Consider the following 62,672-nt stretch of genomic DNA (forward strand, 5'->3'; position numbering starts at 1 on the left):
TGTGCATTGTCAATGTTTGCATGTCTCCCATTAGACAGAGTTTCTTCTACAGGGTAAATCTGTTCATCATCTTATGCTCAGCATCCAGCTCAGGGCCCAGCAGGACCGTTAGATGCCTGTTAAATGATTAGGAATGAAAAGGGTGCTGGTGGGGGTCAGAAGCATGGAGGAAGTGGCTGCTGCTGGGCTAGATGCTATGGAAGGACACTTGATTGTGTGACCTTGGCCCAGTTATGTCTTATTTGTGTCTGTCTCATCACCTGAAAAAAAGGGTTAATGATACTGTCATACATATTTCAGTTGGGTTTTGTTAAGTATTAATATGAGGAAATATGTGGGAAAGCACATTTTGAAAAGTGTGAAGCAGTCCACCAACCTAAGACATTATCATTACATTTATTTTGCAGGTATAAAGGCCTCTCTCATCTAGAAGGCTAGCAAAGGTTCTGCCTTTATGAGTGATGTCTAGAAAACAAGGGAACAGAAAAATCTTTTGTTCCCCTAATTTCCTGGAGCCATTACAGTACTCAGGAGGTTACCACAATGAAAATCACTGACGTGAACCCTTTAACATTAATATAGATAGCTGGGGTTGTCTACTTCAGGGTTCTTGGGTAAAAAAAAGTCATTTCTAGTCTTGGCTAAAGAGCAAGGGGGACTCCTTGGGGGAAATATATGTCAGGGCAGCTTGGAGGACAGCGTATATTTAAAAACAGCATTAACTATAGTAATCAAAATCATTAATTCAGCTCAAGATGCAGGAGCCTTTTCCTGAATGCCTCAGGTCTCAGAGTTTTCCTAGTGGCTTATAAGAGCCTGAGCTCTGGAGTTATTCTTGAGCTTGAGTCTCTTGTAGCAACTTATTTGGGTAAGTTACTTCCCTAAGGCTGTTCTTCGTCTATGAGCATGACAATCACCAGTCAGGGTTCATACTTTGTATAAACAATGATTCAAAAATAGGGTGTGAGGAGTCTTCAATGAACTAACGCCATGTTAGCACATGGGGAGTCCTAAAAAGATGGAAGCTATCTATCATGACTACACTGCTGTAGCTCCTTATAGTCTGGATCACTGGTTTTGGCTTTTCATTATGTTTGTGTGACTGTTCCCAGGGTGCATCTGTCTAACAATCCACTTCTGCAGGGGTTGGCAGAGGACAAGGGAGTGTAATTAGCCAGAAAGGGGCTCAGAGATTGAGCGAGGGGACATCTGGTGGGTGGGGGTGGGGGTGGTGCCAATTGGCCAGGACCTAGACTGAGGGGTATGTTCCTAGACAACAGAAGTTCCATCGTTTCCTTATTTCATTTGAAGTGGAACACCCACATCTATAAACAGTATCCTGGGGACTGGGTGAAAAAAAAAATTCAGAGAAATGTCACTTGAGAGGCAATCATTTCCAGTCTTTTAATCCAATTTTCCCAGCACTAATGCTTCTTCCAAAGATGCTTAAATGCTATCAGAGCAATTAGTTTGCTCAATAACTTTCCATTCTTCTTAGAGAACTTTCTAGAGTAGGCTTCAGTGATGGTTCCCTCTTCTCTGGACATGTATTTAGTAGAAAGAGAGACAGACATGTTTTGTTGAGTTATGTGTAGCCCAAATTTGTTCTCCAAACTGTTTAAGCATTATAACAGAAGCCTTAAATTAGATGTGGTAAGAGAAGTGATAGAATTAAATTTTGCCTAAAAGGGCTCAGGTTCAGTTTTTATTGTTCAGATAGAGGGTCTTATTTGGTGTCGGTTCCCCGTGATAACAGTATAGTTAATGAAGCTGTCAGTTAACTCACTAACATTCCCTGTTTTTTTCAATAATGTGCGATATAAATTGTACATACACTCTCTTGGGTGATACACTGAGGGCTGAAGTTAAACAGTACACAGTACTCGGCCGTGGCATTGACAATTCTGTTAAACACTTACTCCAGTGAAATCCATAGTGGGCTTTTATACTATTTATTAAAATAACCAAAGCCTCAAACAATGCTATGAAAACAAAAGGAAACACATCACTGCCACTTACTTGTCTTAATTTTAACCCGTAGGGGAGCAATGCTGAAGGCAAAGAGGCACAAATGAGTCCCTGGCTCCAGTGGGGAACAGCAGAGATCCACCATGTTCCTAGTTTGGCTTGCTGCTATAAATTGATGTATCAGATTATTACCAGAGAAAGCCCCAGTTGGATTGGAAAGTAAAGATCCAAAGTCTATTTCTTTCCAGTTTATAAGCTTTGATATAAAGCAATGGCATCTTAATTTAACTTCAGCAGAAGAGCTTTCTTTCTCAAATGAATGAGGATTTTTTCATTTATATTCAGAAATAAGTTTAAAACAATATTTAAGAAGGTGGGGGAAAAGGGGAGCAACTATTGATACATTCAACACCTTGGATACATCTCAAGGACATTATGCTGAGTAAAAACCAATTTCAAAAAGTTACATACTATGATTCCATTTATATTAACATTCTCAAAATGACAAAATTCCAGTGATGGAGAACAGACCACTGGTTGTTTAGGGTTAGGGTCGGAAGGAGGGCAGAACTAGAATTTCCGTGAGGTGATAGAATAGTTAGTTCTTTCTGTATGCTGACTGTGGTGATGATTATGCAAACCTATGATTGTGATATAATTTCATGGCGCTATATACATACCAAAGGGTAAATCAATGAGTGCGTGTAGAAACCTGTGAAAACTGAAAGGTCTGTAGTTTAGTTATTAATATTGTAGCCAATGTCAATTTCTTAATTTTGAAAATTTCTCATGGCTATATAAGATATTATCATCGAGGGTCACTGGGTGAAGGGTACCCCTGAACTGTGTACTATTTTGGTAACTTTCTGGTGTCTAAAAATGTTTTTTTTAAAATGGAGAAGGATACACTATCGCAGAGGACAAAGGAAAAACAGTCAATCAAGACATTTATTTAAATTTAATAGGTATTTTAGTTCTATTAAAAAAAATAAAACATTTGAAAAACTCACAAAGTTTATAAAACACACTATACCCAATGATTTTCTTATTCTGTGATGGTTAGTGCTCGGTGTTGAATGTGTTGCATTACCTCAACCCACTATATTGCAAAAGTTTTACTGCCACAGAATTTAACAAATATGCATCTGAATTCAAGAAGACATATACACTCCTTGTATGAAAAGATCTTAAATTGTTTTTTAAAAACAAAACTTTCCTCTTAAATCCAGTAAGGGTTGATTTAGCTAATTTAGTCAGGGTCATGATAACTTTATGTTCTTTCAGGTGATGCTGGGTAGATGCAGAGATGCAACACGCTAGAAAAACAGAATTACTTTTCAAAATGTACAGTATAAAAGAACAGTTAAGATTCAGAATTGGATAGTGTCTGTTTACTGAAATCTGTTGAAATAAATGATCTCAGGGTTTATTTATTTAAAAAAGGTCTCAGAGACACTGCAAAGCTCTCTAACAAAGAGAACCAAGCCCTCCTACTAGCCAGCCATCTTACAGACAATCAGGACACTTGTTCAGTCCTTTGCAATCAGCTGTTACCAAAAAACAGGGTGACCCTAGAATAACTAGGAATCCCCAAACTACCAAAAGGCTCTGCCTTCTCTAAGTATCTTCAGAGGACGACCTGTCCTCATATCAGGAGGAAAGGGAGTTAAAGGTTTAAAATAATTTTGGCAACTGTCTGAGACGCTTTACATCTAAGAAGGTGCCTACGGAATTCATACTATTCATTTGCTTTAAAGTTTCAGAAGGTTTCAAACTTTCAGGAAAAACTGGAGTGTCCATTTCATTTTCTTTTTCAGGATGTTGGGTAAACTCTGCCTTTCCAGTTCGGAGGTTGACTGCAGGACTTGAGTTAAGGTTCTTTAATAAGAAAGCTGGGTTTTCATTCAACCGCTGTGCTGCTTTTGGCGGAACAACTTCATTTGTAATATTTCTCAGTACTGGCATATCTGGGTGGGTGCCCAAGAGTTCACAGTTATTACAATTAATTCCTTCGCAGGCATTCCTAGAGGGCTCCTTCTGACAATCGAGTTGTTCAGGTATGGATGTGAGGTTTTGATTCAATAAATGTTCACTCTTGCTTTCTACGTTCTTCGGAGGCTCCTCTTCATCTTCACTATTGTCACTGCTTTGTATGAGTCCATATCTCTTCATATATTTTTCGGTTGCAAGCGACATGTTGTTTGGTGAAATTAAACTAAGTCCCACTGTGCTTCTGTCTGTATTAATATGCAGAAGGCTAAAAGATGAGTCACAGTTGTTTTGGTTTGATCGAGTGAGAGACAGCTGTGACAGCTGATTCTCATTTAAATATTTCAGAGCTATAGCATTTGCCTCCATGCTCAGATCCACACAGTTAGGGCTTAGACCACTCATGCCAACACTAGCAAGTGACATGTAGTTTAATCCAGAGATCACTGCTTCAGGGCTGATGCACGCCAACACACTAAAAGACACAACAGAGTAGGCTATCATGTATCTTATTTTGAGTACCAAATAGTGTTATTCTAAGTGTGTTCCAGTCTATGAAGGTAACAAAAGGTCTTCAGCTTTAAGCCTCATGGTACTTTTTATCTGAGTGCTCAGACATCTAAATCTTGATGATCCAGCTACATTCAAGGCATAAATATGATAACCTAGAAGGTAATCTATGATTCACAGACTGAGAGCGAAACAGAAATTAATTTTCCTAAATTTAAACATCAGTCATGGTTTTAAGACAAATACAGGCCCCCAAATGTAAAAGTCATTGGTAAGGTAAATATTGGTAAAGTAAAACAAAAATAAAATACAATAGAAAACACATTTGATAACATAACATTACAAGCTCTGGTGAGCAGCTCAGAATATTACATTGTTCACAGTTGAAGAGAGTCTATTTGTAATGAATAAAAAACATCAACTAGTCTCTGGACATGGACCATTTTGTGTGTGTGTATACACTGACTTTATTTTATTAGATATAGCCTTCAACCCACTTAGGTTGGTGTTATCTCATTAATATTAACTGACTTGCCTTTCCCTTTATATCATATATGCAATAATAGCTGCTACTTTTTATGGATGTGATATTATATGCCAGGCACTCTTCTAAACATTCATTATCTTATTTAATCCTTACAGAAACCTTTCTCAGAGAGGTCATCCATATCAAATATCTCAACTTTATTGTCTACTCCAATACCTCACATTTCCCTTCCCCTACTTTTCTGTTTTCTCCTTGGCACTTATGGCTAGCTATATATGCTTAACTTACATTTCTTATTTATTGTCTAGCTCCCTCATGAAAGCCCATGAATTGTTATCTGTTTCTGGCCCCCATTGTAGTATCCTTGGTGCCTGGTAGCAGGCACTCACTTAATATTTACCAAATGAATAAAAGAAGTAGGTACTACTATTGTCTTTATTTACAGTTGAGAGAACTGAGGGATAGAGAATTTTAACTAAGTTCCTTAGGTTGAACAGCTAGCAATTAGCAAACTGAGGTCAGGTCTGCCTTACTCTCTGGGACTCTGTAAAAGTTTTCATTATACTGTGTTCAGCAACTTGTATTTTGCTATCAGTTTTTCTGTTCCCTAACAATTAGTCATTTGTGTACTATTTGTTGTGGTAAACAGTATATTCTAGTCAGAGGATAAGCTATGACTTTGCATATCATTCAATGGAGAACTGCAGCTGTTTTCTATGTGCCAACCACTGTGTGCATCCTTCCCCCTACAAAGCCCAAATAACTATCAGTTACTTTCATTCTCATCATTAATATTCCCCCAAACCAGTGATGTTATCACCAAGCAATGGGAGAGCATGCTCAGTAAGGCTGGTCTTTACAAGGAATTCTTCCCTAACCTTCTTGGTACTTAATGCTTTGGAGACTGTCGGAGTAAGATGAAAGAGATATTATCAATTTATCTAAATAGTATTCTTTTATGATATATTATAGTGAGATTATATTCTGAATATAGTCCTTTTCTGCTTTACTTCCTAAAATCATAAGCAGTTTGCATATTAAATCAAAATATGTGCATACTAAAAATATATCTATAGATAATATTAATGTAAATAGTTTGAAAAAGCAAATAAAAACTTCAATAAGTTCATTATATACTAAAATATGTTAATTTCAATGTTTCACACTAGAGACATTAAAATAGGGTGGCCACTGTGAAGAAATATATTACTCCTCGAAGGCAGCCATCCCAAAATGTAAGGGTCCCACATAGATAGCAGGGTGATCTGCACATTCCAACAAATGTTGTATAGCCTCTACCTCACAAATGCTAACTAGCTTCGCTCTCCTGCACTGTTGGGAGGAATATAAAGTGGTACAACTATTTGGTGGGTCACGGCAACACCTGCCAAAATCTTAACTTACACATATCCTTTGAGCCTGCCTACCTGAAGGAATTAATCCTGCAAAGATACTTGTACAAGTACCTGTAGAATGATGTTTGCTTAGCACTGTTTGAGATAAGAAATAAAGAGATTCAGACTAAAAGGCCATTAATAGAGGACTAAGGTTCACTACATTATAGTACATGGGTCCCACAGAATATTATGCAGCTGTTTAAATGCATGAGAAAGAACTGCATATGCCCATAAAGTAAGCTATAAATGTAAAAACAAAACAAAACAAAACAACCAAATCGCAACACCCATCACACACGTATATACTTGAACATTTCTAGAAGAATATAAAACAAGAGAAGTAACCTTGGAGAAGTCAGACTGAAAAGTTTGGGAAGTGGAAACTTTTGTATTTTATCTGATATTTGTGTATTATTTGATATATATTTTTAAATCATGAGACTATTACTTTGTAACTAGAATACAGCAACAAAAATTATTAACAGAAAACATGCTAACTATCACAACTTAATTTCCGGATTTTATCCTCTTCAAAAACAAATATATACTAAGGTCATCTTAGATGGAGAGGAATCCAAACAGAACATGGCCAGTCGGAACTGGGGAGCAATAAGTAGGGTTCACGTAACTATGCCCTCGCCTTTTAGATGGCACAACTTCATAATACCCAGAAGCTGGCACAGACACTATCACCTCCAGGAAGACTTTCCAGACACCAGAAATGAATAAAAGCTCATTTCTCCTTCCCCAAGACTCCCAGAGGATTTCATTGGCATCTTTACCCAGGAGACATCCCACACGATCTCTGTAATTACTTATATAACCCTCTCTCCTACTAAAATGGAGAATCTAAAGGGTAGAGATGATTTCTTATTCATCACACATACAGTAAGTAGGCTCTGAATAAATGATACATCAATTGAACTGAGCAAGCTTACACCTGGTCTCATGAGACTGCTGCATACATCTAAAATTCATTAATCCTTTAAATAAATTTTAAAATTACCTGGCGTGGTCCACTTTATGTGCATTTTTCTTCACTTTAGTGGGAGAATCAATTTTCACTCCAAGGCTTCTTAGTTGCTTAAGGGTTGCATTAAGAACACAATCTTTGTCCACCAGTCCTGAATCATGTTTTTTTTTCTTTGCATGGTAAACATTTTGGGTTCTGGTGCATTCATGGCTGACGATTACTGCATTGGTAGATGGTTGCTCAGTCTCCTTGGAGGAGTTATTTAATAGGTGGTTCACCTGACCCTGATAAAAAGAAAAAGGACATATTTGAAAAAGTCACTATTAATAATCTTAGGAAACAAAAACGTAAATAACAGCATAAGTAAGGCCAGGGAAAAACAAATCAGTGTCTTCCCAAATTCTACAAAGTATCAAGTACACTTGCAAGTACAGTCATACCTCGGTACTCATGGGCTTCAAAACATGTCAAACCCTGTACTAGATGCACCTGGACAAGAAAACAGTTTCAGCACTCGGTGCTTGCTTGGGAGGCATCGCACTTGCTAGAACTCGTATGATCATGCCTCCACGCAAGAGAGAATGTTTCATCACTTGTCACTTGGAAAATTTGCTAGGTCTTGTCAGTTTCGACACTCGTCACAAGTTCCAGAATGAATTAACAACGAGTACTGAGGTACCACTGTATTATGGGTTTTTTATAAAAGCAGCCCATCCTGATAAATGCTTCCATCAGATCCTAGAGGAAACTTAGAATATCTGTTCATGGGTGGTGGGCACACAATGCAAATATACAGGTCATGTATCATAGAAATGTACACTTGAAACCTATAGACTCTTATTAACCAATGTCACCCCAATAAATTTAATTAAAACATAAAAATGATTCAAAGGGAAGGAAATAATAATAAACTTCCATTTTGCCTTTCACCAGCATATACGTCAAAACTAAATTCTCAAGACTGTGAATAAGGTTTCCATCCTGATTTTTTTTTAAATGTATGGCTGTTCAGAATTTGTTTATTTTAAAACCAACAGATTTAAAATTGTTTGAGTAGTATGTCAAGGGTTTTCAGGATTTATTGAAAATTCTTCAAAACAAGTTTTAAACCATGCTTTCATCTGAGAAATCGTAATGTTTCAGTTATACATGTCATAGATCTTTGTTACTTTCAGAATTTGACTCCTTTCTATCCTCATTTCGAGTGAGAATGTATACTATCTCTATCCTCCTGGCATTAAAACACATTTCATTCCCTGAGCACATAGCTGCCTGCACCAGTCTGGGACCTAGCAGGCACATAATAAATGTGTGTTCATTGAGGAATACTAAGGGCCCATGAAGTAAACTTAATTAGCCCTCAATTTTAAATGAAGAAATCAAATGATCCTAGGTCTACCATCCAGATGGAAGTGACAGTCAGAGTTGTATGATCTTCATGTTCCAGTTTACATTCTAACTCTTCCAAAACAACTATTTCCTCCAACCAGAATTTTCTCTTTTTAGTCTGTGCTGCCTTTGCTTCTAGCACTTCTCCACCTGCCCTAATTGTTCGTTACTGGTATCCATGTGCTATTTCCCCTAGGTTCTCAGGAGCAGAGACTGTAATAGTCACATTTTACATTATCTACTTTACTTAGTTCACTTCTCAGACTAGGCTAAGTATGCAATAAAAATGCTGCTTACCTAAACTGAAATCAGTAAATATTATCATAAATATTCTACTTCTTTCCAATGTTCAAACTTCCTGCAAACTCCTGCTTGTTTTTTTATGGTACTAAGTTCAGTTTGAATCTGGTCTAATATCAACATTTATAGTTTTAAAATAAGGCTCACCCCTGCCCTGGCTAAGTACCTGATAACTGGCACAGCAAATTACTGAATTTAGGTTACCACAACTTATGAAAAGCTAAACGAAATAAATGATACATCACTAATTTTCAGAAAATCTTTTTATATCAAGATCCCAATCAATTTAAAGATAAGAAAAGCTTGACTAGTATACCCTAAGCTAAATAAACATCTCACAGAAGATGAAATACTTTACATTTTCTTACCAATAAATCCTGGTATATTTTCTGGTTATCTGATGTTTGATGAGGCAAAGGTTGCATTACTTGCTCACTTTTCGCTTCCCCAGAAGTCAAAGAGTTGTTACTAGCACCCTCTGTTGGGCTGCTCTGTAAGCACATGTTTACGCTCTCTGCCAGCAGGGAATTCGGAAAAAATACAGGCACAGCAGGTTCTTTTCTCAAAACTGGAGAAGAGCTGCGTGAAAGGATAAATATAATGTAAGTGTTAGTTATGAAGGTATGCTTAACATATGTTTGAAGTGCAGTAACCCTGGAAGAAAAAGGTAAGACTCAAGCAGCATTCTGGTTGTATTTTTAGCTCTTAGTGATGAGCATCTCATCTTGATAGGCTGCATATAAGCTGGATCATGATACCTTTTTGAGTTGTTATTTATAATAATTTAGACAACTTTCTTGCAAAGCTGGTAAACAACTTGTTGATTTATCCTGAACTTGATGCAATAAAATTTTTTAGAGTTTAAAGATAGGAAAGACTTAACTAGTACTTTTTAGATACCCTAAATTTTTAAAATATATTATTTGTTCACTTCAAGTTTTAAAACATAGTTAAGATCCTTGTCAAATGAGAGTTTTAAGTTGTCATTTGTAATCACATTATATACTTGGTGGTATTTTTCTTCTTTATGTTTTTATGCATTTTTCAAATTTTATACAATGAGCATTCATTATTTCCAAAATCAGGATATAAATACATATTTTAAAAGTAACATTGGAAAGCAATATTTAAAAACATTTCTTGTAAGAACAGTAATCTGTGGCTATGGAGGAAAAGAGAGAAAAACAATAATAAATATTAGCTGGCAGAAAGGGCCAAGCACTGCTTCAAGTACATTACCTTATATAATCCTTCCCCAAAGACCTATGAGATAAATAGTATATTTTATCTCTATTTGACAGATGAGGAAACTGAGGCATAGGGGTTAGGTAAATGCTCAAAGTTACAGTAAGTATAAAGAAAATAAAAGTCACAGGTAATTTAATACCTAGAGATCACGGGTTAACATTTCAGAGTATTTCCATCTATGCCTTTTTTCGATTGATACTTATTTTCTCTGAAAAACTGTACCATATTATAGTTTTAGAAGCTGCTTTTAAAACCTATATCATATCATGAGTATCTTCCCATTTTGTTAAATATTCATAAAAAACAAGTTTTAATCTTTACATAATATTTCATTTTATTGACATGGTGTGATTTCTAACCATATCTCTTCAAAACTCAGCTTATTTTCAATTCTTTCCATATTGTTTAATTTTAACTTGATATGAAGTGCCAAGCACTCATTTGGTACATGAAAAATCTCAATAAATATGAGCTAAAATGAATCTTTGTAAAATACCAGTCAGGATATAATTTTAAGGGAAAAAAAATCAATAAATTTGACTACTAAAGTAAAAAATCATTACATGGCAAAAAGCATCAAACAATGTCAAAAGACAACTGACAAACTGAAAGAAAATATTCACAGCATATACCACAATCAGTGAACATCTCTGATACGTAATGAACACTTAAAACTTGAGGGGCAGAGGACATAAAACTCTAAAAGAAAAATGGTATAAGAAAGACAAGCACATAAATCACAAACAGATTAAATGATCCAATTCATTTATAAGTTTAAAAATGAAAATTAAAACAATACCAAGATATCAGTTATCACTTATGAGACTGGTCAGCATTATTATTATTTTTTTTTTTTTGGCATGGCTGTGGGGAAACAGATAATGACATATACTGATGGTGGGACTGTAAACTGGTACAACTCTTTTGCAGGGAAATTTGGCAATATTCAACAAATATGCAATTAACTTTAGATGCAAGAATTCCACTTCTAAAATAATTCAAAACTACACATGAACAAAGTAATTCACTGTAGTTGTTTGTAGTTGAGAAACATTGGCAACAGTCTAAATGCTCAAAAATAGCAGTGTTTTACTAAACTATGGCACATCCACACAATGGAATATTATACTATTTAAAATGAAGGAGATCTCTAGGAACAAATTTGGAGTGATTTCCAGTACACACTGCCAAGTGAAAAGAAAAATGTTTAGGAGAGCACTTATGGCATGCTATTTTTCTACACCTTGTGTAAGAAAGAAATAACAAAATACAGATATATCTACTCATTTGTACAAAAGAAATACAGGAAGGATAATCCAGTAACTAAAGAGATTGGACAGAAAAAGAGGTGGAAAAAGGAGAATTTGAGAAAAAGGTAGCAGGGATGAGAGGAAAGTAATTCTTTGAGTGTATATCTTTTCGTATAGTTTGGTCTGTTAGAACCATAGTGATGTTTCACATACCAAAAAAACAAAACTGACCAGAATATATGGGACCCCAAAAGGAATACAAATGGTAACACCTAATGGTATTGCAAACAAATAGCATACCATATAAGGGAATGGCAAAGAAAATACTAACCTAAATAACAATGAAAATAGGTATTTTCATTGTATATTTTAAGGCTAAAGATAAAAATTACAAATATACCCTAGTAAATTTGTTTCAGAATTCTTAGCCATTCTGAAACTACTTCATCTGTACACTAAAGTAGGACTGAACAACTAAGTTAGTATAGTGTACATACAAGGGCCAGGTTTCTCAGCTGGGGCAAAGCTTTAAATAAAAAACGGGTGTACGATTAGAATCAGAAAATTAGTATGAAGTCAATGATTTTCAAATACAGATAAGATACATACAGAAATAAATATAGATGTAGATGTATTCGTGGGTTAGCATGCACACATGAGTCAGATCACCAAAAGAATCTTAGAATTTAAAAAGAGAAAAAGAAATAGGATGAATATTGATCAAGGAGACCTTACTTGGATACAGAAAGTTGCTGATTAAATTCTTCTTCCACAGCAATGTTGCTCTCTTCAAAACTGGGAATATCAACCGCTTTTAATGAAGATGCACTGCCTGGAGGGCTTGTGACTTCATTATTAATATCAAGAGAAAAATTCATATCCTCACTGGAAATCTTGGTATCATCTTGCTTCAGCTGAGAACCAGGCCCTTGATGATCACCTGCTGCATTCCAAAACAAGCTAGCACCTGGAGATTCAATGTTTTAACAGACACTGAAACAATATTCCAGTATTAAAATAATTCCCTGACAAACCTTTGTTAGTAAGACTAGCTACCTTAACACAATCACCTAGAACCCTTTTCAGATTGTATTTCCTCAGAAATGTCATGAGGAATTAAGTGGCAGGTGAAAAGATAGAAAACTGGAGTCCAGTAGTCCCTCCCTATATCGCAGTTCACTTATCGCAGCCTCACTATATCGTGGGGTTTTTTAGAATATTATATTTAATTATTTATCGCAGGTTTTCGCTATATCGCGGATTTAGCTGTACTGTATACGTATGTTTGGCCCTGGCTGGTTTAGCTCAGTGGATTGAGCGTCGGCCTGCGAGCTAAGTGTCGCTGGTTTGATCTTCCAGTCAGGGCACATCAGAGAAGGAAAACTCTGACTCCAAAAAACCTCCGCTGCCTTGCGGCATACCTCTTCAGGGGAAAGGCTAAGGGAGTAAACCCTGACAGAAAATCCGGAGCTGGAGTCCCTAAGGCGGTTTGACGTTGTAGTCAACAGCGGCAACTCCTGCGGCGCACCTGAAGCCAAGCTGTATTGACTCCGTCTTTCCCTTGGACCCTTCAGCTGCGAAGAGAGGGGGGGTCTGCTGCATGGGCAACAGCAGACCCTCCATATCACCCTGCCCAGGCTCTGTAGCTTCAGCGTCATCGCAAGATGTCGATTCAACACGGGAGGAGACAGATACGATGTCACTCCCGAGTCGGACTGCACAGCCATTCTCGGCGGTGCAGATAGACTCTTAAGAAGCTACACCATCGTCTCTCAAGACGGACGGCTGCCGACGACGATACGTATGTTGATAAAGTTACGTAGGTTTAAGAGTGTAGAATAGGTTTAAGAACATAAGTAGTGTTTATAAAAGTGTGGAAAAGATTAATAAGGGACTGGGAATGGTTTATAAGTGTGTGGGAAAGGTTTATAAAGCCTTAAAATATATATAAATACTAAAATAAATGTAAGGTTCCTACTTCGCAGATTTTCACCTATCGCGGGGGGGTCTAGAATGTAATACCTGCGATAAGTGAGGGAATACTGTACACTCATTACTTTGGTTTTGGTTCCATTTGTACCATGCACCGATTTCAATGTAAAAATATTTTAAAGTAGACGTGAAATGCATTTTTTTAAAATCCCTTACACATTAAAAAAAAAAAAATGAAATTACCTGTGCTCACAGCAATGCTTACACTTTTTCTCATATGTAAACCAGGGGATGACTGTGTTTCCATGGAAACCAGCTCCATTTGTCTTGCAGCCTGCCCCGTGTCTTCAGCAGTGGTTGTCTTAGGAGAACAGGGCTGAAGAGACTGTGCTTCCAATAAACGCTGAATCTACATCAATTGAAAACATACTTTAAACTGACAGTAAAGTAATCACAAAAATAGCAGCTGAGTTTAAATATGAGTTATAGTCCCTCCATTTATAAATAACTGAACTTTAACTATATTTTCTCACATTTCAACTAGATAATATCATAAAACTCATTCAATGTAGAAAATCATTATCATTTATTATTAAGACACAGGGCTATGTGTAAATTTAAAAGTGAAACATACAAGTGTTTAGATTAGCATTCATAAATTGACAATCATGTAGAAAAGCCTGAATGTTAATAATTCAATCCTACATTTTATTTCTATTTCACTTAAAAAATCAAAAGTGTGGTAGGAGGTATATCCTGACTCCATGTACCAAATATTAGATATTTTTACTCAAGATTCATCTTATAAAGGTTAATCAGAATTGCCCATGTTTGACCATGCTGAAACTGGAAATATTAATAACAACTGCTAACACTTACTGCTTCCCGTTTACATGACACTATACTAAGAGCTTTTATGTATAGTTTTACAACCCGTAAAGAACATACATATATATTAGATACATTTTCCAAGTATGAAAACTTCAGGCATTAAAAATTAAGTTACATTGAAAAATTAATCCCTGCCTTTTGTCATCTAGTAGTTATAGATTGAATGATGTCTTTTAACCCTTTTTGCCAAATCTGTTGCCCCCAAAACACAACAAGGATGCCAGCCTGTTAAACCAAGCACGCTGTTGTCCGGGGACAGCCAACTGACCTGGAGTCTGCACGATCCTTCCCCATGTGGGAAGGCCACCCTCCCCTCTGCACCCCCACTCTTATTAGGGATTTCTGGACCCAAGGGTAGGTAGGACGACGACCATGTCCAGCTTGAAACAGCTAGAGGAGTTTGAGACCTTTGCCCATTGTCCTTTACAAGATTACAAAGGGTCTTAATATCTGAGAGGGAGGGATAGTTATTTTTTATTGTTAAAATAATTAATTAATCACATATTTACTAAAAAAAAAAAGGAGAGAGAGAAGAAGAAGAAGAATATATGAAAGGGTGAAGTGGGAAAGCTTGCATGTATGAACCATGGGTATGGACTTGGGGAGGATTGCTGGGGGAGGGAGATGCTGGGTGGAGGGGAGTAAAGGGGAGAAAGTTGGAACTATTATAACAATATAATCAATAAAATACATTAAAAAAAATTAAGTTACTTGCCCAGGTCATATAACTTAATAAGTAGCAAAGCTGAAGCTTCAAACACCAAAAATTCCCCCTCCTCCTTTTTAAATTGAGATATAATTCACATACCATAAAATTCATCCTTTTATACCATATACTTCTGTGGTTTTTAGTAATTTCACAAAGTTTGCATTCCTCAATCCCCCAAAATCTCTGTACCTAGCAGCAGTTACTCTCCATTGCCCCTCTTCCTGGGCCCTGGGGAACCACTAATCTACTTTCTGTCTCTACAGATTTGCCTATTCTAGATATTTTATATAAACAGAACCATACAATATGTGAACTTATATGTTGCTTTTTTCACTTACCGTAATGTTTTCAAAGTTCACCCATGCTGCAGTATCTATCAATACTTGATTCCTTTTGAGAACTGAATAATATCCCATTGTATGTATATATCACATTGTGTTTATCCACTCTTCAGTTGATGGACATTTGAAGTGTTTTTACTTTGGAATATTATAAATAATGTTGCTATGAACATTTGTATACAAATATTTTTGTGAACATTTATCTTGGATACATACTTAAGAGTGGAAAAGCTTCCATTTTTAAATAATGTGATTTTCTATTTCCCTATAAATTATACTGTTTTGTTCATCTCCTCTCATTAATTTTAGATTAACTTTATTAATATAGAAAAGTAAGTATTATTAATAAATTGTTAAAATCAGGAGAAATTTAACCCATATTAATAATACAAAATAGCATATGTACTTAGTGGTTTGGAGCATGGGATTTGCTGTCATAAGGACGTAAGTTTAAATCCTTCTCTGTTACCTTTTGGAAAAGCGATTTAACCACTCTGAACTTCAACATCACATAAAACTAAAGTAGTTGTAAGGATTAGGAGATAAATAAGATAGCTGTACTTTGCTGAGTACTTACTATAGACACGTCCTACACTTAGTACTTATATATGTATAGTACACATGTCTACATATATATACCAATATATATGCACAAAAATATCTAATTAAGGCCTGAATGATGAGGAGCTAGCCATTAGCAATACAACAATGTGCCCTGGTTGATGTGGCTCAGTGAACTAATTGCTGGCCGGTGAACTGAAAGGTCATAGGTTCAATTCCCTGTCAGGGCACATGCCTGGGTTTTGGGCCAGGTCCCCAGGTGTGGACATGGGAGAGGCAACCAACTGATGTTTCTCTCTCTCTCTCTCTGAAAATAAATAAATTAAAAAAAAAAAAAAGAAATAGAACAAAGTTTCAGGCTAAGAGAAGCAAGCTTAAGAACTAAAGTGGAAACACATTCATGTTTTTGAAAGACAAAAAGCACACCACTTCAGCTGAAGTGTAGTGAACATAAAAAAAGTGGCAGAGAGAAGCTGGGAGAGGGGAGACAGGTGCCAAATCTAAAGGGCTTTGAGGGCCAAGGTAAGGAATTTGGATTCTATTTTAATTGTAATTGTATACTCGTGAGTTTTAAGGAGGAACCCTATGATCTGACTTGAGCCTTAAAAAGATGGCTGTGGTGTTCCCAATGCAGGAAACACGAGGGGACAGCACTGGAAACAGCATGTGGGGATGAGGGAAGACAATTTGAATTAGGGTGGTAGCATGAAAGATGGTAAACAGAAGTTAAGTTCAGAGAATATCTAGAAAGTAAAGCCTGCGTTCTTGACATCTGGGATTTTGGCCTGCATGACAGGATGAGAAGTAATGTCATTAACTGAGATAATGATAATGAAAATGATAGTAATAGTTAATATGTACTCAACACAACTACATGCCAGACACTATTCTAAGCCCTTAACCTAGTAACTAATTCAATCCTTAACAATCCATACACAAATGTATATCCTCATTTTGTAGGTGAGAAAACTGAAGTCGGAGATAAATTAACTTGCCCAAGATCACATAATTTATGTTACCCAGAAACTGGATGAGAACCCAAGAAGTCTGGTGCCAGAGACCAGCCCTTTAACCATTCACCAAAATAAGACTTGGAATATTAGGAGAGGAGCAAGTTTGGGTATCTTTGAGCATTTAAAATGTGTGTTCTCTTTCATTTCAGTTTTACTTTTAGGATATATGCTACAGAGATAGAAGTACATATGCAGGAAGATTCAAGTATAAGGATGTTCACTGCTGCATTGTTTGCAACAGCAGAAGCTTCAAACTGCTGAGATAGTGGGAGACCAATTAGAAAATTTGTTTTGATTCATTACAACAGACTTCTATGCAGAATACGATAGTTCTACATATACTATATAGAAAATGTGTTATGATACTTTAAAAAAATTTAAATTAGATGTTACTAAAAAGATGTTTTAAAAAATTTACATGAGCAATATACTACATGTATTTATCATAGAAGCATTTTCTATATATTTTATACTCTTCAAATATATTTATTCAGATAATGTAGATTAGAGCCAGTAGTTTATAATTTACCTTTTAAGTATATAAATCCCAAATTACTGAGATTTTTATCCTGCATAAGTCTTAAAAAAAAAAAAAAAGAAAAAACTTGATTTCAATGTGAAATATTTAAGTTTTGCCAAATGTTTATAATAATTTGTTAAAATCCAATTTACACTTGACAATTTAAAAGAATTTGCCTAGTTCTAAAAAGAGAGCATAGCTAGAATTTTCTCAGATGTCATATCTAAAGCATTTTAAGCAGAATTTTAAAAATGTCATTATCTTTTCTTTGTCTGTTTTTCAAAATGCAAAGACTGTGATTCCAATTTAATAAAAGATTTTTAAAAAATCACATGTATACATGTCCGTAATACATATATTTGCACAGTTAGTCATGGAAAAAAATATGAAGAAGTATATTTTGGGTTGTTTCCATTTGTATTAAAAAGCAAAGAAAGGTGGGGAGGACTTGGGGTAGGTGTGTGGAAGAAAGGTATCAGTAAGGAAAGAAAAATATAATACTTAAAGACTCAACAGTGCAAGAGTATTATTAAGAAACTAAGAACTTTGCCATAAAGGCCAGAGGAAGAAAACCTTTCAGAATAAAATGAGTGGAACAAGTCTAGTATAGAAATACCGAAGAGGTGTTAAAACTCTTCTCTAAGGGTTAGTATACATACCATAAGGTTCACAGACTAAAGCTGAGTCAGAATCCATTGCGCAGCCCTTATAAAGGGTGGGGCAAAAGTAGGTCTACAATTCTGAGTACACAAAACAGTTTATTTTTGTATTATTATTTATTACTTATTGTTTTATTTTCCATATGAAAAACTGTAAACCTACTTTTGCCATACCATGTATTTAGTTGTCTATAATGGTTTGGTAACTTATAAATAGTTATGTTGTAGGTTAGGAATGCACAAAACAGAGAACAGAAGGCTTGTTTCCTAGTCCTGTTTCTACTTCCAATTAGCAATGTGTCATTAGGTTAGTTATTTTCTCTCTAATCCTCATTTTATTTATCTGTAAAATAAGGACCAGAATTCAGTTTCCAAGGATCCTTCTACTTCTGACATTTTACAATTCTACTTCATAAAATATAATTACTGAAGAGTTGCCAGTTCTTTTTAAGAAACCATTTTAATACCAGGAATTTAGCAGAACTGAAAAAGCTCCCAGCAAACCTGTGCTTGAAGTAATCTCAGCTGCCTGTCCTGTTCTGTGAGGAACCTATATGCGTCCGGTGATAGTCCCATCATCCCGTTATCCGACCCAGTGTTGGGTGTGTGCATGCACACTGCACAAGGCCGCGGGTTCCATGAGTCCACATGTGAAGGTAGTCTTGCCACAGGAGACGGTTCTCCACCGCTGTGGGGAGCACAACTGCCCATGCCTCCCTGAGGTCTCAAAGCTATAGGACTACTAGAAGAATAGAATGCATTATGATACAGAGCTGGACATCCACTTGAGTGAAATAATGAATGTTTCTGAAGGGCTTCAGACTGGAGGTCTTGAAGGGATCCTACTGTATTCATTCCTTGCCAAGAATTGATTGGACTACACTGAACATGGCCATGATGCTGACAGCAACTGCACACATTTGCAGAATAGCAAGATGGTGGTGCAGGAGTAGGTAGCTGAAATTCCATTGGTTTTCCTGAATTATGAGGCGAAAAAATAAAATTGTGTGGGTGGCACTGTGGAGCAAGAGAAGACTGCCTGGAATTAAATGTGGAAGGTCTTACAGGATACTCTTCTCTGTGTACATTTCCAGAAGAAACTGTTTGAAGCTTTTCAGATGCATCAAGAGGTGGCCCATTAAGAGAAGATGGCTTAACACTGTTCTTCACATGGGGGTTCTCATTCTTACTGGTAGGTGGCTGTCTTACTTTGCAGTGTCTCAAAGGAGCAGGGCCCTGGTTTAATTGATTTGGTAGCCCTTTTGAGGAAGGCTCTCCAGCTTCAGACTCTGGGCTGTGTTTCTCCTCATAAAGCTGGGGTTGCAGTGGTTCCGAACGTTCAGAATGGTTATTCAATAAAGGAGGATTTTCATTATTCACCATTTCCAAAGGATTAGGCAGAGGGGCTGATTCTATGCAACTGCTATCCAGCACAAGTGAAAGTTCTGGAACTGATGGTTGGATCTTAGAAACCTATAAATGGAAAGAAATGAAAGAGGGAGAAGTATTTTTTAGGCGAAAGATATATACTTCACTTTTCTTAGACGAGTATTTCCTAAATTATAACCAGTTACTTATTTAAAAAGGTTTATTCCTTATCTAGACAGCTGATGAATATTTTCTGGGCATCTTCTATGTGCTAGGCACTAGGAATACAATTGTGAGCAAAATAAATAAGGTACTCACCCTCAAGAAATGAAACTAGGCATCACACAAACTTATATAATGCTGGAACTCCTTTTATTAGAACACTGATTAACATTGCTTAGATCGAGCATACAATATGATAAACTGTTTTACAATAGATGTTTTTTACCCTCTGCAAAAATTATCATAGGCAAAATGCTTCAATAGATTTAGTAGCAAATAATGTTTCTGAATCTTAAATAACAAAGAATCTTCCAATAAATACTTCAAAATACTTTACCACTAAGTGAATTATTTAGTTATTCTTTGTACTGATACTAACTAAGAGTTGGAAGACAGAAGGAAAAGCAAAATACTTGCTGTGGTGAATTTGGTTATAATTTGATATTAATTTTTAAAAAATCTTTCTTATTGTAGCCCTGGCCAGGTAGCTCAGTTGGTTGGAGCGTCGTCCCGTACACCAAAAGGTTGCGGGTTCGATTCTTGATCAGGGCATATACCTAGGTTTCAGGTTTGATCCCTGGTCAGGGCATGTGCAGGAGGCAACCAATCCATGTTTCTCCCTTACATGATTTTTTTCTCTCCCTCTAAAAAAAGATAAATAAAAAAAAGTCAATAAACATATCCTCAGGTAAAGAGTAAAAAAAAAATCTTTCCTATTCCTTTTTCTTCTAATAAGCGATTGATCCAATTAAGGCACAACAATTCTACAACAACCCACTGGCTGGCTGCAATCAAAAAATTATGACAGGGGTTATTAGCAATTAATCTCTAAAAGCAAGTAGGAGGTTTTCTCAGAATAAGACATAATGTTAAGGTTTGATGATGTAGTATAGAATGCTGAGTCTATATGGGTTAAAAGCACCAGATTCTGAAACCAAACTTCCACAATCAAAATGCCAGCTTTAATACTTACTAGCTGTAAAATCCTTGGCAAGTAACTTAACCAATCTGTGCCTCAATTTTCTCTGGGAGTAATTATTATATACTTACAACACGTGTATATATGTATATCTATTACTACATAAAATAATTATACACACCTGTGAGTTATATATGCAAATATAGCCATATACATAGCGATAGCCACATATGTCTTAGAATAAAACTTAAGTAAATTTTAGGTTACGTTATTGGGTACTTTAACATGAAGAGACTTAGGTTTCTAGTCATCAAGGTGAGTACTTTATAAGATCAGTGAGTGATACCTTCTGACTCACTGGATGAGGACTAGGAATTGGTCTTGGAGAAAAATCTTCATCTTCAACACCAGAGTCGTGATCATTTATTGGCATTTTCCCCGGAGTTAACTTTTGGGAAGACCTAAAGAGTAGGGGGGAGACAGAAAAAAAGTCTTCAGCAGGCTAGTGTTCGTTCTTTCTTTTGGAAGTTGAAGGAAGTCCTTTAGTAAGCTACAGTAGTATTTGGATCATTTAACTTAGTATCTGACAATCATAAATTATTTTATTTTTCAGGCCAATGTTAGTTGCCCAGGACAGCCGACCCAACAGAACTCATAATTAATAAAATACCCCTTTGCCTGATCATGGCATGTTTAACCTAGTTATTCTTACCGTCACAATAAATCAAAAGCTACTGAGCATCTTTTGCTTAGCCACTTTGAGAAATGTAGAAATAAATAAGACATAGTACCTACCATCAAAAACTTATAATCTGGTGACAAAGATATATTTTCACTGATACTCACTGTGCTAAAAAGGAAAATCAAGTAAGAAATTATTTTTCCTATGTACTTATCTGTGCTAAGAAAATATTTTGAGACATTAATTGAGGTACCTCCTCCCAGTTAGTCCATTACAGTCACTGTATCACAGGTGGCATACCCCAGCAGAGAACACAGAGCTGGTACTCAATTTCAAAGGCTAAAATCAGAGTTTAAGACTAAAATTTGGAAGGCGATATTTATCAGGTTCTTTGCCTCCTAAACTAGATAAAGTTTCAATAGGATGGTTTAGGAAAGAGGAAAGAAAAGCCAGAAGGACACTAAGAGCTTAGACATTAACGAATACTGTTAAGAAAGGGTCCTGCATCTTCTCTCCCTAGCAGGAAGAACACAAGAAACCCACAGGGAGATCTGGAAGATCTCATAGGAGGAGAGACCTTAGCCCCAAGCTCTGGTAGCCTAGAAAAACAAACATAAATTCTTTCTGTGCCATGGTGCCAAAATGAAACAATGTCTGCATGGTGCATTTAAACAGAAGGGTCTATACCAGAGCCACAAAGCTCTCCCCACCACCCCAAGAATGACATGCAGAATAGATATCCCATGCACCTCAGCGCAGCATGGACATGACACAGAGAGCCAGTGACCTGAATGTGGTAAAGAGATCGCAGCAGGAACCTGCAAAACCTACTGCCAAAGACCAGATGCAAATGAAAGTGCCTCAGCATATGGCAGCACATATGGATAATCATGTCACACGTCACCAGTACAGGCACAACATCAGTCCCCTCTAAATCACATATAACCCCAGAGGAAAGAGCATAAACAGACCTTGAATTGACTGTAATTTGATTTCTATAGCCTAGCATAATTAATAGGGCTCAAAATTAAATTCAATTACCTTTAAAAATAAAAGTCACATTTTTTGTACACCTGAGTTTGCAGCAAGACGTTAAAACCTGCTACATTCTTATGATAAACACACACACAAAATTTCTGACATTGCGCAATAAAATCTATTTCCGAGCTTTTTTAAGCATCCAAGGCAAAAAGAAAAAACTTTAGATTGTATAGTTATAACATCAACTCCTTAGGCAAGACAAACATTTTATGAAAACTTAAAAATGACTGATCTGTATTAAAGCTTTGGTCAAAAAAACAAAACAAAACAAAAAAACGCTTTGGTCAAAGTTGAACATAGACAAGGTTTTTCAACAACAATTTTAAAGAAACGCAGTGTCTCCTTAATTTGTCTTTTTCTTCGTAAGATTGAATAAAATCTTGAAGAAAGCCTTAAAAGATACTAAAGGTATTCTTGCAAAGCTGTAAAAATATAATTTTCAGGTCAAGATGGTGGCATAGGCAGACATTACTCACCTCTTCACACAACTACATCAAAATTACAACTAAAATATAGAACAACCATCACTCAGAACAACCAGAAATTGAGTTGAACGGAAGTCTGACAACTATGGAATTAAAGAAACTACATCCATCCAGACGGGTAGGAGGGGTGCAGACACGGAATGGGCTGGTCCCACACCCACGTGCGGTGGATAAAAATTCAGGAGGAATATCTCATGAGCAAGGAGTCTGAGCGCCACACCAGTCCCCCAGCCCAGGGTTTCAGGGCCAGGAAGGTAAGTCCCCACAACTTCTGGCTGCAAAAACCAGCAGGGATTAAGCTGAGGAAGAAACTTCTGGAGCCCTAAGCAATTCCTCTTAGAGAGCCCACACACTGACTCAGTGACTCAGACTCCCTCCCTCTTAGCTCCAGTGCCAGGGTAGCACCTTAGAAGGCCCAGTGGTCTACTGGGAGAGACCGAAGTGTCAGCATCAAGGGAAGCAGAGGCCATTGTCCCTTTTCTAAACCTTTGCCACCAGGCTGATGTCATATCTGAGATTTCATCAACCTGGCTAACACTGTTTGACCCACCTTGGAGATCCCTAGAGACTCCACCCCACCGAACTTACAGGCTCACTCAAGCTGCTTTTCCATATGAATGGCTGGTCTTGGTTCATGCTGTACAACTTCTTAAGTCCTCTCAAACAAGCAACAGGCAGCCTCTATTCACAGCTTGGCCTCACCAGGGAATCTCAAAGCTCAAATCAAGTAGCAGCCATCTCAGACACTTTATAACTCAGGCAGGGTGCCCCAGGCAAAACACAGGTGGGGGCTGACCTTGGCATGTACCACAGAGAAAATCCCAAGGCCAGTACAATCAGTGGACAGCCAGAGATAAATACCAAAACCCTGCCCCCACACAGCTGTGTCTCCATGGAAGGCAGGGGGTGGGGTCAGTGGTCACAGCCAGTCCTTGCAGCTGACTGGCCTAGTTAAATCCCTCCCATTGATCTGCCAACAGCAACCAAGGCTCAACTACAAGAGGAGAGTGTACACAGCCTATGCGAAGGGTGCACCTCGAGTACCCCCAGCTTGGATGATAGGGGAGGCTGTGCCACTGAAGCCCACAGGGCACCAACTACATATGAGGCCATGCTACCAGGACAGGGGGTCATAGCAGCTCTACCTGATACAAACAAACACAGGGAGGCTGCCAAAATGAGGAGACAAAGAAACATGCTCCAAAGGAAAAAACATATTAAGACTCCAGAAAAAGAGCTAAATGAAATGGAGATAAGCAATCTGTCAGATGCAGAGTTCAAAATACTGATTATAAGGATGCTCAAGAAAATTAGTGAGGACCTCAGCAGCATAAAAAAAAATCCAGTCAGAAATGAAGGAAATAACGAACAATTTACAGGGAAACAACAGTAGAATGGATGAAGCCAAGAATCAAATCCATGATTTGGAACATAAGGAAGCAAAAAACAGCCAATCAGAACAAGAAGAAAAAAGAATCCAGAAAAAATGAGGATCACATAAGCAGCCTCTGGGACAACTTCAAGAGATCCAACATTTGCATCACAGTGGTGCCAGAAGGAGAGGAGAAAAAGCAAGAAATTGTAAATATATTTGAAAAAATAATGGAAGAAAACTGCCCTAATTTGGTGAAGGAAATAGACATGAAAGTCCAGGAAGCACAGAGTTCCAAACAAGATGGATGCAAAGAGGACCACACCAAGACACATCATAATTAAAATGCCAAAGATTAAAGAGAAAGAGAAAATCTTAAAAGCAGCAAGAGAGAAGTTAGTTACCTACAGGGGAGTTCCGTTAAGGCTGCCAGCTGACTTCTCAAAAGAAACTTTGAAGAGTAGAAGGGATTCGGAAGAAATGTTCAAAGTCATGAAAAGCAGGGATCTACAGCCAAGATTGCCCTACCCAGCAAAGCTATCATTTAGAATGGAATGGCAGATAAAGAGCTTCCCAAACAAGAAAAAACTAAAGGAGTTCATCACCACCAAATCACTATTATATAAAATGTTAAAGGGACTTACTTAAGGAAACGAAGATCAAAACTATGAACAACAAAATGGCAAAAATACACATATCTATCAACAATTTAACTAAAAGCAAACTAAGTAAACAAGAACAGAGACAGAATCATGGATACAGAGAACATTTTGATGGTTGCCAAATGGAAGGGCAGTGTGGTGGAATGTGTGAAGAGGTGAGGGGATTAGGAAGTACAAATTGGTAGTTACAGAATAGCCATGAGGATGTAAAGTACAGCACAGGAAATGGAGTAGCCAAAGAACTTATATGCATGACCCACGGACATGAACAATGGTAGGGGAATTGCCTGAGGGAGTGGGGTGTGCTGGTTGGAGGGGGGCAAAGGGGGAAATATCAGGACAACTGTAATAGCATAGTCAATGAAATATAATTTAAAATAAAAAATAAAAAAAGAATATAGTTTTCTGGTGATCTAACCTGTCTCAAGAATAACTTAAAATGCCCAAAGATGGAAAGATTATACCTCAGACATTTTTCAAATCTTCAGAACCTGTAACTATGTTATAGTATATGGTAACAGGAAGCTTGGAGATGTGATTAAGTTAAGAATCTTCAGATGTGATTATCCTGCAATATTCAGGCAGCTCAATGTAATTATAAGGGTCCTAGTAAGATGGAAGCAAGAGGGTCAGAGTCAGAGAAGAAAATGTGAGGATAGAAGCAGATGTTAGAGAGAGAGAAAGAGAGAGACAGAGTGAGAGAGAGAAAAAGAGAGAAAGAGAGAGAGAGAGAGAGAAAGAGAGAGAGAGAGAGAGAGAGAGAGAGACTTGAAGGTACCATGCTGCTAGCTTTGAATACAGAATATGGGGTCACAAATCCAGAAATGCAGGTGGCTTCTAGAAGCTGGAAAAGGGAATAAAATGGATTCTCCACTAAAGCTTCCAGAAGGAACAGAACCTGCCATCTTTTTTTTTTGGCCATCACTTTTGATTTTCGCCCAAAAGAACCATTTCAGACTTCTGACCTCCAGAACGCTAAGTTAATAAATTGTTTTAAGTCACCAATTTTGTGGTAATCTGTTATAGCAGCAACAGGAAACTAACAGAGATACAATCACAATTCCCATTTTATAGAAGTAATACTGATGTTTAGAACCAGGATTCGACCACAGATATGTCTGATACCATAACTGGAGCTCACAACTTTCGTTATGTTGCCTCTATAAATAGTTGGCATAGGTACATCTACTTTAAACTTGTATCGTAGTTAATTTCCACCTATAGAATCAAGTGCTAACAACAGGTGAATGAATGCTATAAAAAAAGGTCAAGCCATTATCTCAATAATTGCAATAATCTATAATGAAACATATACCTGCTTGTTTCTCATGGAAAGTTCTAAACAGATAATACTTAAAGGGCCCAAAGACAGGTTAAGGTTAGAGTTAAAAAATTGAGAAGAGAAAAAATCAACTGGTAGACCAACAGAGTTAAAGAATAAATCAGCATTCCAAGGCAACTTTTAAACGAGGTTATTAAATATTTGGCAATTATTAAATTAATGGCCCTCTTAAATAATATGGAGAACATTTAATACTCGCACATCACTGGACTATAAATTCCATGAGGGAAGGGACCATGCCTGTATGTGTTTTTGTCTTTTTCTTTTTTTCAAGATTTTATTTATTTATTTTTTAGAGAGAGGAGAAGGGAGGCAGTAAGAGAGGGAGAGAAACATCAATGTGCAGTTGCCTCTCACCGCAACCCCAATCGGGGACCTGCCCCACAACCCAGGCATGTGCCCTGACTGGGAATCAAACCAGTGAACCTTTGGTTCACAGGTCTGCGCTCAATCTAGTAAGCCATACCAGCCTGGGCTGTTTTTGATATCACCGTATCCTTAGCCCTTAGCATATTATCTGACATAAGGATATGAAAGGGTAACTTTATGTGTCCCAACTTGGTGAGGCCACAGTATCCAGATATTTGGTCAAACATTATTCTAGATATTTCTGTGAAGGTATCTTTTAGGTGATAGTATCATTTAAATCAGTAGACTCTGAGTGTGGGTGGGCCTCACCCAATAAGTTAAGGGCCTTACTAGAACAAAGAAGACTCTTGCAGGTGCTCTGACAGGGGACTGAACCTGCGACCCAGGCATGTGCCCTGGCCAGGAATTGAACAGGCCACCTTTCAGTTCATGCGCCAATGCCCAACCAACTTAGCCATACCAGTCAGGGCTGCTTTAAAAGTTTTAAAACAAACTTTCTTTTTTAGGTAGAGAAATTATTTCTGTATAATAGTTTATCTGATAGGTTCAGGTTTAAAATTATAAGGAAGGGAAGAACAAAGAAAAGGCAAACTAATCAAAAACAGTATGCTTCTTCCTAAGCAAGACAACAGCTTGACAAACTTCTTTCCCCTATGTAAAATAGCAACTCAAATAAAACCAAATTAGAGCTGTCATTTCATTAAAATTATCATCCAACTTCTGAGTACAAAGGAATGCATTTAAAGCAATGACATCTATGGTACATACAAATATAAATAGTTTAATCAGAAATAATTAGTTAATTTAATTACTCATCAAAAACTAAGAAAAATAAAAGTACACTGAGAATAAAAATATATCTTTTACCTCTTAATTGAAAAATTCTTAGAAACTTTGTTGAACAACTCTGTTTCTGCATTTTGGCTTTCAGCACTCAGTTCAAAATGTATTGGATTCTTGTCAGAAGGTTCAACATTCTGAAATGAAGTAGGTCACATTTTGAGATGTAACTTAAAACACCAGAGAAATCTATTTAGATGAAAAGTAGCTCTGAAACACTGGGGGTGGAGGCTGAGGGAGAGAGACTTCTGATTTCTATAACTGTAACCTTTTTAAAAGAATTGTTTTATCGAGATATAATTGACATATAACATTAGTTTCAGGTGTACAACATAATGATTCTATGTTTGTATATACTGTGAAATGATCACTACAGTAAGTCTAGTTAACACCCATTACCATACAGAGTTGCAATTTTTTTTTCTTATGATGAGAACTTTTAAGATCTACTCTCTTAGCAACTTTCAAATATAATTGACTCTTAAACAACATGGAGGGTAGGGGTGCCAACTTCCTGAGCAGTCGAAAATACAGGATAATGATAATTGACCTTCTGGCATATATAGATTCCCAATCTCAGAGTTGACCCTTGAACAACGTGGGTTTGAACTGCTCAGGTCAACTGAAAAAAATGTGCATATAAGTGGACCTGCGCAGTTTAAACCCACGTTGTTCTATGGTCAACTGTATACAGTAACTATAGTCACAATACTGTACATAATATCTCCAGGACCTATTTATTTTATAACTGTAAGTTTGTATCACCCATTTCTCTCACCTCTGGCAACCACCAATCTGTTCTCTGTGTTTATGGTTTTCTATTTATTTATTTATTTTAGATTTCAATATAAATGAGACCATATGCTATTTGTCTTTCTCTGTCTATTTCACTTAGCATAATGCCTTCCAGGTCGACCCATGTTGTGGCAAATGGCAAGATTTCCTCATTTTTTTATGGCTCAATAATATTGCACTGTATATATATATACTACATTTTTGTAATTCATTCATCTATCGACAGACACTTAGGGTTGCTTCCATGTCTTGGCTATTGTAAATAATGCTGCAATGAACATTGGGGTGTAGATATTCTTTTGCATTAGTGTTTTCATTTCCTTCAGATAAATACCCAGCAGTGAAACCACAGATCATACGGTAGCTCCATTTTTATGTAACCATCTTTTTTATATTGTCCATGTCCATAGTACAAAAGTAAAGTGTTAATCACCTGTATTAAGTAGCTCACTCAATAACCAGGGATTCAGTTAAGATAGTAACATTGAACTGAAGATACGACCTAAATAATAAAATGAATAAATAATATTTCTCTAAAATAGAAATAAATTAGACTTCACTTAAGATGATTATATTTATAATTAAAATGCAAAACCTTGACTCATGAACTGATACAACCTATAAGTAAAAGGAAAGCAGAAGCAAAATAAGATCTGAGTGGAAACACATGGTTATTGAGTTAATAATTTTGTAATAAAATGCAAAATTTTTAAATGATTGATCTGAGACATAGGATAACATCATTTTACTGAGAAGTGGTCTTGGAATGTTTTTACACAATGACGTGTGTATTTTTATGTATTTTATTAGATATAGCAACAATCTATTCTGGTTCCTGGGATTATATATGATTAACACTAACTTTTAAGTGTGAGAAACAATTTGTTATACCCCTACATTTTAAAAATAACAATTAGGGCAAAGAAAGCACTAAAATTACAAATTAATTCTCAATATTATAAAATTATATATACAACATATAAATCCCTGATATATTATTCAAAGTTTTTAGAAGAAACATTGGCAAGCTATTCTGTGGATAACCTCTGAGCCTGTATCATAATTTGGTTCTGGAGATATGACCTAAAGTTAACAAACAAAATTAACCATGAGTGAATAAAGTAATATTCAGTAAGATCTATTATAAATACACAAAGTCTAATAGTTACTGTTTTAAAGGGTAAAGACCATTAAACTGACAACACGAAACTCTATAAACAATTATTAATCAAATAAAATCACTTACTTTGAAAAGATGTAATGTTTCCTTGCTGGTTAGTAGCTGGAATCGAAGGTCCGGTAATGTGCCATCACAAGGGAGGCATTCATAAAACTCAGGATCCTTATGTGTCACAGAATATAGAACCACAATGAAATTCCCAGATTCTGAAAAAACCCTGGATGGAAAAAATGCCATTTAATTAAAATTTACTGAGGATAACAAGTGCATACTCCAAGAAATCTACGCAAATCTCTTGATCTAGTTAATAGACTGACCAGTCCAAAATTTGGAAGAAAACTGGGGAGCAAATTCACGCATACTTTTTAATGTTACTGTTTTTTAATTTCTAGGTACAGTTTATTATGAAAAAATATTCCTTATAAAAACTTTGAACAAGACAAGAATATAAAGTAGAAAATAACCACTTCATTCCACTCTCCAGTTTAGTATATATATTTCCAGATTTTCTCCTAAGCATACAAAAAATTTTATACAATTTAAGAAAAAATGAGGCCACACTATACACACGATTTGTAATTGCTTTTTCTTATTTAACTGTCCTGGATTTCCTTCCATGTCACCATTCTATATTATACTTCAGATGTCCTAATTCTTTTTTAGAAACTACCAGTATTATGATTTATAGATATTCTGTTATTGATTCTCCTAGACTTCCAGAAATGTATATTCAAATTACGGTATTTACAATATTTCACCCATACAAACACTGATAAAGAGAACATCTATTTGATTATTCACTACATAATAAAAAGTCATCAAGAGTCTTTAAAATATATACTAAAACCAACTATTTAGCCCTGACTGGTGTGGCTCAGTGGGTCAGGCATCCTTCTGCAAACCGAAAGGTCGCTAGTTTGATTTCCAGTTAGGGCACGTGCCTGTGTTGTGGGCCAGTCCCCAGTTGGGGGTGTGCGAGAGGCAACAGATCCATGTTTCTCTTCTTCTCTTTCTCCCTACCTTACCCTCCTCTGAAGGAAAAATTAAAATTAAAATTAAACCAACTATTTAAAAATACTTCCAGTAATTGTGCCTATTTTGTAAAACATTGAATGAAAAAATAATTTGGGGATATATTATACTACTAACAAAACAAAGCAGCAGAGGCTGAAGAGGCAGATGTCTATTCTCCTCAATTCCTCTCTCTGGGATCAGACAAGTCCACTGCTTAGAATGCTATGAAGTAAATACTAACCTAAGGTACACTAAGCAGTGCTGACTCCTCTCTGGTTCAAACCTACCTTGAAAGGGTTGGCTGTAATTAAAGAGTTCAAGTATTAAAGAAATTCCCTAATGCTTCAGACTGAACACAGACTGGAAAAGCTTCAAAAATAACTTTACTGAGCATTTACTGTTGATAAGAACTTGAAGCAAGACCAGTTATTGATAATTAAACAACTGTGCAGATACCCTAAAATGAACATTTATTTTACTGCAAATAAAACTGATTGTTTTTTAAAGATGAAATAAAATGTAAAAAGCAAAACTTTAAAAGCACTTGAAAAAAATCACAAAGAGATTTTTTATTTCAATAAATACTCCTAGAGTGGACAAATCCTTTCTAAGATAAGAAAAAGATTTATAAACATGACTTTTAAAAAAAGGCTATTTGGGAAAAACACCGTTAACCAAAGTTAAATCAAGTGACAATCAGGGGAGAAAGAAAGCTTTGCCATATATTTTTATAAATATCATTTCTCTCTATATTTTACATATAAAACACAGAGAGTCATGCACTGCTTAATGACAGGGATAGGCTCTGAGAGATGCATTGTTAGGCAATTTCGTTGTTGCGTGAACATGACTGAGTGTACTTACACAAACCTAGATGGTATAATCTATTACACACCTAAGCTATATGACATACCATAGTCTATATGTGGTCCGTTGTTGACCAAAATGTTATGTGATGCATGAATGTATATAGAGAATGAGAAAGAGAGAGTAAGCTATATCAAAGCAGTATGAAAAGATGCACAATCCAAGAGAATAATGGCAAGAGACATGAATAGGAAGTTCCCAGAAGATGGTTATAAAACATGAGAAAAGATCGTTAACATCTCTCTCTGAGGTCTTGCTACTTTTCCCCCCTTCCCTCACTCCTTTTCAGCTACACTGGCTTCCTTGCTGATCCTTAAATATGTAAGGTGCTATTTTGCCCACAGCGTTTGGACTTAATGTATAACCTGCCTGGGACCACCCAGACAGCCACATGGCTTACTCCCTCACCTCAAGTCTTTGCCTGCCTGATGACCCTATTTAAAATTGTTACCCTTTACCTGCCCCTACCATCTAGACACACAACATCCTCCTCTCCTGCTTATTTTTCTCCATAACACTCATTATTTTATAAAATATTTAATTTACTTATTTGTCCTGTTTACTGCCCATATCTGCAGGGGCATAATTTTGCTTACTGCTCATCCACAATATGACAAACAGTGCTTGGTACATAGTGGGTGCTCAATAAATGTTTCAGAGTTTTAGTGAGGGAATGGAGAAAACAGGCACTCTCAAACACTGCTGAAGGGTTATAAATGGCAGTTTTTCTGAAGGGCAATTAGCAATGTCTACCAAAGTTTAAAATTACACTCTTGACCAGAAAGACAACTTTTAGGAATTTATTCTACAAATACACTAATATATGCACACAAAGATATACCCAAAAAAGGACTACTTTTTAAAGTATAGTATCTATTATTTACTATTCAGTTGTAAAATGTGTGTTAAATATGTACATGCCAAGATGTAATGATCTATCAGGAATAATGATATAGGGGAAAAAAGCAATATACAAAAAAGGAAGAATAGTATACTCCCATTTGTGATTTAATTTTACAGGTCATTGGAGGGTGATATCTGTCTATGCATTGCATATTGCAAGAAGGAAGCATGAGATACTATTTAACAGTGATTTTCTCTGGGGATAGGGTCTGGGAAAAATGAGAGAGAGGAGAGGCTTATTTTCATTGTGTATCTTTATTATGTCTGATTTATTACCATGTACTTGCACTGTCTTTTTAATAACGTTTTTGTCTAAAGTGAATTATAGCCACCCAAGGTAGACAAAACAGACCTTGGAACTTTCATTTGATAGATGGAGAAGGTAAGAGGCAAACAGTGGTATCACCTACAAAGTAAGAAAATTAAGTGAGAAGTTGAGGTTAGAAATAAAGTTTCTCTATTCGTTCCAATGCTTACACTTTAGTTCCAGGAGAAAAATTAAACACCTCTTCTCAAATGCTTCTTCTAGAGCTAGTAATATCACTGTGTAACTTAATAAAACACTTGTAATGATTCAAACTCACTACAGCCATTTCACTGAAAATGAATCACTATTTATAAAACAGAATACTAGAGTACATGATCTCTAGGGTTTTTTTCCCCACTCTTAAAAAGTCTGTCTTTTTTGTTACAGTTCTGTCGTTAGGCAAGTAAATTTCTTCATATTTCCAAATTTAGTGCTACCTCACCTTTGTCTGGTGTTATTCCCATATAATAGGTTTATTTTACTAATGGTCCTTGTTCTTCTGGTTTATAAGCATCATAAAATGTTAAGGCTTTTATGAATTCTATTTATTTATTTATTTTTAAAGAGAAGGAAAGGGAGGGAGAAAGAGAGGGTAAGAAACATCAATGTGAGAGAGAAACCTTGATCGATAGCCTCTCACACACGTCTCAACCAGATGCAAATGGCAATCCAGGCATGTGCCCTGACTAGGAATTGAATTGGTGACCTTCTGCTTTGTAGGACAACATCCAACCAGCTGAACCACACTGGTCAGGGCAAGGTTTTGCATGAATTCTGAGATTATAAAATATGAATAAGGAAAAGATCAAAATAAAATATAAAAGGAAATACCACTTGCCTTTCTTGAATAGAAGAACTGAACATATATCTCAAGCAACAAGCCCACACCTGAGGACTATAGATATGTATAATGCCAGAGAGCCATCTAAAAGAAAAATATAGAAATCAAACACTATAGTCATTTACAAATTGATAATTAATATACTTTATTTTTAATTTTTTAATTTTTAAAATCACATTGATTTTAGAGAGAAAAAGGGAGAGAAGGAAAGAGAGAGAAAGGGACTAGGGGGAGGGGTTATTTATGCATTCATTGTTTGATCCTTGTATGTGCCCTGACCAGGGATGGAACCTGTAACCTTGGTGTGTTGGAAGAATGCTCTAACCAACTAAGCTACCCAGCCAAGGCTGAAACTTAATATACTTTAGATTACCTTCTTAGGGTAAGATTCTTGGCATGCACCAGCAATACATTAAAGGTCTCATAAATAAGAAATCTCTTAACACTAGACCATGATAATAATTAAGAGAGAGAATAGATACAGATATATAGATAATGAGCTTCTTTCTGTCCTTTCCTACCTGAGATGAGGGGGAAATAGTAGAAGAGAAAATGGTTAGCCATAGAGGTGAAAGCAGGAATCAATTAGAATCAATTAGCCTGGACTAGAAAGGATAGACTAAATTTGGGGAGAATGAAGTCAGCAGCTCAAACTACAGTTACTGAAAGGGTTAAAAAATATAACATATATAGGTGGCCTGAAACATAGAAGGTTCTTAATAGATATTCACTTAGTGAGAAAGACAAGTACCATGTGATTTCACTCATACATGGCATCTAATGAACACAATAACAAACAAAATAGAAACAGACTCAGAGAACAGACTGACAGCTGTCAGAGGAGAGGGCAGTTGCAAGGCTATGTTGAGAAGATGAAGGGATTAAGAAAAAAATAAGACAACAAACAAACTCATAGACACAGACAACAGTATGGTAACTCCGTCGGCAGCCATCCGTCTCCAGAGACGATGGTGTAGCTTCTTAAGAGTCTATCTGCACCGCCAAGAATGGCTGTGCAGTCCAACTCGGGAGTGACACGGTATCTGTCTCCTCCCGTGTTGCATCGACATCTTGTGATGACGCTGGAGTGTCCTCTCCAGTGAAGCTGAAGCTACAGAGCCTGGGCAGGGTGATATGGAGGGTCTGCTGTTGCCCATGCAGCAGACCCAGTATGGTAACTACCAGAGGGGAAGGAAGGCAGGGGGAGGTAAAAGAGGGTAAAAGGGGGATAAACGGTGATAGGAGACTTGGCTTGGGGTGATGAACACACAATATAATATACAGATGATGTATTATAGAATTACACACCTAAAACCTATATAATTTTATTAACCAATGTCACCCCAATAAATTCAATTAAAAAAAATATCACTTAACATCAAACGCCCGTAGTCAATACCAGAAGCATACTGTTAGGTACTTGTCAGTTTCGGCACTCCTTGCAAGTTCTGGGAAGCATTAACAACAAGTACCAAGGTACCACTGTACTTCCTTAATATTTACCTTTCTATATGTGAATATTTGAATATTTTATCACCTCACCTTGATTATAAATTTCCTGAGGAGCTTTAAATTTCAATATAATACCAAACATAATACTACAGATATGGTAAACACTCAATAAATATGGAATGAATATAACTTTCTGACTGAATACTGTCTAAATGTCTTTTAAACCTTAACTCTAAAGAGGAAGCCATTAACATTTAGGGGAATTCTGGCAAAACTGCCAGATAGTGAATTTTAAAGTGTTATTCTAGCCCTGTGTTCTTCAAGGTGCCTTCAGGACAGCAAGTAGTGAAGAAAGTTAAAGAAAAAGGGTTCTAACGCTTCAACTTCAACCAGGAGAACTCAGCTTTCTGTTTTATACATTGAAGTTCTTCCTAAGATTGGGCAAAATCTTGTTTTAACTGATTCTGCTATTAAAATAAGAAAGTTTAAGAATCGTTGGCTTTGTGGTTTTATAAGGTGATCTAAGTTTAATTACATATTCATAGCACAACTGATTCACATGTTTATCATATATATGTGAACACATGTGTGGCTGAAAGGTTATCATAAATAATACAACACTTACATTCCCACTAATGGTAGAGAATAAACCTTGGGATCAGATTCCAGCAAAAGTAACAACTTGCGTGTTTCATCCATGGTAAGATACCTAAATAGAAAACATTCATGTAAAAACAACCAGAAATATATACTTTTGACCTTTAAAAGAGATCATCTGAGTGCTGAAGCACAGTTTAGGGAGGGGAGATAATTTAGATGAATATTTTCTCTCTCACATACATGTACACAAAGAAAATAGTTCAAAGTGTAAAAAAAAGAGAAAAGAGATTCCAGTAAGAGGAGATTAAAGAGATTCAGTATCTTAAAATTCTATCCATTAAAATGGTCATTGAAAATTACACACCCTTTAAAAAAAGGTTTTCTCTACAAGTGTCAACTTATTTTAATCAAAAGTATTAAAATCAAGGCTAACAATTTCAGAACCATATACGTTTCCCTGGAAGAAGTGAATTTCCTTTTCTGTATGTGTTCAACCATCCAGGTGACTTGACAAGACACCAACAGATAGGACTTCTCCCTGAAGGAGGCTGAGTGAGGAGAGGTACAATATGTTCAACCTTCCATGTACTACAGTCCTCCAACCGCTATCACAGAACTTTGGAACCATCAAGATGGCACTCAAAGGCTCGCTATTCCCCAAAAGGATATTATACTATATTTATACTTTGTTATTATGTTTCTTACCGACAGTAGGTTTTGAGGATATGAGTAACTACAGAATTGTGGAGAGTTTATTTTTAAAATGCAAAAATAAAACAAAGCCATTTGTAATATAAAGTCTTGATAGTCCCACTGAGGATATATTTCATTGCTATAGTAACCCTAAAACATAAAGATAATGAATTTATTAGGCCATGGGACAAGATGATTAAGCCTGAGTGGGCAGAGGATTTATCAATGACACACCTGTTTTGAAAGCTCTTCTGCCTTACCTACCTGATAAATTCCTACTCTCTAAAAGAACCAGCTCAGGTTTTTCATGATTTTCCCAGGCAATTTGGACACACCTTCCCGCTTTCCCTGCATTATCTTTATCCACATCATGTTTACAAGTATCCACATCATGTTTACAAGTTAATATACTTAGTAGGCAGTAGGTATGCTTTTTAAAAATCTAATTTCACTGTCTAACATAATACCTATTTCACAATGGGTCCAAATAAATATTAGGGTAAACAAATGAAAGTGGTCAAGGAAAATAGTAAATCTCATGAATTTAATACATAATTATAGATAATAAGGGGCAAAGGGAACGGACAATTAGAATGTTAAACATCTTAGGTAGCGTGCCAAGGAATCACAGAAGGATAATTTAGAAAAAGGTAAATTCATATTTCACTAGTAGATGGGCATGGGTACTAAGGAAAACAAATTAATATTTTGCTTAATTTTAACACAAATTCCCATGTCCCAATTGAGACTCACTTTACTACTCTAAGGGAATTAAATGTTACACTTAATTTAAACATTTCTATCACCATCCCGTTTAACCATTCCATGATTCTGGAATACACCAACACTTTTTTGTATGCCATTCCAACCAGAAAGGTCAGCATGTAGGACTCAAAATGGGCTCTTCCTTGCTATTCCAGGGACCCTCTGAAAAGAAAATCTTCCCTTCTCTTTATCCTCTTTTGAAGAGGCATTTTTTAGAGAACAAGACTTGGAGTTGAGTGTACCTTGGCAAACATTTCTACCTCTAGAGACCTAACAGGAACTAGGGTGGAGTCTAGTGGGAAAGCAAGCCAGAAGTGAACTGCTTAGAGTTTAAAGCGGAGGGTGCTTACATTGTCAAACCTAGCTCATACACAATGGATAAAGAAAGTAGATGCGGATTCAGGGAAACAGCCCTGCTGAGGAGCAGAAAGCATGCAGTTTGGCTTACATTTCCTAAGAAACTAAGAGTGGTGATAGGAAGTTGGAGAGGATGCTGCTCCAGCTACTTGGGGAAACTCCACCCTCAAGTGGTTGACAATTTGGTAAGCTACAGTACTATAAATTTTTATTATCTCCTTTCTCTCTGTCTGCAAGGCTCATTATTCATAATTAAAACTGCATATAATAAAGAAATTCTCCAGCCTCTTTTAGGCTCATAATCAGTCAGTTATAGTGAAAATTTAAAAAAATAAAAAAGACAAAGTTAAAAAAAACGATGACCCAAAACCAAGGCAAAATACAAGGGACAAAATGATATCGAGAATAATTTCTCCTTGTATTTTCAAATTACAAAATACAACCAATTTTAATATAATTTTTATCACTAATTTTTCTTGGGATGGTGGGCACAACTCTTTGAAAGAAAACTGTATTCAGCAAAAATTAACAACTTCATTTTTCATCTTCCTTGGTTATTTAGGTAGCACTGCAGACTTCTGGCATGTGAACTGACTGCACAATTATTTCATATTATATGGATATAATAAAAATATACTAATGTGGCCAATATTAAAATTTTGGATTAACAGATCTTTTACTTACCCATATTTATAGGTACCTTGAACTTGAGAAATACTCAGATTACTGCTCAAGTTTCTTGCCAGAGCTGTTGGAATAATGGGAATGGGCTTCACTGGTGTGCATTTAAAGGTATTTGCTAGAGTTACTGCTGCCCAGTGTAAGTCAAAATCCACAGTGTCCAAACTCTCCCTGGAAGTGATATGAGCTCTGAGGGAAAGCAGTTTACCACAATCCAAGGAATCTTTGCTACATACATGGTGCTGCAGAGCCTGAGGAATAAATATTATACAATCATTTCAAACCTTTGTAATATCTCCAAAGGCTTTACTTGATACTGGCATACATACACTTATATATCTTGCACTAATAAAATTACACAATTTGACTTACAACATTTCAATTATCTCATTTCTTTCATGTGAACAAAAGGTTACATGACTAATTTTATCAAAGCAAATAAGATTGACTATATTAAGTTCCATCACATATTTCTTAGATGTCTCAGCAGCATTTAAAGTTCTTATTGAGAATGTCACTTCTAATAAATATTTATTACATGGCAGAAAAATGGATGTAAATTAACTCTGACTCAGTCCCAGAGAATCTGAAGTTCATTCCTCTTTCTTTCCTTATTATCCCCAATTGTCAAGTAGATTCTTCCTTCGTAGTTGCTCATGCTGTGTCCTTTCTAGCCTGCTGCCACTCTCCTACAGGCTAATGCACCCCTTTCACACACCCCTGACTGCTGCAAACGCCTCACTACTCTGACTTCAGAGGTCAGCCTGCCATATCCAATTAACTACCCCTGGTTTAACAGCATTTCCTCTTTTCAGAAACTTTCAATGACTCTACATGACCCATATGACAAAAAAGTTCAAATTCATTAACCTGGCAAACAAGGCTTTCTCTATGACCTGGCCAAACTAATACTCCAGGGTGACTGCACACAAATCCAGCAAAAATCTACAACCGCAGGCACCCTTAGCACAGACTGCAGTTTGCTATCCTGGTCACATTGCTTCCTCTTATGAAATGCTACCCATAATATCTATCTAGGATTTCTGCCCTTAGAAACCACATTTAATTGCATTTTAGGTCAACAAATTATTATGAATACATAGTAAACATGGATTTATCAATACAATATAGCACGTAGTTTGATTCTTGTGTGGAATTAAGAATAATAGTTATCAACAATTCTCACCTTAAAAGCTGAACTAAGGTTATCTGCATTGTGAACTATTATTTCTCTTGAACAAAGTCCGTGAGTACAAACTTTGCATGGAATCACGAAGTCCCCAGGAAGAGAAGCAGTAGGGGTTCTTTCAGCGGATTGAGGTACTTCTCGACCAGGATCAAAGCGATCTACTGTCAATATCACACTTTCTTCATCTGAAGAACAAAAATAGATATTATTATATACCATGCCAACTAAAAATGTGAAACCAATCAAGCAAGCATACATTTAGTGAAACACTGTATTCATACTAACACTAAACTCTTTTTTGAATTGACTTACATATACATATATTCTTCTACCTGACCAGACTGTGAAATCTGTGATGATTAGTTGTCAAGTTTTACTCTTTTCCTAACCTTGGTATATAGCAAAGAAAATTAGCACGAAGTACATTACAATAATTGGCTGAATAGGAAACAGACTCTATTGTAGTCATAAAAATAATTTTTTGGTGTATAAACTATTTATTAACAGACAAGGCCTACAGACTTATTTCTTCTTGGACACACCCATAGTGTGAACCCAGTGACCCATGGTTTTGGTGTGCTGGCCTTAACCAGGAAGACCCCAAAACTCGCATAGCACTCTATAGGCCCAAGATTTCTTCAGCTACTCTAGGTCTTCATGAAGCTTGTTGTCCAGACCACTGGCCAGGACCTGGCTGTATCTTCCATTGTTCATATCCTTCTGTCCATTCAAGAACCAGTGTGGAATCTTGTACTCATGTGGGTCCTGCATACACTCATCATGGTTCCACCACCTCCGCTGTGAGCTCTCCTGCCCTATTGGTGAGGTTGAAGTCTGCTTTCCTCAGCACCACATGAGCATATCGTTGCCCTACACTCTTAATTGCAGGGATGGCAAAGGCTATTTTCCATCGCCATTGATGCTGGTGTTGCATACTCACAAAATGTGCAAGAATTGCTCAGAAATCACTAAACATGGGCAGCAGCGGCATGTAGGCCTCCCGTGGAAGAGCACATAAAAATAATTAAAAAAATATATTACCTTCATCTACTGTGAGAGAACCAAGTAAAAAGCACGGCAAGTTCTTTTTATTCTGCCTAGCATGTCGACAAGCAAGTCGGATGGTCTTTTCAGTTACCACAAGCTTTGGATTTCTGTAAAATAACAAGTCTTTTATGAAGGTAGTGGATCTAATATCCTCAATAAACCTCCTGCCATAAAATGCTGCCTAAAATACAACTCACATCTTTAAAAATGTACAGAAAGATCATTGTCAAGAAATCCTAGGGTCAAAAGCAGGGTACAGGGGGTGCTGCCTGGAAATCAGGATGGCAACAAGCAGATGCTGGACTTACAGTTATTCTCCAGGCATCTGTTTGAATTATGAACCAGACAGGGATTGAGAAACTATGAGGTCAGCCTCCTATTTTTGTGAAGTTGGACTTAAATAGTCACATCCATCCGTTTATTTATTGTCTAGCATTAATGAATATAGAATATAAGTAAATATTATCTAAACATTTTTTTTAATTTCTTTTTTTTTTGGTTTTTCAATTACATTGTCCCCTTTTCCCCCAATTTCTCTCCCCCATCCAACCCACCCCCTCTCCCGCAATCATATCCCTCCCCGTTGTCCATGTCCATGATATCTAAACATTTAAAGAAATACAAAGGGGACTCTAAAATATAAGCAAGGTACAAGATAATATTTAATATACTAGCCAATTGGAAAAAGAACCACAAAAAAACTTGTAGAATTAAAAATATAATCAATTAAAAACTCAATAGATTACATAATCAACTGGGATAGGTACACATATGTTTACTATTCTATAAACTGTGCATATATATCATAGTTTTTCATATACACAGTATACTTCCACATTTAAAAAAACCCTAAATGAACAGGTTAGATGGCAATTTAGCACAGCTAAAAAGAAAATTAGTGGAGCTGAAGAACAAAAGAAATTACTCAAAAAGTAGCACAGAAAAAGATAGTAGAAAATATAAAAGATAAGTTAAGAGACATGGAGAAAAGAATGAACAAGTCTAACAAATATTTAATTGTACTCTTACGAGACTGTTTCTGTCAATGATACCACTCTTCTCTGCCAACTGGTTTAGAATTTAAATTTTTTTGACTTGTATCTTTCCTTTAGCATAAACTGTCCCTTCAAAAACACCTTGTTTCATTCTTTCCTCTTGATCTTAACACTGCTCTAAGCCCTTATAACAGTTACCATTTATTAAATACTTCCTATGTTCTAGGCACTGTGCCAACTGATGCTTTACAGAGTCTGTCTCATTTAACCCTTACGAGAGTACTATGAAACAAGTATCATTATCCATTTTATAAATAAGGAAATTGACCCTTGACTACTTTACTAAGGTCACATAAATAAGAAATGGTAGAATCAAAACATGACTACCTAAACTGTCTAACTCCAATTATAGCAATTATAGCACCTTAAACCACTATCGCATAAATCTTTGTTTCTTATATTACAGAAAACCATCTCACAGCTAGGTTGACTCTAGGCTCTTCTCACTATAATCCAGCCTTAGAATTCTGCTTTGAAAAAGTAACTCCCTTATATAAAAAATCTCAATGAATTTCTATTTTCTATTACATTAAGCCTAAGTTTCTGTGTCTTTCTTTCAAGATCCTGGCCATAACCATGATATTTTATGTTCCTTCTAATATGATCTGCTCACTCAAAATCAGTTCAATCTTCTCAATGCTCTACAAAGACATCATGCTGAAGCATTATGAAAAAGCCCCTTTCAGTTATTATTATTTTGTCTCTTTTGAATTTTTATAATACTTAGAACTTTAGGATTGCAGACTATTTTAAGTGTAAAGTTAAGACTATTTCTCAAAAGCAAGAAGAACAGATTTTTTTAAAAGCAGAAAGGAGGGAAGATTCTATTTGAATAGAAAACTAAAAAAAAAAAAAAAGTTAGTCGTAATCAATTTTGCCTTACACATCCTTCTGACTCCTGTTTATACTGGTTCGATTTGAAAAGAAAAACATATTATACCTGTAGTAATTAAGATGTAAATAAATGAAATCTCCAATAGGCATTGGGTTCCAAAGTGCACATTTTGATGGAGGGAAGTAAAAAGGTACCATCCTGCTTGAAGAAAACCTTAAAGAAAAAAAAAGTTCGAAATCAAAGAACAATGAAAAGCAAACTTAGTAGGAACTTTATAAGAAACAGTTTAAATAATGAAGATTTTCAGATTACTTTTGTTATTTTAGAAGAGTTGAAAATATTTTTTAAAAGTAGAAGAAAAGAATCATTTGTGACTCTACTATCAAGAGAATAAGCACTCAAAATTTAGATATAGCTTTTTTGTCTTTTCTCTTATGCACATATAAATTTATACATACCCAAGCTTTTAAAAAAGAACCAGGAGTACTAATCCTATAAAATCCTATTTAAGTAACAAAAAGACAAGTAAGTATAAGCCATGAATTTACACTGAGATTTAAAATCAAATCTGTTCTTCAGAACTAATTTCTAGTTTATACCTATAAAATTATGAAAAACACAAAAACTTAATAGTGTCTACATTTTTCACTGTTTCCAAATTTGGTATCTTGGGCCCTATCACATAAGTTAATTACTGAAGCATCAAAAGAACATTATAAATAATTCCTCAACACACATCATAGGGGCTGTATAAAGCAAGCTTTCAATATTAAATCATATAGGGTACCAGTATAAAGATTTTATTTATGTAAGTGAGTAACATAAGAAAACCACAATAGGAAACAGACAATGGAGCCCTGGCTGGTGAGTCTGAGTAGATTGAGCACCAGTCTGCAAGCCAAAGGTTCACCGGTTCAATTCCCAATCAGGGCACATGCCTGGGTTGCAGGCCAGGTCCAGAGTTGAGGGTGCACAAAAGGCAACCACACATTAATATTTCTCTCCCTCTCTCTCTCCCTTCCCCTCTCTCTAAAAGTAAATAAATAAAATCTTTTTTAAAAAAATCAAAAAAGAAACAGACAATGGAAAGAAAGGACCAGACTTGCATGTAATTAAGTCAAGAAAGCTTTGACAGTGAGCTACCTACGACAGTGCATTTGGCTGGTAGTAGACTGTTAAGTAGTTGAACTGAAAGAATATTTATCATATCATATACTAAGAACACCTTCTTACTTTCATGTGTCACTTGATGAAGTTTCTCAACTAAACTAATCACCTACTATGTATACCAGGCATCCTACCAGGCACCTTACATACACAATATTTCTCACTAAAACTGTTCCAGACACACTTTATTGTTCATTTTATTGATAAAAAACTGTAACTTTCCTAGCTTCATGCAGCAATTAAGTAGTAGAGCTGGGATTTGAATCTAAGTTTAGCTAATTTCAAAGCTTATACTTCTAGAAGTAGAGGGGTGCAGTACTTCAGAGCCTGGGTTCAGATTCTGGGTCCACCATATTTCTAGCTGCATGCTTTCAAACCCTTGTCTAATTTGAGTTCATAATATCTATAGGACAGACGTTTAATCTGTCTGTTTTGAGATGAGGACATAATCTGAAATTAAGAAATTTGTTAATGGTCACAGAGCTAGTAAGTGACAACCTGTCAGTTTATCTATGTCTCTGTATCTAATACATTTACTATTTACCAATGGATGAAAGGCAGTATGATGTAAGGGCTGAAAGCAGGAAGTCTGGAGATTAGCTGCTTAGGGTGAAACCTGGCTTCAAAATTTGCTAGTTGTATAAACTTGAACAAGTTATTTAATGTCTCCGTGCCTCAGTTTCCACACCTGTTAAACAGGGTAATATCAGCATCTCATGGCAGAGTTATATTGAATATTAAATGAGTCAATATATGTAAAGTGCTTAGAAAAATTCCTGCTTTATTGTAAGTATTAATGTTAGGTATTTGTTTTTGCTCTCAATAGTCTATAATACCTTTAAAGGCCAACCTACACTACTTCAGGTTTACTTAATTGCAGTATAAAGTAGAAATCATATCAGGTTTAAATCCTGGCTATACCACTTTCCAAGTGTATAACTTTGGGTGAGTTAATATCTCTAGGCTACAGTTTCCTCATTTAAGAAAAAATAGAGGGGGGTAATAATGGTATTTACAGTGAATAGGTCTATTGTGAAGATTAATTAATAATAATGCATACAAAGCACCTGGCACAGCAAGATTTTAATAAATGCTGTTAATCTAAGGTATAAACGTAGATATTGGAGGCAGGGGAAATAAAAACACCCTTAAATTTGGTGCAAAATTTTGCATGTATGTATGTGACTACTTTTTCTTAGGAAATGAAATTCATGGCAGTCTGCAACTCCCAAGTAATTCAGAATTGCTGTCCTAAAGCCCATAGATTACTGAAAACCAGAGGTTTCAATAAAACAAAAGAAAAACCAGAAAACTAGAGTTGAATACGATTTTTTTAAAATTGATTTAAATATATGTACAAGGAATAATCAGTTTAAAGCACATGAATATATTATTTTACCGAGGATATAAGGAATAAATTTGATCCAATATTAAGTTAAAAAACAGAAGAACTGTTGACAAATTTTCAAAGAGTAAGAGGTGGCAGTAGAACAAAAGGGCCAAAATTAAGTGAAAGACATAAGATAGCTTCTTTGGGTCATGTTTCCCATTGTGTTCCACGAAGAACATCTGGCACAAAGAAAAGCAATACAAAGAATAAAGGTAACTCATGGATGCAATTATAGTTTAAAGGGAAAAAAATTCACATGTCAGCACTAACTGTTCTTTCCTAGAGAAAAAAAAGAACAATAAAGGATCGATCCAAAGAGGCAAATAATACAGATAATTTACACAGTCCCCTTAGTGTTGACAGACTGAGAAATCAGGAGACAGGTGGCAAGCTCCTCCTTCCTACTCCACATGAGTGGGAAAAAGCTTAGGGATATTTAAGGAAACTAGATATATACAATGTGAAATTTTTCCCAGCAAGGACTTAGTATCTAGAAGAAGAAAGGAACCCAACCACTTTCCCACTAGTCTAGGGTATAAATAAGTTTTTAACCTTACGTGTTCAGGTACTATTTTCATTAAAAAAGATCCTTGTCCTGGCAAGGTTGTGGGTTTGATCCCCCATCAGGAGACATAGAAGAAGAATCAACCAATGAATGCATAAGTAAGTGGAACAACAAATCGATGTCTCTCTGTATCTCTCTTTTCCTCTCTAAAAATCAATAAATAATTTTTTAAAATATGGAAAATAGGCAATAACCTAATTTAAAAAAAATCCTCTGTGAAACGAAAATAAGGGAAGGAGGAAATGAGATGAAAATTTACCAAGTGCCTACTATATGTCAGACCCTTTAGTAATCTTATTTAACCTTACACAAAAATCTTCTTTTAGATAGAAATTACCTATCCCCAACTTACAGAGGAGGGAACTGAGGTTTATAGAAGTTAAAATTAACTTGATTAAGGTCACCCACCTAATAATTGGCAGAACTGGAATATGAACCCAGATTTTTCGATTCTAAAATTTTCTTCTATGCCTATCTATCTTGCCAAGTTTGTGAGCAGGCTGTGAAAAAAAATTATATAAAAAAATATTTCTATACCTGGTATTCATCTGGGACCCTGCAGGAGGAAACAGAGGCTCCATGAGAGTTGGTGAATGATTTATCCAATTTCAAATGCTCAGTAACCTAAAGAAGAGAATATTACTAACGAGTGATAAAGATAAAAAATAAGAAATATGATCTAACCACTTATTAACAAATTATAGACAAAATTGGGTTACTTATATAAAGTATCCTCATCTATAGATTAAAAAGATAACATCCTGTGGGTTCTAATTATTTTCATACTTTATAGTCATTCTGCCTATAAATTAATATTAATATTTATTCTAGGCAGCAAAACCTACCAATATATTTATTCATTAAGGAAAGCAGAGATTCTGCCCCAAGATCATTATATCAATTAAGTGAGTTGGGTAGGTCAGGTAGTATTTAATATATAAGATTTTGACCAAACGCTGCAAAATATTTTTTAAAACCACTAAGTAGCAGATAGTAATAATCTGGGTTAGATATTTATTGGGTCTATAAGGATATCAACAAACCTTCGATCTTGTGCAGATGGAAGATAAATACTGCATCTCCACAAACTGACTTGAACTGATGCAAAGTTAGTGGTCTCTTTGGATTCCACCGGTCCTCTATGGGTACTCTTATCACTCCCACTGCTTCCACACCCATCTGTATACAGCAAACTTTCAGCTTCCACCTCTCTTTTGAGTTTCAAACCCATATTTCTAACTGCTCACTGAATAGTTCCATCTAAATATTATCAAAGCAAAAGACAGACCTCAAAGTCCTTTCTTTACAGTTTAGTATTTCCTATATTCTTTTATTTTTGCTTTAGTTTTTTTAGGCCCTATAACCTTCTATTTCAATTATAGGAAAAAGGAATTGTCTAAATTAAGATAAGGGAGGAGTTAATAATGCAGGTGCAGAAGCCATTTAGAAGAGATTTTTATTTTTTAAGTAATTTATTTATTTGTTTATTTATTTATTTTTTGAGAGGGGAAAGGAGAAAGAGAGGGAGAGAAACATCACTGTGCAGTTGCCTCTCACTTGCGCCCCCAACTGGGGACCTGACGTGCAACCTAGTCATGTGCACTGACTGGGAATCGAACCAGCGACACTTGGCTCGCAGGCTGATGCTCAATCCACTGAGCCACAGCAGCCAGGGCTAGAAGAGATTTTTAAAGATAAAGTCAGAAGCTAAAAATATTCACAAGAACAAAATCCTATTGAAAGTGCCCTTGTAAGTTTGACTAAAAAGTCCTTGGAGGTATCTGGACTTCATGAAGAGCTTCTATAGGTGCAGGTTTTAAGCTCTAAATCCCTTCTATGCTGCTTGGTTGTCATGGGTAACAGTATTCAGCTTGTTGATCACTATAACCCTAACAAGCATATAGAGTGCCATTATTCTTCACTAAACAGAAGAGGTTTAAAACTCCATATGTCTCTTCTTTTTTATGACTTAGGGTAAAAAATATAAAGTTGATTAGTTTCTCATTTTAAATAACACGCATGAGACAGTTTGTTCTGACAGTATCACGCAAGCAATTAAAGCCAGTGAAACTAAAACCACATAACACCTATACCTAGCAAAAAAATGGACAGTGGTATCGTGTATCAAATAGAAATTATCAAATCATCCTTACTTCTCCTTTCTCCATCTTCCTTCATAAAACTTGTCTTTCCATCTGCACTTAGTTCTTGACTTCATCAACTCACCAGATTTACTGTAAAGTCCTCACAGTTTGCTAGGTTACTTCTATATAAATCTGATCTAATTATTCTCCTGCTTAAAAAGTTGTTGGCTCTTCCTTATACATACAGAATAAAAAAACATCACAATCTGTCCCACGCTATTATTCCAACTTTATCCCTTATCCACTCATCCTACATCCCAATCGAACAAAACTACTTGTAGTTCCCTGAGTTTGGGTATCTGCACAGACTGTCCGCTTTACTTGCAATGCCCTAGTAAACCCCTACCTATCCTTCGCAATCCAACTCTAATATCACTTCCTCTGTGAAACCATATCCTAGACACCATGGTGATGTTATTTCTGCCTGTGTTCATACACATAGCATTTTCACACTTGCTTGTTTACACATCACTTAAAGAAGAACTTGAACTTTAAACATTAACCGATCCCTTACTATGTATCTGTCTAATAGAGCTAGATAATGTGAGTAATGCAAGAACGAGCATTGAGCTTCAGTCCTCAAGAAATTTTCACAGTGAAAACAACTACAAATGATAGGTTATCGACTAAAAACCTCTTTCCCAGCCTAAGCAAAAATGATTCCCAAGGAATTCGTGGTCCGCTTATTCACCCCACTAGTTCCCGTTCGAGTCGTCAGTCCAGGCTCCTGGAGGGCTGAGCCCACTACACGGCCCTGAACGTTGCCCACAGTCCTTTTACGATCCCCACTACAACCTCTTAGTGAAAGCCGAAGCATAAAGTGCCGAAGCATAAACTTCAACTCACCGCAACCTTCGCCGAGCTCGGATCTGTTTGTTAAGCCGGACAGCGGTCGGCTCCAAGGAGCGCCAGCACCGACTCCGCCCTGGGACGTTGGGGTCGCGGGAACCAAGGCGGCAAATACTAGTGAAACTGAAGCCCGCGCCGCCACAGCCTACTGGTCAGAAATCCAACCCATCAGGATATAGGGTGGGTGCTGGAGGCCTTACCCACGGTCTCTTGACGGGCTGGTGCAATAGCCAATCAGCGCCCCGCACCGGCCAGCAGCCTACCAATCCCAAGCCTTCTTGGAGAAATAAGGACGACACTGGCGTTCCAGGATCAGGTTCCGGAGGATTTAAACACTGGGTTTTTTTTCGTCAACGGTTAATTTCCGGGGTGGGGCGGGCCTTGCACACGCGCAATGGAAAACCCAGACAGGCAGAAGTAAGGGCGAGGGAGGAAGTGCTTGCTCCTCTGATCGCCGCGGTCGTCGCTCCGAGACTAGAAGGGAATGAAGTTCTTGACTTGAATGAGCAAGAGAGGGCAAGTTAGACTTCTTCCAAATCTTTCCTAAGAAGCGTCCTCTCTTCTCAATAACAACGTTTAAAAAAATTTCTTCGTATATAGCCTTGACTGGTGTGGCTCGGTTGGTTGGGCGTCCACCCGCAAAGCAAAAGGTCGCCAGCTTTTATTCCTCTCTGGGCACAAGATGGGTGTTTCTCATATCATATTTCTCTCCCTCCCTTCCCCTCTCTCTAAAAATAAATACAATTTTTTCCTTCATATATAAATGACATGCGGTTATGTATATATGGCATATGATATTAATATTGGTGTAATAATTTATAATCTCCACAACTAATAGTGGTAATTGGGCCTTCTCTGCTGTTATATAGTCCTAACCGTCGAAGTAGAGAGGTTTATCACTGTTCAACAAGAAAGGAAACTTAAAATATCACACAGCTAGTGAGTGCGGTCAGGATGTGAAATACCACTTACTTTCCTCTAGATTCTACTTTGTTAGTTTACTGAGTAATATGGGGGTGCCTTAAGGTCTGAACTGCACTTGTAGACTGCCTTGTTCTGAATAAGTGTCCACCCTTTTGACAGCGTGTAAATGTATCAAACTGGCCATGAAATACGTGCTCCACAGAATGTTCTCTGCTTTCCTGGAAAGATTTCTGGGCACACATTTTAAGGGAAATGGTCAGTTCCTCAGCTCTGGTGTGAGAGCAGGAAAAGCCTCAGACAGCAATGCCAACTCAGTGGGGAGCTCTGGACACTAGAGGAGCCCCACATTAGTTAGAAATGGCTAGAACTCTTGCTGTGCTCAGTAATCGTCTGAGGCTTCTGGAGAGAGCAAGCACCAAAGCCAGGCCAGCAAGAGGCTGTCAGGCAAGTGTACTCTTTGCAGCTGATTGGCAAGTTCTTTCAGGAGAGAGGTACAGGTCACACGCTTTGACAAATGCAAAGACCCTGGGGGGGAGCTTCCTGGCATTTGCAAGACAAATCATGAAGGCCAGTATATGCTGGGCAGAGTGAGTGAGGAGATAAGAGTTGAAGGGCTCCTATTTGTTTTATTTTATTTTGGAGTAAATGGAATTAGCCATTAGAAAAAGAGTGGAAGAGGGGAGGAGGTGTTGGCAGATCACACGGGGCCTCCTAGGCCATGATAAGGACTTGGCTGCATTTTTGAGTTCGATAGGAAGCCACTTGAAGATTTTAAATAGGAAACTGATGAGATCCGACTTTAGGTCTTAAAAAGACTACGGTAGTTGCTACACAGAATAAACTGGAGAGGCAAGGTTGGAAGTAAGGAGACTAGTTAGAAGGCTGCCGCAATAACCTAGGGGAGAGATTGATGGTAGCAGTGAAGGTGGTGAGAGGCTGTTGGATTCTGGATGTATTTTGCAGGTAGAAGGGTAGAATCAACAGGATTTGATTACAGATTAAATTTAGAAAGTAAAAGAAAAGGACCTTGTGTGGGCGTTCTCTATCATCTTATCTGACTGTCCTAACAGGCATTGTATTATCCCTATTAAACAAGGGAGGAAATTTAAAAGATCATGCAACTAGTTAGTGCAAAGTCAGGATTTGAAAGGACTACTTCTTGGGTATGGACTGGACTTAGTGACGTCATTCCAAAGTGTACAGTATGGAAGGGTGGGGTTGAGGGAGAGTAACTACATTGGGGAAATCTGCCCAACAGTACTTGAGCCACGTAATCAAGGCCAACATTGATAGTCATGAATCATGTTGATAGTGTGTACACTCATGCTGTGAAGAAAATGGCACATTATCTCTATAGTCTTCTTTCCAATAATATATAACCTCAATCCTGAGAAAAACATCAGACCAATTCCAATAGCTGGGAATCTTATAAAATACCTGACCTGTATGACTCAAAACTGTCAAGGTTATCAAAAGCAAGCAAACCGTTGTCCTTTATAAAATTATAAAGGGTCTTAAGTCTGAGAGGGGGAATTGTTATTTTTTGTTATAAAAATAAATTAATTAATTTAAAAAAATATATAGGAAAGGGTGAAACCAAGGAACTTATATGCACGACCCATGGACATGAACTAAGGGGGGTGGGATTGCTGGGGGAAGATGGGTACTGGGCAGACAGGAGCAAAGGGGAAAAAAATTGAACTATTATAACAACATAATCAATAAAATATACTTTAAAAAATTTTGAATTTTTCCGTGTCTTATCCTGGTTTCCTTTCCTCACTCTTAAGTATTTCTTCTCCCTCTATATATAAAAAAAAAAAAAAAAAGGCAAGGAAAGTCTGAGAAACTAGCCAAGAGGCACCTAAAGTGATAAGGCAACTAAATGTAATATGGTATTGTGAATAGAATCATGGAACAGAAAAATGACACTAAGTTAGAAACTGAGAAAATCTAAGTAAACCAAGGACTTTAATTAATAACATTGTACCAATATTGGTTCATTAATTGTAACAAATGTACCATACTAAATATGTTAATAATAGGGGAAGCTGTGTGTATATGGGGTATATGGGAACTTGGTACTACATTCTCATTTTTTCTGTAAATCTAAAACTTTTCTAAAAAGATTAACTCTGTTAAAAAGAAAAAAGGGAGGGGCAAGACGAGAGTTGAAGCATGCTATATTTTTGAACAACAATAAATGAAAATACCTTATTGTTGCTTAACAATAACTCAAATACCAAAAAGAACTTTAAACATTTTATTACTATTGGACTTCTAGGCAGGATATACATTTAATGCTATGCATAGAGTAGATGCTTTTTTAATTGAATGAAAAATAAGCTCCATTTTAGGACTGGAATGACTCAGCTTTATATTTAGTACAGCTTGGAGGTGCCTAAAGGGATTATTTTCCAGATACTAAACATTTTTTAAATTTTGGTATAATGTAACAAGCACTGGCTTTGGGAATCTGGCCCCAATTCTGCCATTTAATCTTGCTAAGATGGATTTTTCTTCTTTTGCATATTATACATTGTCATAAAAAAGATTGAATGCATAAAGAATGTAAAAGTTAATTAGAAGCTACCCATATACTATTAGTGCAGGTGTACTAACAATTGGCACTGTTATTAAATGAGCAACATATTCCTTTAGATTCACAGAGATTAAGGGCACTAATTTGTTACATTACAAAGAAAATAAGCTTAGTGAAATAAAATCTACAAATGCTATACCAAGGACCTGCTACACATTAAGCTTTGTGCTAGATGGAATGGAGAATTGGAAAGATATAGCAAGCATAGAACAAGGAAGGCACAAATTTATAGACAGGGTAATAAGAGGTAATTATCCAAAGTAAATATGAATTATTGTTGGATTGCAGGCCAGTTTAAATAGACTGACTATATGCTATGCTATTCTTTGCTCCCTGTTTTTATATATATTTCTGTCATTGCAGGAAACTGGAATTGTTACAGCTATTGGCCCTAACAGAGAAAAGCTACCAGTCTTATTTTTCGGTTTTGCAAGTGCTTAAATTTGCTTCACAGTGAACCATTTCCAGTATGTTATACTTTTTAAAGTATGAATTTGTTGCATAAACAATGCTATAAGAAAATATTGCAAATGAAAAAAAAATTCATCCAAAATTCTACATCCTAACACGTCAATTGTCTTCATTTTTTTCATTTTCCTTTTTAGTCACTATCTAAGTGACATGGTCTTTATGATTAGACCAACAAATTGTTCAGTTTTATAAATGCTAACATGCCTGCTAATAGGCTGCTTATGGGAATTAAAGAGCTATTGTTACCACCAGGAACAGGGAAGTTGGAATCAGTTATCAGTTCTGCTACTCATTTACTAAATTTCTCCAAACACCCAACTTTCCCTTCCTCTATTTACACTTCTGCACTAAGCTGAACTATTGCTTTTTTAATATAACTACAGCTTCACTTTTAAGGAAAATCATATTTTTAAGGGTGATTGCTAACCTGTCAATTTATGCAAAATTCCTTTGAGATTCTTAAACTTCTCATTAGAGGTAACAACAACAATTTATGTGTTAAGTTATGTTGACTTATTTTTTAAAGCTTGGATTGTCTGGAATAAAGACTAGGAAAAGTAAATAACTGGCACCAGTAAATCCTCTAATAGTATTTGCTAATCTGAGTTAATGTACTATATCATCCTGATTTTGCATTCAAGGAAACTAGCTCCTTTGTTGTAAATTAATTGACTACATATGCATGGGTTTATTTCTAGGCTACTCTTTTCGTGGATCTATGTGTCTGTTTTTGTGACAGTGCTATAATGTTTTAATTACTATAGCTTTGTAATATAGTTTGAAATCAGGGAGCGTGGTGCATCCAGCTTTGTACTTCTTTCTCAAGATTGCTTTGGCTATTTAAGGTCTTTTGTGGTTCTGTACAAATCTTAAGATTGTTTTATTTTTGTGAAAATTACCATTGGGATTTTGGTAGGAATTGCAGTGAATCTGTATATTGCATTGGGTAGTATGGGCATTGTAACAGTATTAATTCTTACAGTCTATGAGCACAGAACATATTTACATTTATTTGTGTCTTCCTTCATTTCTTTCATTAATGTCTTGTAGTTTGCAATATATAGGTCTTTCAACTCCTTGGTGAAATTTATTCCTATGTATTTTATTCTTTTTGATGCAATTGCAAATGGGATTATTTTCTTTCTTTTTTAAACAAGTTTACTTAAACAACAAGAGGCTTTACTTGAAGGAAAAACTATCTAGGATTTATTTCTTTTAGAGTAATTTATCCCTACTTAAAGACAGATTGCCCTACATGTAACAGCTACGTACAAAAAAGTTATAAAATTGTCCTTGGTTTTACAATGATGAATGAGAAACATTAAAATTCTCCAATCAAACAAGGTATACAAGGATTTTTATGTATTGTTGTTTTTTTTGTTGTTGTTGTTAAAAAGCAAGAGCAAAATAACTAACTGGAATATAAAGATAAGAGCTGAATGAACATGCTACTAATGAAGAAAGGGGGTATTTTCACGGAACCAGTATTTTTCCCCATCCCATCTCCATTTGACGTAAATTAAAATGTACCATTGGCCATTTAGTTAAAAAATGCAAATGCTTGTGCATGGACATCAGTTACTTTATGTACAATTAAAAGAATGGGGAAAGGGAAAATGAAAGACTAGAGAAAACTATACTATAGTAGTCAGGATGTGGTGGAACCAAATTGTAGTTTTGTAATTGAGAATGTCTTTTTGGTCTGGAGGAACAGAGTTCTGAAGTAAAGTAGCAGCTTTCCTTTTTAGTAGGCACCTCCTGTCTGCTACTGGAACACATCAATTGGATCTTCATCCTCCATTTCTAATTGTGCAGGTGTGTCTGTTTCATTGATTGGCTGCCTGTCAAATCGGAATCTGATCTGCCTCATTGACAAACCCTGTGGTTCACAACAGGCTTTCATTAGTTTACTAAGTGGTATATGCCTCTTAATCTTAAACTGCACCAGAGAATCATCCTGCCCCACCACCTTCAAATTGATATGATCATTATTCTCAATCTTAATTCCTTCCTTGGGCTTTTCGTCAGCCACAACGAGCACTGGTGTCTCCTGCTTCATAAAAAAGGTACCAAGTCTGCACCAAATGAGCACACAAGCAGCACCAGGAGAGGCAGAAAAAGGAGATTGTTTTCTTTCTGATAGTTTGCAACACATCAAATACTGACTCCATCTCCTTGCTAGGACTCATCTTTTCGGATTTCTTATTTCATCATAAGTCAGTTTTTGTAGGTTGTCTGTTTCTAGGAATTTATCAACTTCTTCTAGATTTCCACTTTGTTGGTGTATAAGTGTTCGTAGTAGTCTCTTATGATCTTTTGTATTTCTGTGGTATTAGTTGTAACATCTCTTTATTTTTTAAGTATATTTTATTGATTATGCTATTACAGTTGCCCCAGTTTTTTTCCCTTTGCTCCCCTCTGCCTATTACTCCCCTTCTCTCCAGCAAACCCACCCCCCTTAGTTCATGTACATGGGTTGTGCCTGTATGTCCCTTAGCTTCTCCCTTTCCTGTACTATTCTTAACATCCCCATCTATTTTGTACCAACCAATTATGTTTCTTAATCCCTGAACCATTTACAGTACTCCTTTCTCCCCCTTCCCCCTCCCAGCTGAAAATTCTCCAAATGATCCCCATTCTTATGATTCTGTTCCTATTCTGGTTCTTTGCTTAGTTTATTTTTGTTTTTATTTTTTAGATTCTTTTGTTGATAGTTGTGAGTTTCTTGTCATTTTAGTGTTCATAGTTTCGATCTTCTTTTTCTTAAATAAGTCCCTTTAAGATTTCATATTATAATGGCTTGGTGATGATGAACTGTTTTAGCTTTACCTTGTCCGGGAAGCACTTTATCTGCCCTTCCATTCTAAATGATAGCTTTGCTGGATAGAGTAATCTTGGATATAGGTCCTTGCTTTTAATGACTTTTAATATTTCTTACCAGTCCCTTCTTGCCTGCAAAGTTTCTTTTGAGAAATCAGCTGGTAGTCTTATAGAGACCCCTTTGTAGGTAACTCTTCTTTTCTCTTGCTGCTTTTAAGATCCTCTCTTTATCTTGAATGTTTGGCATTTTAATTATGATGTGTCTTGGTGTGGTTCTCTTTCAGTCTAGCTTGTTTGGGACTCTCTGTGCTTCCTGGACCTGTATGTCTATTTCCTTCCCCAAATTAGGAAAGTAGTCCTTCATTATTTTTTCACATGTTTTCAATTTCTTGCTCTTCCTCTTTTCCTTCTTGCACCCCTATGATTCAGATGTTAGCATGTTTAAAGTTGTTCCAGAAGTTCTTAAGACTTTCCTCATTTTTTCAGTTCTTGTTTCTTCATTCTGTACTGGTTGACTATTTATTTCTTCCTTAGGTTCCAAATTGTTGATTTGAATGCTGGTTTCCTTCCCTTCACCATTGGTTTTGTGTGGATTTTTCTTCATTTCATTTAGGATAGCCATCACTTCTTCCATTATGCATTTGTTGTATTTAGTCTTGTCTGTCAAGTCTGTGATAATCTTTAACGCCAGTGTTTTGAACTCTGCATCTGTTAGGTTGGCTAGCTCCTTGTTGTTTAGTTCTCCTGCTGGAACCTTGATCTGCTCCCTCTTTTGGGCCATACTTTTCTGTCTCCTCAATTTGACAGCCTCCTGTGTTTGCCTGTGTGTTAGGTAGAGCTGTCGCACCTGTTACATTGTAAGGGGCGGAGCCTTAGGATTCGTCTGCCAGGCGACCTTTTTCACCACTTTGTGGCGCTGTATGTTGGGGAGGGGTCTGAGATGGAACAATGCTGCTTGCTCAGCACTTGCCCCTTTTCCAGGCATTTCTCCTGCTTCCCATATGTGACTGGTACACCTCTAGCTGTTGCCCTGGTTGTGGTTCCCAGAGTGGGTGAGTTTACAAACATTCTAGGACCACGGGGGCCCTCAAAACAAATGAACTCTGCTGAGAGACCTGCAGTTTCTCCCACTATTTCAATCCCCACTGGTTTTCACAGCCAGAAGCAATGAGGCTTTATTTTCCCTGGCACTGGAGCTGTGAGCTTCGAGGCCTGCTCTGGGGCTGGGATTGCTTCCCAGGTGTCCCTCCTGACTGCTCTTTCCACTGGCTGGCCACAGCCACTGCCTTGCTGCCACTGCCACCACACTTCGTCCTCTCTGCCCCAGCTCCGCCCCTCCTGTCTGGATGAGTATTGCTTCTTTATATCTTTGTTGGACTTCCATGCAGTTCAGTTTTCTGGGAGTTCTGGTTGTTTTTAGTTTTGATGTAATTTTATTTCTTGTTGTGGAGGGTGGCAAAGCATGTCTACCTATGCCCCCATCTTGGCTGTAAGTCTAGTTGTAACATCTCCAATTTCTAGTCAAAATCTTCCAAGTACCCTGGAGTTCCTTTAAAAGAGTGAATCGTGTTTTAACAATAAATAAATTGTCATGATGTATAAAGAGTGATGAGGCACAGTCCCTTCCTTCAAAGAACTCTAAATCTAGTACGGAGATACACAATACACCAGTGTTACAACAGAAGTAAATAAGGGATAGAGTAAGTGGGGAGGTGGTGTGTGTAGAAGCACAAAAGAGGGGCACCTAACCCAGTCTTGGGAATTTAGAGCTTCCTGGAGGAAGTAAAATCTGAGCTGAATCCTGAAAAATGAATAGCATATTCCACCAAAAAGGTATGGTCAAGAATAGGAAAGTGAAAGTGTATGAACAGATGATGTATCTCTAAAGGGCAATTATGACCAACAGGACAAATAAGTGGTGACAAGGTCCTATTTCTGAAGCTCCTAGAGACTTCACTAGGAGCTTACTATATCCTGGAAATAGTATGCATGCACTGAATATATGTCCCAAAGACATTATGTACTTGATGATAAACAAACACATGGGCAGGAGTGGGTTTTGAGGATAGCTCTTGTTACACATCCTTCTGAGCCCAGTCTTCTCATCTGTAATAAAACTTACTTTGAACAGATTTTGTGAGTATGGAACTTTTTATAAGGTGTCATTATTGTAGAGAAAGAATTCAGATTTTTAAGCCAAACATGCTGAGTTTAAAATTTACTTTGCTATCTATTGCTTATGTGGTCTTGAACAAAGTATTTCCACTTCCTGATCTGTTTTTCCATCTGCAAAATGGCAGTACTAACTTGAAAGTATCATGAGGATTTTATAAGGCAAGGCTGATTTTTAATAAAGATTTTATATGTTTATTTTTTAGAGAGAGGAGAAGGGAGGGAGGAGGAGGGAGAGAAACATCTATGTGAGAGAGAAACATCGATTGGTTGCCTCTTGTATGTATCCCCACTGGGGGCCAAACTTGCAACCCAGGTATGTGCCCTGACCAGGAATCAAGCTGGTGGCCTTTTGCTTTGTGGGATGATACCCAATGAACTGAGCCACATTGCTCAGGGCAAGGCAAGGCTGATGTTTAGTCAACACATAACTGGTAAGACTCTATTGGCTGATAAAATATTGAATTATTTTCATATGAGTTGGTATATAGCTACTCCCCTGAACACTTTAAGTACTGTTCATTCCTTTCCTGGGACACCAAGGACCTACCCATGATCCAACAATCAGAGGGTTGATGCTCAGCATAGTAAATCCTGGCAAAGAAATCTCTACAAATATTCTGATTATACTGATTATTAAAAAGTTTGAACATTATCACAAAAAATAGGTTATGTAAATGAAATGCCTGGTACATAGTGGATATTCCATAGATATTTATCCAATTTATTTAATCTATGGATTCAATCTATGGGTTTAGATAAGGAATGGCTCTCTACTGGGTAACATCCACTTATTCAATATATATTATTGAGGCATATTATTATTGAAGGTCTGTTGTTTGCATCTGGATGAAACTCACTGCTTCTCTGCCACCTCCACAGACTAGGAGCACTGATGTAAGGCTAAGACAAAATGATTTTTGTGAGGAGAAAATAGGATCAAGGTGCTAATTGACCTTTCAGTGTGGACAGCAGAGGGGTTCAATGTTCAAGTATCAGAGTAGCATGATGTCTTATATGAATCTTAGCCTCTGTGGCTTGGCTCCATGTGACTACCTGGTGTGGTCAGGTGTTTTGGAAAAACTCTTCCATGTGTCTCCCGTCTCTATTCACAACACTACTCACACTAAACACTTCTGGTTACCAACTGTATGTGTGTCTAGGGGGAAGGGACAAGGTTCCCACACAAAGCATCTCTTCTTGTTGTAAGGCATTACATTCTGGGTTTGGGTTGTTACATAACAACAGATAACCAGGACAGGCCTGAAGAGCCAATAAATAATAAACTGTTCTTTTGTCTGCCTTGTTCTTCCCAGAAATAACTCCTTGGAAAACCCTTGGCAGAGATAGGTATCTGTGTTTCACTTAAAAAAAATTTTTTTAAGGATTTTATTTATCTTTTAAAGAGTGGGAAGAGAGGGAGAGAAACAGCAATATGAGAAACGCCTGTGTTTCACTTTTTAAATATCTTTTCACATTAGTATTTTCCTTAGTTGCCTAGCAAGGTTGGCAGAAGGAGATGGACAAGGTACAGGACTATAAGTATTCAACCTACTGTGGTCATAGTTCTCCAGGGAGGTATATAGAGAAAAGTCACTACAAATTCCAGTGTGTAGGTATACATTTAAGTTTTGGACCCAAACTTCTGTGTGGAATCCTTAGTTCTGACGGACTCTATCATCAGTGCAAGAAAGACTTTATTTATGGCCTTAACTTAAAAGCACGTGAACAACGCCTAAGGCTTTCATTAAAAGTGTGCAAATAGCTTCCTAGACCCTTTTCCCCACAGACTCCATACCTTAACATCTTTCAAGTCTAATTGCCAGCAAAACTACAGAAAAGTTACTTAAAAGAATGTCCATACCCCTGGCTGGTGTGGCTCAGTGGATTGAGCTCAGGCCTGCAAACCAGAGGGTCGCCGGTTTGATTCCCTGTTGGGGTGCATGCCTGGGTTGCGGCCGGATCCCTGGCTCAGAGCGTGAGAGAGGCAGCTGATTTACAGATGTATCTATCTCACATCAATCTATGTTTCTCTCCCTCTCTTTCTCCTTCCCTTCCCTTCCCTCTAAAAATAAGTAAATAAAACCTTAAGAAAAAAAGAATGTGCACACAAAAGAAGGCATATTTGCTTTAATACAACCCCCCCTTTTTTTTGTACTCCTAATCCTTTCAGTAATACGACCAACTGTTCTTGTTTACAGCTGACCTATGTCCTAGCTTCTCCTCCCCAGAACGTGAAGATTTGGAGCCTTCCTCTGAGCTTGGATTGAACTTCTCACACTAGGCATTTTGCCAGGTCAGGTTTTAGCAAAGCCTGTGGGTACCTGATTTGTTATAGCCTGCAATCTAATGGTTTTTGCATTTTTAAATAGGTAAAAATAAAATAAAATAAAGTATATTTTGGGCCTTGGTTGGTGTGACTCAGTGGATTGAGTGCCAGCCTAAGAGCCAGGGGATTGCAGGTTCAATTCCCAGTCAGGGCACATGCTTGGATTGCGGCCCAGATCCCCGGTTGGGGGTGTGTGAGAGGCAATCACACATTGATGTTTCTCTTCCTCTCTCTAAAAATGAATAAATAAAATCTTTTAAAAGAAAGAAAAAGTATATTTTGGGACACATGCAAATTATTTGAAATTAGAATTTCAGAGTCCATATAAAAATTTTTATATAACCACACTTGTTAATTTATGTATTGTCTAGGTCTGCTTTTGCACCTACAGTGGCAAATTTGAATAGTTGCAACAGAGATGTTATGGCCAACAAATCCTAAAATATTTATTACCTAGCTCTTTACGAAAAGTTTGCAAATCCCTGTGCTAGTTACCAGGGGCATGTCCTTAAGAGGATTTGTATCAGCAATTGGATAACTGTCCCTTTTCTCATCAAAGAACATGAACATGGTAGGACCCTAGAGATCAACTGCATCAAGGCTTTCATTTTACCTTTCCATTTCCGAGTTCGAAAATGAAAAACTGAAGTTCAAAGATTCACAGGAGTTTCCTATGTTTAGATTGAGTTATTAGTAGCACAGGGACTTTGCCCTGCTCTTGGTAGGATACCCCTGCCTATTCATTCTTCCTGAGTCCTAATATCTAAAGTGTCGCAAGATCTTGGATAAGTTACTTATTTTCTCTGTATCCCTGTTTCCCTGTTGTAACATGAAGATTCTGAACTTAGTTTAGCTCCTGTCAACGCTGATGTACACTGCTTTTTAACAAGGAAGCTGGAAATAGGGAAGAAAGGCATAGTAGAGGGAAAAGAAGACTGGGGGCTATGTCACCATCCTCCCATCCTGTTTGCCATCATTTCCCACCCTTCTGTTCACTCTTCCCTCAACAACTTAGTTCCTCTCCCATAGACTCTGTCTTCACTCTAATATTCCCTGACTTAAGCTTCTACTCAGATGATAAACCTAGCACCTGGGCCTCTCAGTTCTAACTAACAACAGGGCATTCATTCTGCCTCAGCCTTCTTCCATATGTATCACCCAGCATGGGCTCATCTTGGACCTTAGCATCACCAGAAACTCACAACCTCTGAAATCTCAAGTCCAAATATCCCATTCAGATTACCAGTGTCTGTACTGTCAGCTGACTTGCTTAAGTACCCTACTGCAACCATTTAACAGCAACACTTTTAATTCTTTGGTCCCTTTCCAGGCTCCCTTCACATGCCAAAAATTGCTTTCTGTATGATTTTGAGCCACATACATCATCATAAACAGTCTGTTGCCAACATCCTCTTGGCTCTCTTTCCCTCTGTTGTACTTGTTTGGCAATACTCCTCCCCCCGATAAACTAGCAATCTGTCTTCTCTCTGCCTGCACCTGAACAAACATCTTCAAATACTTTTAAATCCATAATCTTGATAAAATATATGACAGAGACCTTAAGCTGCACAAAATCAATATGTAGGGCCTATGAGAGGAGCTAGAACCTGGGAGAGGAGCTCTAGAGCAGTGCAATCTCTTTGCATCGTCAGCTGTTAACCCAAAAGTCAGGGAGGAGCTCCTGGAGGTGAGGCTGAGGCTGTGAGTCCTGATTGGGGTACTGGCTTATGGCAGTTTGTGTGCACGGCTTGCCATGTCTGTACATACTGGATCACAATCCTTTCCTTTTCCTGAATAAATCCTTTTTGGTGATGGAATACCTAGTTTATTGTGTTTTATAGTCAACAAACTCAAACACCAAATGAGTTCCTAATATTGCTCAGAAGTCCTGATTAGTTTTCTTTAGAAAACCAATTTTCCACTCTCAAAGATGTGTATTTCATACCTTCTCTTTTCTCAGACATCCTGGTCCTTTCTCTTTACCCTCAGCTGAATGTTGTTTCCTTACCTTCAAACTTTTCTGTAACTACCCTTCTTGCAACTCCTGTGAGAAATGAACTTCTTCATCTCTAAGACCTTTTAATCATCTAAGGCCTTTCCAGTGCTCTTTGGAACCCATCGGATTTTTCTTCTCAAGGGGTTACCCCGCTTCCTTTCTTTCACATCGATCTTAGTAGCTTAAATGTAAGTTCTAGTACAGCATTGCCCAAAAGAACTTTCGTGATGATGTGTGCACTGTCCAGTATAATTGCTTCTAGCCACATGTGATTATTGAGCAATTAGTATCACTGAGGAACAGAATTTTTAATTGTATTTAATGTAATTAATTTAACTAGCCATATGTGGCTACCATGTCAGACATAATCACTCCTAATGTCTTCCTAAATAAACTAAGCATTGACCCCTTATTATCTCTATTGTCTCCAATTCCTCATCTCTTATCCACTCCTCTTTCAATCTAGCTTCAAATTAAATATAGTGTATGATCTGCTTTGGGTAGAACTGTAGAATTCATAAGTGAAAGTCTTCCTGTGGCCAAATCCAATTTATTTGTACTCATCTGCTTTTAACGTCACCAATCCCACCCCAAATACTTTTTGCTAGAACACCACATTCTTACGGCTTTTCTCCTACCTTTCTGGTTCTTCCTTTTCAGGCTCCTCCTCCTCTTTCCAACTTCTAAAGGTCTGTGGTCACCAAGCCTCATTCCTTAGACTCCTCTTCTTCTCCCTTAAGGTTTTTCCCTTCATGCAGGGGGCGGAGAAATGGAGTTAATATAACCCAAACTCCTTTCCATAATTAAAGGGCCTGAATGACCTGCCACCAGTCTAACTCTCCCACCTTCCGTTATCCCCGTCATTTAGATAGCTCTAGTCTTGTCTTCTCTAACGCAAGCCGTTTCAGGGATTTTGCACATGCTTTTCTGTTTGTGTGGGACACTGTATCCTAGTCTTTGCTTGGTTTTGCTCTTTCCTTATTCTTGGCTTAAATGTCACCTCTTCAGAGGTCTTCTCTGATTACCTTACGCAAATTACATTCATCCCTGTTATTCCTCCGGTTTTTTTCTCTTGAAAGCTCATGTTGCTATTTGTATTTTTTTTTTCTTTGTTGGTATTTGTATTTATTTACTTATTCGTGCGTTGGCTTGTTCAGGTCGGCTGCCTCCCTACTCGAATTTATCCTTGTGAACAGAGACAATAGGTTCTGCTCTTGCCTGTG

General features: G+C 36.9%; 1 protein-coding gene and 2 pseudogenes across 1 annotated transcript; all 3 read right to left on the minus strand.

Moving 5' to 3' along the window:
- Positions 1–2,912: 2,912 nt before the first annotated feature.
- Positions 2,913–48,246, minus strand: STIL (STIL centriolar assembly protein). Its single transcript, XM_090269415.1, has 17 exons — positions 48,133–48,246; positions 45,680–45,766; positions 42,126–42,233; positions 40,125–40,237; positions 39,081–39,268; positions 37,898–38,145; positions 35,424–35,507; positions 33,344–33,430; positions 29,481–29,631; positions 27,467–27,576; positions 20,993–21,107; positions 18,642–19,610; positions 13,687–13,852; positions 12,247–12,478; positions 9,382–9,592; positions 7,358–7,608; positions 2,913–4,432 (listed from the first exon to the last, which is right to left on the minus strand). The coding sequence occupies exons 2-17, from the start codon at positions 45,721–45,723 to the stop codon at positions 3,643–3,645; spliced, it is 3,867 nt and encodes a 1,288-aa protein (XP_090125541.1). The 5' UTR covers positions 45,724–45,766; positions 48,133–48,246; the 3' UTR covers positions 2,913–3,642.
- LOC150014856 (small ribosomal subunit protein uS13 pseudogene) lies at positions 39,606–40,055 on the minus strand (annotated as a pseudogene).
- A 5,651-nt stretch (positions 48,247–53,897) lies between the features above and the next one.
- LOC150014857 (small ubiquitin-related modifier 2 pseudogene) lies at positions 53,898–54,191 on the minus strand (annotated as a pseudogene).
- Between the last annotated feature and the right edge of the window lie 8,481 nt (positions 54,192–62,672).

Source organism: Furipterus horrens, unplaced genomic scaffold (genome assembly GCF_987537825.1).
Source record: "Furipterus horrens unplaced genomic scaffold, mFurHor1.1.pri manual_scaffold_3, whole genome shotgun sequence".
NCBI lineage: Eukaryota > Metazoa > Chordata > Mammalia > Chiroptera > Furipteridae > Furipterus > Furipterus horrens.

Coding starts and splice junctions, on each gene's coding strand:
- STIL (XM_090269415.1), bottom strand. CDS start 45,723: ATGGAGCCTCTGTTTCCTCCTGCAGGGTCCCAGATGAATACCAG. Junction 33,431..35,423: donor TCTCTACCATTAGTGGGAAT/GTAAGTGTTGTA, acceptor TTTTTCTTTTAG/ATGGCTCTCTGGCATTATAC. Junction 21,108..27,466: donor AAGAATTTTTCAATTAAGAG/GTAAAAGATATA, acceptor CCTACTCTTTAG/GTCTTCCCAAAAGTTAACTC.